The sequence below is a fragment of the Parasteatoda tepidariorum genome, chromosome 4, assembly GCF_982258835.1.
Source record: "Parasteatoda tepidariorum strain Cologne lab strain chromosome 4, Ptep-v5.0, whole genome shotgun sequence".
Classification (NCBI taxonomy): Eukaryota; Metazoa; Arthropoda; class Arachnida; order Araneae; family Theridiidae; genus Parasteatoda; species Parasteatoda tepidariorum.
The window spans coordinates 71,151,355-71,214,356 of record NC_141758.1 but is presented as its reverse complement, the minus strand read 5'-3'; the positions used below and the strand labels follow the sequence as shown (position 1 = coordinate 71,214,356).

General features: G+C 28.7%; 3 protein-coding genes across 4 annotated transcripts; all 3 read left to right on the top strand.

Moving 5' to 3' along the window:
* Nucleotides 1–2,927: 2,927 nt before the first annotated feature.
* On the top strand, nt 2,928–6,279 carry LOC147811051 (uncharacterized). Its single transcript, XM_087162204.1, has 3 exons — nt 2,928–4,437; nt 4,583–5,602; nt 6,257–6,279. Exons 1-3 carry the CDS (start codon nt 2,928–2,930, stop codon nt 6,277–6,279), a joined length of 2,553 nt encoding a protein of 850 aa, XP_087018330.1.
* Nucleotides 6,280–7,621: 1,342 nt separating this feature from the next.
* LOC107448491 (uncharacterized) lies at nt 7,622–33,592 on the top strand. Of its 2 annotated transcripts, XM_016063690.4 has the most exons (12): nt 7,622–7,860; nt 11,410–11,518; nt 11,703–11,827; nt 12,772–12,972; nt 18,610–18,765; nt 21,187–21,476; nt 22,063–22,833; nt 24,828–24,878; nt 24,961–25,063; nt 26,216–26,269; nt 28,445–28,484; nt 30,433–33,592. In XM_016063690.4, exons 1-12 carry the CDS (start codon nt 7,756–7,758, stop codon nt 30,702–30,704), a joined length of 2,277 nt encoding a protein of 758 aa, XP_015919176.1. In that variant the 5' UTR covers nt 7,622–7,755; the 3' UTR covers nt 30,705–33,592. The 2 variants fall into 2 exon arrangements, with proteins under 2 accessions (XP_015919176.1, XP_015919177.1); XM_016063691.4 differs by lacking the exon at nt 24,828–24,878.
* A 5,614-nt stretch (nt 33,593–39,206) lies between these two features.
* LOC107448488 (uncharacterized) lies at nt 39,207–60,355 on the top strand. Its single transcript, XM_016063686.3, has 5 exons — nt 39,207–39,324; nt 52,520–52,644; nt 55,581–55,667; nt 57,195–57,794; nt 60,046–60,355. The coding sequence occupies exons 2-4, from the start codon at nt 52,633–52,635 to the stop codon at nt 57,774–57,776; spliced, it is 681 nt and encodes a 226-aa protein (XP_015919172.1). The 5' UTR covers nt 39,207–39,324; nt 52,520–52,632; the 3' UTR covers nt 57,777–57,794; nt 60,046–60,355.
* Nucleotides 60,356–63,002: the final 2,647 nt, after the last annotated feature.

Genomic DNA, 63,002 nt, shown 5'->3' with positions numbered 1-63,002 from the left:
GATAAAACCTACTAAACTGATTTTCAAAACCTACAAGGGAGATGAGGTTGTACCGCTTGGATATGTTTCTGTTAAAGTTGATTATAATAATATATCATATAACTTAAATTTATATCTAGTTAAAGAGAATTTAGATACTATTTTTGGTAGAGAATGGCTTTATGAAATTCCATTAAATTGGAATACCATTAAAACAATTAATACTGTAAATACTAAAGTTAATTTCGATTTGTCTAAACTTTTAAAAGACTTTAAACATCTCTTTACTGATGAATTAGGGGAAATTAAGAATTATGAATGTAAACTTGAGTTAAGGGAAGATACCAAACCCATTTTTTGCCGACCCCGGCAAGTTCCCTTCGCGCTAAAACAGAGAGTCAATCAGGAAATCGAAAGACTCGAAAGGGAAGGATTAATCGAAAAAATAAACATATCCGATTGGGCCACGCCCATAGTTCCGATTGTCAAACACAACGGATCGATTAGGTTATGTGCTGATTACTCAGTAACGATAAACAAACACTTAAAGGTACAAAAACACCCTCTTCCTCGAACTGAAGATATTTTTGCCTCACTCAGTGATGGCAGGGTATTTTCTAAAGTTGATTTTAGCCAAGCTTATTTGCAAATGAAGGTTGAAAAGGAAAGTCAGAAACTCCTAACCATTAATACAGAAAAAGGTCTTTATGCTCCAAAAAGATTAATGTACGGAATTAATGCGGCTCCGGCCATTTGGCAAAAATACATCGAAAGTGTATTCCATGGTCTTGAAGGAGTTGAAGTATTTTTTGATGACGCACATTCAAAATGGCTTGAAGTTTACCCCATGAAGACAGCCAACTCATTCAAGACAATTGAATGCCTCCGAGATTGCTTTTCACGTTTTGGACTACCTGTAGTGTTAGTTTCCGACAACGGCACACAGTTTACTTCACAAGAGTTCCAAACATTTATACGAAGCAATGGAATTAAGCATAAGACATGCGCCCCTTTCAAGCCATCCAGCAATGGACAAGCAGAGCGCTACGTGCATACATTAAAACAATCTCTCCGTGCCATGCAGAACTTTGCAGGAAATATCCAGCAAAAGGTTAGCACCTTCCTCATGCAATATCGCAAGGCTCCTAATATGACAACTATGATTAGTCCGGCTATGCTTTTCCTTAAGAGAGACATCAGGACTAGAATAGATCTTGTTCTCCCTGACTTGGTCGGAAGAGTCAATGAGAAGATCAGAAAAAGCACGTATGATTTTCAAGATCGTATTTTTCACGAAGGTGATAAGGTGGCTATTCGAGACTATCGTTCACCCAACGCAAGGTGGAAATTTGGAACTGTCATGAGCAAAGATGGAGCTCTTCATTACACAGTTAATGTGCAAGGTACATTGTATAGACGCCACGTAGACCAAATGCGACCAACAGGAGACCAGATCTTGGATAAGACTATTCACGTTCCACGAGTTAGTTTCAGCAGTGAGACCTCACACATCGGCACTACTGATAATTCTCCTGAATCCACTGATCCTGGCGGAGATATCCAAAACCACTCTGGATCCGGCAAATCAACACCAGAAACTCGCCAACCATCTCCAACTAAGAAACCGAGTTCAGCTGTTTTGCCGAGAAGTACTCCATCTTCAACTTCTCAACAAACTCCATTTCAGCCGAGGCGATCACAAAGGATTAGACGGCCCCCTAAGAGACTTGACCTTTAAATCTCCATTTTAAAGGGGGAGGAGATGTCGTGTATTTAGCCGTTCGAGGCTATGTTTACGAACTATCACGCCTACGCAATCGAATTGGGACTTTCCCTCTAAAAGTTTCAGTTTGTATTCCTCATCTGTTAGCGTTGCGTTAAGACGCATCTTTTGTATTCTAAATTCTAAATGTTGTAATTAATTAATAAATAGTGCTTGTTAAATATAAGAGTGTTATTTCCTAAACCCCACGCTATGGGACAGCACACTCTCATGTCGATAAGAGGGACAAAAGGGGGAATTTCAATCAGTGATTTTACAAACATGTGTTGCGAATTTACATTTGGCAGACAAAACGCAGGAGATAAATATTTTATTTGATTCCGCATCGATGAGGTCATTCATTACTAGAGAATTAGCTCAAAAGCTTAATCTCCCGATAATAAGAAAGGAAAATTTATTAGTTTATACTTTTGGAAGCAGTGAACCGCAAGAAAAAACATTTGATATAGTAAAGGCGAGTATAAGCAATAAAAAATATCCTACTCGAAGGTCAGAGTTCGAATTATTGGTTTCAAGTACCATAACACGTGCTTCTTTCCCACCGCATAATAATAAAATAAAGTTGCTGCTTGAGGATTTTGCGCTTACTGATTTATGCCTTTCGAAAGGAATAAATTCCATTGATATATTAATTGGAGCAGATTATTATTGGAAACTCCACACTGGGTACATAAAGGAGTTGACTAAAGATTTGTTTTATGTCGAAACATTACTCGGCGGAAGCGTAACTGGGATTACTCATTCAGATTTAAAAAATGACTCTATCATTGAAAATTTATGTTATTGTAAGGAAAAATTTAATTGTGAGGAATTAACTAATGAAAATAATTCTTGTGATGATATAAATTTACAGTTACGGAAATTTTGGGATATTGAAAGCTTAGGCATAAATGATAAAATTCAGAATACACCTTTAGAGCAAGAAACTTTAAAACAGTTTGAACAAAATATAAAACTTCAGGATGGCAGATACGTAGTTAAATTACCATTTAAAGATGAGGTAAACATTTCTGACAATTTTAATTTGTCTAAAAGAAGGTTAAGTAGTTTAACATCGCGTTTTAATAAAAATCCTTCTTTGCATGATAATTATGCTAGTATTTTTAAAGAACAATTATCGGAAGGAATAATAGAACCTGTTAATGATAAATCAATAGTTCCAAATATGGTTTATTACTTACCTCATCATCCAATAATTAGAAATGATAAACAAACTACAAAGTTACGGATATTTTTTGATGCTTCGGCTAAAGAAAAAAATTGCTACTCTCTAAATGATAACTTATTATCGGGTCCCAATCTAAACCCTAATCTTTTAATTTTACTATTAAAATTTCGCGAGATTAAGATAGGAATAATTGCTGATTGTGAAAAGGCTTTCCTACAATTGCTAATTGATGAACATGATAGGGACTATCTTAGATTTCTTTGGTCAGAGCAATTCCCTCCCAAGAAAATTGAGGTTTTTCGCAATAAAACCGTAACTTTCGGAGTAAGACATTTTTCAACATTTTTACTGGCTGGAACAATAAAGTATCATATCAAAAATTATAAAGAATCTCATCCTTTGGCGTGTAAGGTTTTAAATGAAAATTTGTATGTCGACGATCTTATTACTGGTACAAATACGATTGAAGATGGACTACTATTATCCAGGGACACTAAATTAATATTAAAGGATGCATCAATAAATCTTAGGAAGTGGAAGAGTAATTCTAAGGAGTTATGCCAAAAATGGCAAGACACAAAATTTGAAAAATATCCTAGTGAAGAAACAGTACCTTTAAAGGTTTTAGGATTAATTTGGAATACTTTAAAGGATGAATTTAATTTAGATTTAAGTTCTTTAATTGACTCTTTGGAAAATGTGAAAAATACTAAGAGGAGCGTATTACGCATATCATCGAAATTATTTGATCCAATGGGATATATAACAGCATTCACGATTAGAATTAAAATTCTTCTTCAAGAAATTTGGGAACAAGGCTTAGAATGGGATGAGGAATTCGGAGATATTTTAAGACTGAAATGGGAAAAATGGTATAAGGAAGTAAATGTATTAAAGGAACTTTCACTACCAAGATATTATTTTCATGAAGAAGATAGCTGTTCTGAAGTAGGGAATTATAAGATAATTATATTTTGTGACGCAAGTGAGAAGGCGTATGGAGCGATTGCATATATTCGATATGAAAGAAATCAAAATTTTTACGTAAGCTTCGTTACTTCAAAGGCACGCGTTGCACCACTGAAGAAGTTGAGTCTACCAAGATTGGAACTGATGGCCACTCTTATAGGTTCCAGATTATTGGATACTTTAAGGAAAGTGTTTCAAATAAATAACAACTATATACTATATTCTGACTCAACCATAGCCCTTAGTTGGATTCGAGGAAATGCAAATCAGTGGAAGACATTTATTTCAAACAGAGTAAGTGAGATCCAAACTTTAACAGATCCTTCTAATTGGAAGTACATAAAGGGAACTGATAATCCAGCTGATATCATATCAAGAGGATGCAGTGCTAACGATTTGCTCTCAAGTGCAACTATTTTTAATGGACCAACATGGTTGACATTAAGTGAAGAAAAATGGCCGAAAAACGAAGAAAATTTTAGAAGATCAGATGTAGATGAAGAAAAGAGATCGAAATTTATTGCAGTTAATTATGCAAGTGAAAATAATGCTCACGATTCAATTTTCGATATCCACAAATTTAGTTTTATTAAGAAGGTTTTCCGAATAACAGCCTGGATTAGAAGATTTATAACGAATTTGAGAGTGAAGAAAAGATAGAATCAATAATGATTTAACTGCAGAAGAATTAGAAGAAGCTGAAAACCTTTGGTTGAGACACGTACAAGCAAAGAACTACAGTAAGGATATAGATTGCTTAAAGGAAGGACAACATTTACAGAAGTGCTCAAAAATCAGAGACTTAAATCCGTTCATTTCTGACAAAGGGATTCTACTTGTGGGTGGAAGACTACAGCATTCCAAATTGAACTATTATGAAAAACATCCTATACTATTGCCATCAAAAACTAAATTTACAGAACTGATAGTGAAAGAAGCACACGAAAAGACCCTACACTCTGGTATTTCAGACACATTAACACAGGTACGAGAGAAATTCTGGATTCCGAAAGGTCGGCAATTTATTAAGTCAATAATTGGAAGATGCGTCTTATGTAAAAGATTCAATGTTCGATCAGGAAGTGAAATTATGGCACCTCTTCCTAAGGACAGAATAGAACAGTCACCTCCATTTTCAGTTACAGGCCTGGATTTTGCTGGACCCTTATTTGTGAAAGATTCTGACAGTAAGTTTTACATCATGCTATGTACCTGTGCAGTTACACGAGCGATACATCTGGAATTAGTTTCCAGTTTAACAACTGAAGCATTTTTACTTGCTTTTCGTCGCTTCATATCCAGAAGAGGACTTTGTTCTGTTATTTATTCAGACAATGCTCAAACGTTCAAGCGAGCAGAGTTTGAATTGAAAAAAATGTGGACTATTTTGAGCAGTTCTGAAGTGAGTGAGTTTTATTCCTCAAGGGGAATAAGGTGGAAATTCATCGTTGAAAGAGCACCCTGGTGGGGTGGATTCTACGAGCGAATGGTTCGTTCAATGAAAATCATTCTTCGAAAATTACTGAGGAAAACATCTTTGACTAGTGAAGAACTCGAAACAGTTCTGTGTGAAATAGAAGCTGTGATTAACTCGAGGCCTATTACTTACGTGACTACAGACTCTCCAGATACTTTTCCTCTAACGCCATCCCACATGCTACTTGGAAGACGATTAATAAGTTTACCGTCAGTCAAGTTATCCGGTATTGACTGCATGATTGACAAAAAAATGATAATTAAAAAATTTAAATATCGAGAAAGACTTATAAATCAATTTAGGGAGAAATGGAAAAGGGATTATCTTTTAAATTTAAGAGCTGTCAATTATGTAAATTTGGATAAAGGTAATCAAAATTTTAAGGTAAATGATATTGTTTTGATTCATGATGACAAACTTCCAAGGAGCATGTGGAAACTTGGAAAAATTGTGGAAACATTTCAAGGACGTGATAACAAAATAAGAGCATGTGCTTTGAAAACAGATACGTCAATAATAAAACGTCCTATAAATTTATTATATAATTTAGAAGTGAACAATTAAATTAATATGAACATTCTATTTGAACTTTAAATTCACATTTATTATTATTTGAACATTTTATTTTAATATATTACTTAAGATAATCATTTAACTTACAAATTAAGTTTATCTTAAGATATTATTTGAACTTTTTTGATTTAAAGAAAATGTGCGTACATATATATTTTCTTGTTTAATTGCATGTTTGTTTAAAATTGAAATATTTTGCATGTGAAAGAATTTGTGTTGTGAAAATTGCTTGATTTATTATTTATGATATGATAATTTAATTTCATCAATTGATATTTACTTAAATTTCAATAATTTCATTTAAAAGGTAACAGTTTGTTAAAGGTTTGAACTAATGCTCATGAAACATATTATTTTAAGAATTTGATTAATAGTATTGCATTATAATCTTTTATATAATTAAGAAGGGCTCATATTGTAAAAAGGTAAGTTTATATTATTTGTTAAGTATTGGTACCTTACTTTTGAGAAAAATAACTTTGATGAATATATGAAATGATTAAATTGTTATGAACTAAGAGTTCATCGGGGGGAAGTGTTAATATTATTTATTTCTCCATATTAATTATAATTTCTAAAGCTCAATAGATGGCGCTCTGCGCAGTAATGTAAAATCATTAGTTTCTAATCAGTTTCCTCCATAACACTGTACCATCATCATCATCCTTCTTGTTATTAAATATATATTATGTTAAAAGGCGTTTGTTATGATTGAAAACCCCGAGATCAGAGATCATATCACCGTATTTAATACATGTGAAGTGTTGCCATAGGTAGAGCGTTCTGCTCGACGCCACCTGCAACCCATTTCGATCGCCAATTCTTCGGCTTTGAAGTGATTTTAATGTTTGAAAGAATTTAATTTTATCCAAATGTGTACCTAAGTTGACTGATAAAAGGAATTGTGTCCTGCTGTTTACTGTAAAATTACCATGATTTCTGTTGACATGTCCAAATACCTGACCATGTAGCCCTTCAGTAAAAAAGGATGTGTATCCCTACTATATGAGTTACAATAAAAATATTTTATAAGATTTTTTTCATTCACTTTACAAATGAGTATTAACCCTTAACTAGACTGATATAATTATTGAAAGATAGTAAGCTCTTTTCTCAAATCTTTAAGATAAATTTCATTTCAAAGTGGTATGTGTACACAATGTTTTAATATCGTATTTTTTCTAAATTCCACCTTATTAATTAATATTAAAATGATTAAAATAAAAATATATAAAATAAAATATATATATTGAAATATTTATATTGAAATAAAATGAATGATTACAAGTATCCGAATGTTTCTTCATCGTGCTCTTGTTTCATATCGTAATTTTAAAAATATTGTGCTGAGTTTAAGATAGGGCGCATTGATAAATCTTGCTGGGGGGCTCACCTGACTCTATGTACGCCATTGTACCTGTACACTGACAGTGATGCTTAACTTCAGTGTTTTACTAAGAACCATATCTTAGAGATCAGTACATTGCGTTAAATTTGAAATGTATTTTGCAAATATAAATATCATTATGCGTTATGTTATTGTATAAATATCGTTTATGCATCAATGCAATTGAGAACATGGAACTGGTGTTTTCCTCAGTTGACGTATACGAGCGTTGCTATCGTAAATCTGTAGCAAAGCTGAGTTGTTTCATAAATATGGATCTGGCAACAACTATTGAGTTATGTTTATATTTATATTCCGTGCAATGCAAAACAATATAATATGCGGAAAATTACTCTTAAACTACGAAGATAATCATATCAAGGAATAATTGATTAATACTCTGAATTTTTCCTTAGACAATGCATTCTTTTGAAGTGAATACTTCTAATGTCCCAGCTTTTCTTATAAAGCTGTGGAAGTTAGTTGAAGACCCATCATGCGACGATTTAATTGCCTGGAGTGATGTAAGTTTTGGGGTTATTTTGCCATTGTACCTATTTTTCACTTTTTGTTGGTAATTTATATGTATCATATAAACCCGATGCATTTGATTTCTATAGATTTTTGTTTATGAATACCGAGTTTAAGTTATATAACTGTATTGCGCACATTTGCGAAAGACTTGTTACCTTCCGGCGATTAAATGTATTTATATATTTCCGTGAAGTGACATTTATGTTTAACTAGAAGTACGTTTTCTAATATTAAGCTTCTTATCTTGTTATTGAAATTGCTTGTTTAAATTTGGAAAAAGGAGGCAAACTTATATCCATATAATAAATTCTGCAACATTCAATAGATGCTAAGAACGTGATAAGTTTCAGCTCATTACTTAATGTTTTTAATTGACAACTTATAACTCTGTTTATAAGGTATACTACATGTTAGCTAGAAATATGCTTCAGATTTCTTTCAGAATTATTAAAAATATTCCATTGAAAGTATTTAGGTCGATGCTTATTGTTTAAGCTGCATTATGATTCTAATCGATTTCACAAACATTGATGTGTTTTTTGTTATGAGTGGATTTCCGCGTGATGACAACTGGAAAACAAGTTCGAAACTGATTAATAGCTTGAGGAATTTTAACTTATTCTATAACAAAAGTTTATAATAATAAGAATTCTTATTTCTTTTGATCATCAACAAAAATATACAGCCAATTAAGTTAATTATCAACACTATTTTAAATCAGTGTTTATGAAATTAATAGTTCAATAAATTTTACAAATTAATACTAAACTTTCAGCTTAAAGGGCCAGTTTTGCTTGCTTAGATAAAGAGTGCACTAGTTTTTTTTTTTTCCTAAAGAAAGCCACAAAGAAATACTTCTGACTTTTGGGAGCATTTATAAATTTAGTTTTTATACTAACTAATAGTTTTATTATTCCTTTGCCTAAGAGCATCAGTTATTTATCTCAAGAATTAAGAAATTTAATGTAATTACATATATATTTTTTTATTAAAACAAAAAATTTTACACATTCTGTCTTCTAAAGTTAAATTATGCCAAGTTAACATCTTTCTCTGTAGAGACATTAATTTTTATATATTTTTTGTAAACATAATTTATTTTTATCTTAAACTAATATAAATAAGTTCTTTAACTAAACCTGTTTTAAAAATGTTTTAGTTAAGGAAAATTTATGTTAAAAAATCAAAAAAAAAAAAAAAAAATCATGAACATTTGAAATCTTTTGACAATTTTTATTAGTGCTTCCTCAATTTTAGATTAATGATAAAAATTTGGTTATTATGTAAATTTGTTTGCTTATGTAGCTTTGTTCAAATAACTTTTAGTTTGAAGTTAGAAGGCCACACATTGACCATTCAAAAGTTCTATTTTGTCCTCACACCACCTTTAACCATCTTGTTTTAATTTTTCTTTTTAATTATTAATGAATAATAAGTTTGATTGTATGTATAAAGCAAGGATGCACGTAACTTTTTTTGAAAGAAGGATATGGGGAAAAAAAATGACCTTTCAAGGAAGGTTATATCTACAGCAGTTCTGCTGTACTCTTTTTCTTCAGGAAAAATTTCTAGTTCATTGTATCTTGTTTAATCTCTATCTGTTTAGTTAACATCCAATTCCTTGTTGATTAGTCAATCTAAGATTTCATTTAATCTCAGATTATAAAATGCTCATGCTCATATTTGCGATATCAAGAATGTTATTTCAATTTAAAGTGTATATTGCATAGAGTATGAAAAAACATAAGCTATGAAACAAAAATTACATTGCAATGAACTAGCATTCTTCCAATTTATCAATTCACTCAAATCATTCCTCAAAAAACATTAGCCAAAGCAACAGACAATTTGTGAGATTTTTTCATGTCTAACAGTGTTATGAACAAAATAATCTCAGAATAAAAATGGGTCACTCCTTGCATATAGGCTATTTTTAGGTAGTGCGAACAAGAATAAAAGTAATAAATATCTAGTTTTATGTAATATGATACAGGAGAATGTACTAGACAAGAATATATATATATTTAATTTAGGGGATAACGTGGTGTGGGAACAATAATTTTAGTTTTAAACATGTTTAAAATCATATTTTTTATGTATGCAGTTTTTAACTGGCTTAAAAGATAACAAAGTGAAGCAAAAGAGAAAAAACAAACATCAACATCTTTAACTACATCACCATCTCTTACAAAATTGTCATTTTCCCACAGTGAGGGAATGACATGGCTGCTACGCCACCTGGAAAACTGGGAAAAGTCAGGGAATTTGGAAATTGTCCAAAAAAAATCCGGAAAATATAGGGGAATTTAAAATTTTTTAGTCAAAATGTGGAAAAGTTGGGGAGTTAGATTTAGTGAGGGCTAAGCATGCCATCTTTGTACCAACATTTCCCATAGAATACATTTTCTTCACTAGAGTTTTGTTTTCGTCCATTTGGCATGGAACATAATTTCACAAAACTATAACATACCATGGCTTTGTGACTTAAGACTTTCAAATTGAAAATGGTTATTGGTTGCTAGACTTAGTAACAGACAGGAGGGTGGATGGACTTCAGATTGTCTATTCTTATTCTTGATTAAGAAATTTATTTGGATAAATAGTGTTTTACAAATCATTAATGTTTTCTTATGTAAATTTTCTTAATCCTCTATCACCAAAGCTTGATATAGGGATTATTTAAACTTGTTATTAAGAACTCTCGAGAAGCCTGGGGATTGCTGTTTCACATGTAAATTATAAAGCACCACTATAATATCCTGGGTTTGGTTCAGATTTTGTTTTTAGGGCCTATTTTTCTAAAGAATGGAATTTATTTTTCTGGAAATTTCTTAACACTCAGTTTTTATAATTTCTTAACACTGTTTGTGTAAAGAACACTATTTATATAAAGAAATTTCTTAACACTCAGTTTATATAAAGAAGATTCAGTTTTTTTTGTTGTTAGTTTACATATTTTTTTAATTGTTTTTGGCTGCTTCAGTATGGTTTTTCAAAGTGTTCAGTGTGTGATGATTTTATTATAATTTTACGTCTTTTGATGATAGTTTATCAGCAATTATTTATATTTTTTTTTTTGCTCTTTTAACATGGTTTTTCTAGTTCAAATATTTTTAATACTAATTTATTACATCGCTTGAATCTTGATTTTGAGTTATCACTTTTTAATGAGTTCGATTTGTGACGTTTTCATCGTAATTTCACATTGTTTTATAGTTTTTTCTAGAGTTATTTATAACTTTTTCAGCCTTTTTTGCATTGTTTTTCAAATTCTGATGTTTTTAATACAATGTTATGATTTTCGGATTACGTTTTTGATTTATCTCTTTCTGATGCATTCAATTTGTTAAGATTCAATTTTAATGTTACAATGTGTCAATAATAATTTATTTCGATGTTATGACAACATTTAAATTAAAGTTATCACTCTTTGATTCGTTCAATTCATGATAATTCCTTTGTAAATTCATGCTTAATATTAAAGTTATTAATAAGTAGTTTTCAACTGTTTATGAAGTAATGCACATTTCAAATTTCAGAATGGTTTAAGTTTCATCATAAAAGACCAGGCAAAATTTGCCAGTGAGCTGCTCCCTCAGTACTTTAAACATAGTAACATGGCAAGCTTTGTTCGGCAATTGAATATGTGTAAGTAATTTTTTTTTTTATTATTATTATTATTTTGAGTCTTAAATAGTTAATTACAAAATGTGATAAATCATTTTTTCTTTTATTTCTATCGAATGTTATTTTTAAAATATAAAAATGAAATAAATAAAAATAAAACATAATATTTTATTAAATAATGATTATCTTCTAAATGTTTTTTTAGATGGATTTAGAAAAGTTATGAACTATGAAAGATCAGGATTAAGGACTGACAACAATGAGATGGAGTTCCAGCATTCTTTTTTTCTTAGAGAACAAAGTGATCTTCTAGAACATATTAAAAGAAAGGTTTTGTATTTAATCTTAACTATCTGATTTTTATGCACCCGTTCCACTTATTTTTCGCTGAGATATTTTATGTAATTTCGCACCCTACAATAATGGAAAAGACACTTTTTGAAATTTTTTTTTAAATTTCTCAAGAAATACTTAGAGCATTATTTTGCAAATTGTAGAGGTTAATAGTTCATGCGATTTTTCATACTTAGCAATAAGGACGGTTAAAGCAGATGTTTGAGGGACTGACAATAAGTTACGAAAGCATTTTATTTTTGAATACTCTGTGCCAGAAAATCAAGCAATAAGTATGTAACTTATATCAGTTATTTGCAATGTTTTGGTTGTTATTTGTAATAACTGCTTAAAATTTCGTCGACTTAGCTTAAATATTAATAGAATGGATATTTTTATAAAAAGTGCTTTTTTTTTAGTCTTTCATTTTTTTTGCTATAACTTTGATAAATATTCAATAAAATTAAACAAAATTTTTGGAGAAATTTAAAATTACTTTAAAAATTGTTTTAAAATTTGAAAGAAAAATGAGTTTTAAACTGTACTACAAGATATGATCATTTAATTCTTTTATTCTGTGCTTGTGTGAAAAAAATTAAAAAGATTTTTTTCATTAATTTGTATTTTATCAATACTAATGAAAAAAGTCTGATTTAAATATCTTATAAATTTACAAACTTTCAAGGAATATTATAAATAGTTTTTGTACTTTTTAAAAGAAAGCTTGAAACAATACAAGTTTTTTTTTTTCTTCGAATTTCATTATAGATTATTATATAGCATAATTTGCATAGTTTACAAAATTAAATATGTGAAAATTTTGTTTTTTCCAATTGCTTTTCCGTGAGCTAAGAGTGAAAGTCTAACAAAATTTTAAAAAGTAATAAAAATTTTGTTTTTAATAAACGATATTTATTTATGGTTATTGTATATATTTACAGATTCCAAATACAAGAGTCATTGCTGAGCCTCATTCAAAATCAAATGCTAAAGATATATTAACTGATCTTACTTCTATTAGAGATAAGCAAGATAGTATGGATAACATGCTTATGAAAATGAAACAAGAAAATGAACTCCTGTGGAAAGAATTAACTAATATGCGACAAAAGCATAAACAACAAGAACAAGTTATAGAAAAAGTATGTTAGAAAATTTTTAATGATTTATTTTTTAGAATGAAATTATTTTAACGATATTTATTTTGTGTAATATATTATTGCAGCCCTTGTTTTTTTTAAGTCTTTTAATTTTATATTTGTCATTACCTAGATGCTGTATATAGGTTAATAAATGTATATCCGTAAGATGCTGCAGTTAAAAAATTTCAAACAGTTCTGAATTTTAAACTAATTTTTTAGCTTTTAACATTTTATTTTTGTTTTATGATAGTTATTCAGCCAGAGCTCATTCTAGGCAGGGTAAACAGGGCACAGCACCCTGGTGCCCTTTTAGTCAAAAGAATTCACCCTGTTGCCCCTGAAGTAAATTAGTGTCCTGATGTAATAGACTCCATACCCTTTTTGCTCTTAACCCTTCTTTATTTTTTCCCCAAACTCTACAATGGATTTCTTAAACTTTTGTTATTTTTAACTCTTTTTATTTAGTTTGTCATTGCTGTCAATACATAGATTTATATGGGAAAGGAAAAATAGCCATCACACCCCCTTGTTGTACATGTCTTTGAAAGTTTGCAGTTACTTCCACTATCATTAAATCATAATTATTATTAATCATATTATTTATTAAATCATAACTACAGACACTCAAAAATATACATTTTTTATTTTATTAATATATGCATGCATTTTAAATAAATTACTAAGCTAATTAGCTCATTAACTCTATATATATGTCAATTTATTAATAAAAATTAGTAATTAATATGATCACTTTGCTACTTTTAGTGAAGTAAAAAAAAAAAAACTAATTGACACTAACTAATTGACAATGTTATTTAATAGAACGTGTAAAACCCATATAAAGAAATTATTGCCTTTTTAGAATAATAATGCCCTTTTTTTCTGCCTAGAATGAGCTCTGATTCAGCATTGGATTATAAACTTTAATTTAAACGAAATAATTTTTGAAATCTTAATTCATTTAGAAAAGTAGATGCCATATTTATTAGACTCTACATATATAAATTTAAAAGTAAATCCGTCTTGGTTGAAGTAAATAAAAATTAGAAAGCAAGAAGTGAATTTAATTTAGTTTTGCAATAAACTACTTTATGCTTTTGTATTGTTTTAGGAAACTCCCAACTCTTTTTCAAAGTAAATTTTTCAAGACATACTTCCGAGACTTTTATTTATCTGAAACTCTAAAATAATTTTCTACCATTTTCATTTTGCAACGTGTTCATGCTGTGTGCTTTAATAGTTTACATGAATTATGCAACAAGTTTTGATTTATAAGGGTTCAGTTTTGCAATTATCTGACAACACGATAATTACAGTTCTTGATGTAAAATAACTTCTTACTGACATCAGAGATTCTACTTCTTCTTTCAATTGTTTCAGAGATCAGAGTTTTCGATCGACAAGACTTGTAAGTCCGCGGCAAGCCCAGAGCCACAAAGCTGAATTACATTATGCCTTACATAATCAGGCGTTGGTGAACTTGCAGACTTTTTTCTTAAAGTAAATGTGAGGGTGGATTGAATGATGTAGATGCTGACAATGAAATTAGGAAACAAAAATAAATACAGAAATGAGCATTTTCAGATTATAGGCAAAATAAGGCAACCAGACCTCCCACCAAAAGTAAAATTTTGATTAGCTGATTCACTTAAAACAAAACTCTGATAAAACCTAACCCTATACCAACCAAGGACAATCTTTAAAAAGGAAAACTTAAAAAAAAACAACCTAACATTCTAATCTCATATTCAGATACGAGATAAGTCAAAACTAAACACATCACATCTGAAAAAACTCTAATCCTTTAGATAAAACTCCGATGATAAATTCCATGATTCCCCAAAACTCTCATGTAGCTACACTTGCACTGACAACAAAAGTACCTGAAGTACTTCTTGCCAATCAAGCTGTTTGCGGATAGTTTTTTAATGAGGAATTGAAGTATAAAATTAATTTTGTCGATTTCTAAGTAGTTATAAAGTGAAACAAGAGCAGTATTTCAGGGATATAACATAAATTTAGATTTAATCAATAAGCAACATCATTCAACATAAGAAGTATGCTGGTTACCCAATGGCAGAATTTTTTTAGGTTTTCTGCAACAAACCTCTCTAGCACTAATATCTTTTTGCAAGATGATTTTAATAATAGCAAATATACATGTTACTAACTAAATTTAAAGTAACAAAAATGTTGTGTTTACAAAAAAAAAAAAACAACCTATTTGAATAAAATAAAATTGTAATTAATTTTTAAATGAATATGTAATAATTTTTTTTAATTCTATTATCATGGGTGAGATTCTCACATTTTACTAAACAAGAAAACACACTAATTATTTCCTTTTCGAATTTCGTAAATCATGATCATATAAAAAATAAATAAATTGAAAATCGTGTAATCCGTAGCAGTGACACCTGAAAAAAGTTCAACTGCGAAATCACGGCAATTAAATATACCGCATGGATTAACGAGAATATTGGCACAAAATGAACGTGTCAAAGAATGATTTTCAGAATCCGCAATTCAAATTTCGCATTCCGTTATATTGGTATATTTCAAAAATTCATAAGAATGTAAATAATAAGAAATCAGGATTTAGAAAAAACAAAGCAAAAATTCGTTGCAATAACTGTTTTAAAGAACGGCTGAAATAACTTGTGGATTAACGAGAATATCGTCGCAAAATGAGTAGTTAAATAATGATTTCTGGAGAAGAAAAAAATCTTCCAACATTTCTGTAGAAAAGACATTTTTTACTTCATTATTCTATATTTTTCATTCTTCTGATATAAGAATAAAAAAATCATGAACATTTCTTTCCTCTCTGATGTGCGAAAAAGGCATCTTTAATTTTATAATTTTAGAGATAAAAAATTTCTGTAAAAAACCAAAATTCTTTACTATTTCTGAAAAACGAAAATTCTTTACTTCCGAAAAGATGATTCTTCCTGCAAGAACTCTATAATATTCTGCGACAATATTGCCGCGATTCTGCCGCGGGAGCTGATTATATTCTCTTTTTTCATTAATATGTTTCTTTCTGCTAAATTATCAAGCACCTTTAAAACTAAAATAAAGATTTAGGATGCTTTGTAATTTGCATAAATAAATAAACTCTATTAAAATCACAACATAATTTTTTTTTTATATATGTAAAAACAGAGTGCTTTTAATTTTTCGTTTCTGCTTAGTTCATAGCTGAGCCATTGCAAGAAAAGAAACTTTTCTTTACATATGCATACATATTAATGTTTTATGTTATATAGATTGTGTTTTTGAACTTTGCATTATAATTTGCCTGTTTTTTCAGATAACTGAAGATTATATTTCACAAAGATTCGGAGATTTGAATATCATGGGCTGCATTACTTCTTATTTTCAAAATGTGTTAGTGCAATGGAGTTTAAGTGAATAGCTCCCGGGTTTCATTTAAACTCTCAAATCTTGGGTGGTTTGTTTTATCTATATTTAAAATTAATTTTATTGAGGAGTACTAATATCCTTTAATTGCAGTAGGAAAACAGCACTAGTATTATTTTATTTGAGAATAGTTCATTTATTTCATTTACGTTTTGAGGTTTGTAAATAATTGAAATAATAAATATATTTTTTTCTAACTTTGTTTTATTAACTATGCTTTAAAAAAACCATTGAAAACTTTTTTTTTTGTCTTGGTTAATATATTAGTGAAGGTTTGAGTATAATACTCAAAAATTTTATATTTGTTAAGTAGATGAAAGATAAATATATAGTAGAGTAATCACTTATAGTTAGCAGTTTTTAACCCAGTGATAACTTTTATAAAAGTTCTGCATTTTAATTATTTCATTTGTTCGTTAAAAGATATGATTATTTTACTGTTTATTAAATTTTATTCATGAAACAGAAATAATTTTTTAAAATGTTTGATATTAAAATATCTAAGCTTTGCATCATTTTTATAAAAACAAATCAAAATTTTCCAGTCTTCCAAAAAAGTTTTTTGAATATCCCTATTCTATGTGGGTCATATTTGTTTATAATGCATTTTTTCAGGTTTATGTGTCGAGTTATGTCCAGCTGTGGTGCATTTGCACCTGATTATGTGACAGGACCTGGTTGTTTACAATAAGTTAAATAATTGTACAGTAAAATTGTTTTATTTGCTGCTGTGTCAAAATTGTGTATCATGTTTCTGAATTCGTTAATATTAAACAAACGGGAAATAAATAGATAAGAGTTGCTTAAAAGAGTTGTAAAAAAAAATTGCTTAAATGAAACTAAAAAATAAATTCTTTTTAGAGCTTAAAATTACTAAGTTTTTTTTCAGTTTTTCTTTTATTCTAATGTGTTCTGAAATTAATAAATGTGTTCTAAAATTAAGTTTTAAACATTTTTCCTTTAAAAGAAAATCATTTTATTCATGTTTTGTTCATCAAATTAAAATTTCAAAAATTAATCATATCAATTATTTTATTTGTTTGTTATGTTGTTTTTACATTACTCATTTGTGTTTATACCTTAAGAAAATTTCCTGTTGCTATATTTTTACTGAGTTGTAATGGGGAATTTTTTGTTGTTGTTGAATTTAATTAATAATACAGTCAATTCGCTATAACTCGAAGTACGATAACTCGAATATTACTATAACTCGATTTTTTTATGAGGTCCCGACCCTTTTATCTTCAATTTCATGTTAATTACTCTTGATTACTCGAATTTTACTCCCTTTAACTCGATTTTTTTTGGGATCTTTTGAAGCAAGAAAAAAAACCTAGGAGCTGATATCTTGTCCCTTCCTTTGCAACACACACACAATGTCTTTCGCACTCTTCATGGAGAAGCTAAAGCTGTCCCTCTTGAAGTATGTGAACAGTTTTTAAATGAAACGTTACCAAATTTACTTCAAGGATACAGTTAAAATGATGTTTTCAATATTGATGAAATGGGTTTATTTTTTAAATGTCTTCCAAATAAGACTATGATGTTTAAGGATGAAAACTGCTCTGGGGGTAAAATGAGCAAGGAACGTTTGACTGACCTAGTTGGAGGAAATGGGTCTGGGACAGAGAAATTGCCCTTACTTGCTATCGGAAAATACCGAAATCCCCCGATGTTTCAAGAATGTAAAAACGTATCCTTTGGATTACAAGTCTAACAAAAAGTTTTGGATGACATCAGTATTATATGAAGACTATGTAAGAAAATTGGATCAGAAATTCTTCGCTAAGAAAAGAAAACTGATACTCTTTATGGATAAATGCACAGCGCATAGTGATCTACCAAATTTGAAAGCAGTAAACTTGCAGTTTCTCCCGCCAAACACAATAGCAAAGTTGCAGCCGATGGACCAGGGTATCATAAAGTGCTTCAAACAGTCTTTTCGTAAATGGCTTGTCAGAAAAATGATCTTAAATATTGTAAGCATTTAGAAGATTTGTAATTAATAAGCATTAATTAAATAATCCGACAATATTTTGAAAGTCCAAAACCGAAACTAACGGTAAGTCGAACTTCCGATATGTCGAAGTTTTTCGTCAGTCCTATCAGATTCGAGTTATCGCGAATTCACTGTAACATAAATTATAAATTTTGTAAAGCATTTTTTTTCAATAAATTATGGTAATATTAAATAATTGTACTTTTTTCTGATAGGTTATTCATTTTCTGGTTCAAGTTATAAGGAATCAACCTGTAGGTGTTGGTATACAAAGAGCAGCGAGAATGCTTCATGACAGTCCAAGTTATAAAGGAAAAGCTTCTCAGATTACAACTGTTGATTTCCTCCGAAAAAATCCTGAATGCATAATAGTAAGTATTAAGCACTATTTTACATTTTTTTTCATTTAGTTATTTTCTTTGTGCTGAAGTATTTAGAGTACTTTTGGCTCCTTTTTAATTTTTCAAAACAGATAATATACTTTAAAAAAAGTATTGATTTCTTGCTTTCAAATATTTATTTTCAATTGTAACACATTTCTACTTTTATTAGTTGTTAAAATCTATTTACATTTAACTTAAGTTTTCTTTTTATAGTGATAGAAAAAATATTGAATGATTTGTTAGCTAAGTTTTTTTGTTGTTGTTGAAAGTTGCTTTATTTAAAGGCGTTGAATTGTTTAAATGCATCTTATATTAATATTCAAAATATTATAGAGAAGTTTCAACTTTGATATTAATGAGTTATTTTAAGTAATAAGTGTATAGTGGAGGAAAAATTTAACATCCTAAATAGTTATTGATATAATTATCAAATTTTCACTTTATAGGACTCAATCTTAAAGGTTTGAAGAAAGTGGTCAAAAATTTGGAAGCCTTAATTTTACTTTTTGCATATCTCTCAACATCTTGGAAATATTTTAAACAAATTGAAAAGTTTTATACTCAATTATAAAATATGATTATCCAAAGGTGTGGAAAAAAAACAAAGAAGTGTAAAAATTATACAATAATTATTTTTTATTTTACAAAATATACAAAATGGTCAAAAATATTTTGAATTGTATGATATAAATTTTTTACATCCTTTTAAAGTATGTGATTTTAAATTATAGAGTTAAATTAGTTGCCTAATGTCTCACTAATAAAATTTCAAAGAAGTCGTTTCGCGTGCAGATCGTCGTGCTACTGAAGCGGGGTTGCTATCCCCTTTGCAGAGGTTCAAAATTGTGTCTTCGGCATGTCTTCGGATCATCCTCAGGGATGTTTCCCGGACCGTCGCCAATAGCCCATTGTGCAGCTCTAGTGCAACGTAAATGAACTACAACAACATCAAAGAAGTCATATTTTGCCATTTTTATTTTTCAAAAACTATTTGGCTTATTCAAATTTTGAAATTCATTATTTAAAATTATGTTTATTAAATTGAGGTAAAATAATATATACCTTAAAGTCCAGAAGCAGAAAGTGCCTAAAACTGTGACGTACGTCGCAGAACAAACGAAGTCCTGCAGAACAATTTGTATCTTGAGTAAGTGACACAAATTTTAGCCCTTCGAAAGATTTTTAAGGTTAAGATTTTTATTTTAATGTTCGGACCTTCGTATCATAGGCATTTTACTAGCACTAGGTTTCCTAAAGGAAGTCATTTTGACTGCTTTTTAACTGCTTTTTCATTTGCAAAAAATGTACAAATAATAATGCATAAATTAATATTTTCCTTCCAAGTGAAGTAAATTTTTTTATCGTTAATATTTACTAATAACTTGTTATATAACTGTCAATAATATAAAAAATATAAGAAATTAATTAAGCAAATTCTTTACACATTAGTTATTCTATCACAATGCAGTCATTTTGTTTGCCTTTGAGCAATATAGGTACATACTAAGTTTCAGTCTTTCTAGTGTTAATAATTCATCATCGTCTTTATTAAAATTTTGTGTTTGCCTTGGTTTAAAAAATAATGTAGTGTATATTTTAACGTAAAGTTGTCTTTTTTTCGCTGTAAAATGCTTGCAGAACATTAGTATAAATTAATAAGTACTGTTGCAGAACATTTGAAAATATTCTGCTTATGGGCCTTAAAGTACGAAATATTTTCTCCAATAGTTAGTAAAATAATACAAAATTAAAAATAATTATATAAAATAGTTTTTTGCATGGGAGTCAATTGTGTGCAAAGCGTTTTTTGTTTACTTTATTACTTCCTGAGTTATGGCAAAATACACAAAAACTGAATTTAATATTTTAACTGTTCTCTGGTCTTAACTATTGGTTATACATTTGCAGATTAGAACCACCTTCCATATTTTAAGTTGTAGCAAAAATCCAAATTTTGGAAGATAGTGCATTTTTGCGTCTGAATTTATAATTCAAAAGATCGTAATTATTAGCACATTTAAGATTAAGCCGTTGAACCTTTAAGATTAAGTTCTGGTACAGAAAAATTCCATCATTTGATCAAAAGTTATTCAGGGTGTTTTTTAAAATTTTTTATTATTTATTGCCCTTTTTATTTATCTTGTATTGGAGGTTATTAATTAAATTGTGTAGTAAAAATGTATGATTTATGATTTTACATGTATAATAATCTAGCTGTACAAAAAATAATTAGCTTGGTAAAAATTTGATTTTTCAATATTGCTAAAAGCATGAAGCTACTGTGTGCATCAACTCTTTTTTTTTTTTTTTTTGATTTATGATACTGATAGTGAGTCTAGTCATTGACTTGACTCACTATCAGTATCTAATCAATCATTATATATTTCATTATATCATTATATATTTTAGGTCCAAGATAAAAATTCCCCTATACCTGTCATCCATGAAGTTGAAGAATTTGAAGTGGAAGAACCTTTAAGTGTTGAAACTTGTAATACAGCCTCTTCATCCAAAACCCTTACCCCAGTCTCCATTAGCAAAAACCCAAACATTATATCTCTTTCTCCTGCTATCAACCCTCCTAGAGAAAATAAAAACTCAATTAATAATACTAATGAAAATCTACTTGAAACCTCCAGTTTGAGTAGTTCTGTTGAGTGTGGACTACCTTTAAGTATTCTGGAGCCACTGCAGACAAGGTAAGGTTATAATTTAATTTCTTATTTAAAAGTTCATTATATGTGAGTTTTTTTTTTAATATAAAATCTGGCCACTTCAATTTTAATTGCATTTCTTGTTTTAATAATTTCATTTAAAAGACAAAATTTACACAGCATATATAAGAAATCAAAGCAGTGATTTCTAAAAATTTTGCCAAGTGATTTGTATTTACGTGATTTAAAAATTTTGTATCGTAATTTGTATTTTCGCCTTTTTTTAAAAATGAAATATCACGATTCATACTCACACGATTTTAAAATCCAATATCGTGATTCTTGTAAGAAGTAAGTTTTCCTTGAATTAATTACTCTAAAGGTTCTGCGTTAGTAGGTAATTTAATTATAAATGTTAATTCAAAAAGTTATATGAAATGTAGAACCTATATGGTATATAAATTGATATTGATTTTGTCACATAAAATTTTCAGAGTTTTTACCTTTGTGCCACAACCTTTGTGTCAAGCATGATTTCTTTTATATACGAGTGTCTTTAAAATAATCGGATTCTTGTTTATGTATTCTAATTTATTTTATTCAGCTGATTTTCTGGTTTATTTTGTTCCAGCTCCCCAACTGTTAATGCTGATAACAATGAAGAATCAGTTTTAGGTATACCTCTGGAATACATAACAGCCAGTGATGTTGCTAATGCTTTTAATGCAGCTTCAAATAAAAACATTATTACCATGCCTGCTAAAAGTATAATCAAAAATGTAATCTCAATTCCAGAGAAAGAGGACTCTAGTGAAGTTACAACAGTTCCTGATGGAATCAACATCTGTAATGTTATAACGATTCCCGATAGTAATGACATTAGCCACAATATTAAGATTCCTGAAGATAATGATATCAGTAATGTTATTTCAATTCCTGAAGGAACTGATATCGGTAATGTTATTTCAATACCTGAAGGAACTGAAATCAGTAATGTCATATCTATTCCTGAAGGAAGTGATATTAGTGATATTATAGCTGGTGCAAATTCCCAAAAAGTAAAAAAGACTTGTAATATTCCTGAAACTACAAAGTCTGATAAAACTGAGAACTCTTTAGCAATTTCAGATTTCTATGATCCAACATCTTGCCTCATTGACTTGAAAGCGAATTCTTTAGACAATATAAGAAGTCCTCTTAATGTCTCTTCGAAACGTGATTTTATGGATCCATTAATGTCAGATTCTTTGAATACTCCTCAAGTAAGTTTGGGTGAAGAGGTAGCACCAGATTTCACTCTTGCAAACTCTCAAAAGGATGCTGAAATGAGTATAGCTGAACGGGAACATGATTATCCTATATCATCTGTGGCTTCTAATTCAACTAAATCAGATAATTTGAAGTAAGATGCATGTTTATGAGTATATTAATCTATTGGGATAAATAAATACATATTTAACATGGTATTATGTGTAAATGAATTCGCCGAGTGAAATTATAAAAAGAAAATTAATAAAATCAGTAAATTTTTGTTTTTCACCACTTCAATTTTTTAAGCGGAAACTTTGCAATCTCAAATTCTTTGACATTAATCCTACATTATCAAAACCTCTAAAATGAGGACTTAGGCATAAAAGAAATACCTATTTATTTCTCATAACTTTTAAAAACAGTACAAACCAAATCGGTAAAAATCAAAACATCCTTTTATGATTGTAATAGTTTTATCTTTCACTGTGATTGTAATAGTTCAATTTATTTTTCAACTAGCTAATTTACTTTAATTAATTTACTTTTATTTGCATAGCATTTAAAAGAATTTATAAGGATGATAGATGGATTACGGTGCATATAAAATTTTATACCTCAAGAATATGCTAAATGATGTCAAAATGTTATCTAATCAATATCAAGATTTTCACCTTAACCTTATTGATTTTATTAGAAAAATTTGAAATTTTCATGTATTGCTAGTTGCACATTTATAAGAATTTTTGTTAATAACTTTGAGTTAATTAATATTTTTGATATGTTATTAACCTCCTAAGCTTTAGTCCAGGTTTTTGCAAACCTTCAAGCAGTGTCTTTTTTTTAAATCAGAAAATGAGTAGTAATCTTATAATATAATCCAAAGAAACTGATTTACTTGTAATAAGATTTTACTTGATTAAAAATCATTATTTGCTTAATAACGGTTGACATGTTTGAGGAGTTTAAAAATGTTAGCTGTTCTTTCCAATCTGTATATTTTTTAAGTGATTGGGCAGTAAGCTTGTTTTTCAGTGTCAGAGTAGTTTTCTATACAATTTCGCCCTGGGGTTCTACATTTGGAGAGTTCTACATTTAAACAGAGGTTCAGGATCTGAGTATATGAACGGTTTAATTTAATAAAATAGAATGCATTCCAGAAATTTATTCATTTAAAAAATACTTATGGTTAATAGTATTAAATAAGTTGTGATTTCAATATATTATTAAAAGAGGAAGGTGTAATCTTATAGAAGGTTTTAGTGGATGAGGGATACCTGTAACAAGATAAAAATTTTAATTTAATAAAGTTTACTTTCACATACCTTTTTATTTTCTTAGTTAATCAAATTTAATGGTGCTTCTGTTACTGTGTTTTGCAATTTCTCAACATGTATCTTCTCTTTATGTGGCAATGGCTACATTTTTTTTACTTCATTTAAAAACATAATTGTCTTTTTTTATTTACTCACCATGTAAATTTTCTTATACCATGAAAAGATTAGCATATGTGCATAATATCAACCAATTATTATATCAATAATTTTATTATCCTATATTATAATATCGTATAATTATATTGTTTTCATTTATTTGTGTGTTTTAATTTTTAAAAAATCTGAACAAAAGAAAAAATTTAAATTTTTTTCCTCCTGAAATAGAAATTTGTTTTTACTATTATAATTAGGGTATATTTTCTAGTTTTCTAAATAATAAAAATAATTCTAAATCCAAAAATATATTCTAAATTTGAACTGTTGTCTTATTTTTTTTCTTTACATAAATTTTTTAAAAAATTTAATATGTTTAGCTGAATTTTAAAAATTAAAACTTTATATAATTCTATTAAACTTGCATGAAACTTAATTTTTATAAATTGGTTGCTTAATTTCATCAGATATAAAAAAGCATGTCTGTAATTTATTACAAGTTGTTAAATCTTTTATGTAATAAGAAGACTTATTTTTAAGTATTCTCTGTTACACACTTAAAAAAAATAAGCTTTTATTTTATTAGTTTCATCAATGACTAACATTATCAAGCTACTTGCCTGATCTTAAAATATTTCTAATCCATCTGTAATTTGATTCACTTCTAACAATATTCAATGTAATAAATGTAGTTAAATTAACAATATTGTAATTTTAGAGGACGTTCATGGGAAGAAGTTAGTGACCGAATAGCTCATTCTTTGAAAGAGTAAAATGAAAAATTGTTTATCTTTTATTAAATTTATTTATGAGTGTTTACTTACTTTGAATCTTAACTATTTTTATTTTAGAAATACTTTTTCAAATCACTTGTTGATTGTCGAAGAAGAGTTGAACAGGCTTCAAGACATTGCTACAAATTCTTGGGATGTGGATACAGATAAATTATTAGGGGTATGTTTTGAGAAAACAATTATATTTTCTCAGTAAATCTAAATTTAAGTTAAATGTTTGGGACAATTTTTTAGGTATTATAAAATGTTTTAGTGTAAAAACATTATGTAGATGTTAATAGATGTATTATGTAGATGATAATAAATGTTAGTTTTACTTGGTGTGTAAATTAATTTAACTAAGCTATAATTGACCATTTGATAGATATAATTTTTATTTCATATATAGCAACCAGTATTTTTAAAATATTTGGTAATTACTTTTAAAAATAATTGCATGGTAGTAATTACTTCTTTAACTATTAGCAGCTGTTGACCTTTAATTATTAATATAAAGATTTTCTTTTTATTACTATGTTAAGTTTTAATGTTGATAACCAGTTGGCGTGATTAACTTACAAAAATTATTTAATTTTGTTAGAATGAATGATAGTTAGTATTAGAAAATTAATCACATTGACCTTGCCACGTTAGACACTATAAACCCTGGAAGATCAGATAAAATATTAAAAGATATTTTTAGATATAAGCTCCGAAATAGCATAGAAGATTTTTAAAGTCTAGATTGCTAAAAAAAAATAGTAATATTTGAATTTAAGTAATCGACATATCAGAAAAATAAATTAATAAAGTTGTGAAATTTAAAATTTTTCTCACCCACTCTCCAAAAAAATGTTTTTTTTTTACAGCAAAATGACTTTTGGAATTTTTTTTAAACAAATAAGTATACTTAAATAAAATAAACAAAACTTATTTTTGTTTTATTTTTAAAGTTAGAAGCTACAAAGCCGCATTATTTAGCTTAAACTTATGATAAACACAGTAATAGCTTTTCAATTTTATGGAGTTGCCTTATTTTTTTTCTTGAGGTTAAAATTTTATCCCCTGTTGGATACTTCTTGAGTTTCTGAGTAATTTTTATATTGTTGCCATTACATAAATGAAAAAAAAATAGTTTATTAAATTTTAGTGATTCAAAAAGCAAAATTTAAGCTTCATTTTTTCTACAATATATTTACTCTTTAATTTTTCTTTTATGCTTCTAATAAGTTAGTTATTATAACTAATAATTTTTTATATTTAATTGAAAAATATTATTTTATTTGAAACTATTTGTGTGTATTCTTTTTAAATTTTTCTTTTTCTTTTGCAGTTATTCAGTTCTGATGGCATGGTGAGCAATGACTCATTTGTTGATCAATTAACTGTAAGTTCCTTTAAACTATTTTATTATATTTCAAATGATGTAGTTTTAGTTTTGTTATCTTTTGGGCATTAGTCCTTGCTATTTCTAAATTGTTGACCTGTTTATAAAAACTATTGACTGGAAAAATAGCCTACAGCTAGCAGATATATGCACAATTTCTGCCGGATTCATGTTTGGGGTCAAAAAATTTAAATACAATTAGTCTTTATATTTTATTAGCTATGTGTCTCAAAGCAGCATCAACTAATTTACAAGGTTATTAAAAAATGATTTTAGAGTTTGAAAAAGAAATAGTCAAAGTGTAATCTGTTTTAATCCAGTGTTGGATTTCTTCTAGGACTTCTATACAATTAATTATTAAGCAATAAGTATTATAAGAATATTTTAAATTTAATATAAAAATAATTTAATAAATAAAATTATTTATTTTCCTACTAAAAAATGAAAAATTTACCTCATATACACTACAATACAATAACGGAGGAGACACAATCAGTTTTTTATGTTTTTTAAAATATTTTTTCTAAAATACTTAAATACTATTTTGTAACTTTAGAAGCGTTTAGTTCATGTGATTTTTCATACCTTGCAACAAAGTTTAAAGCTTTCAGAGGCTTGAGAGATCAACAATAAATTACAGAAGAAAAGTATTTTTGAACATCCACTGTCAGAAAATGATGCAATAAACTTGTTACTTGTATGATAATTTTATTTGTTTATTATAACTACAAACAAACCAAAAAAAAACATAAAAGAAAAGTTTTATGTTTATGAAATAAATGGCAGGATGCGTAGCGTTTTTAAAAAGTGCTTAAAGGTGCTTATTTTAGATTTTCGTTTTTCAAAAGCCCTTAAAAGTGCTGTTTTTCATTGGGTGTTTTTAAAAAGTGCTTTATTTTCCCTTTTTTAAAAAGAGATTTTTCCTTTACCATGTTGATTTTCGCTATGAATTATGCACGGATTGCTACGAAAAGATGCAGTTCACATTGTTCTATCCAACCTTTTCACAATAAATTCAACCCCAATCTGTTTTGGCGTATTGTCAGTCCATAGCGTATGAAAACGCCATTCGCTTTACATCATTCAAAATTTCACGATTCTTGACAACTGTCAAAAACAATGCCAAAAGTTTTTTTTTTTTGACATGACAGTTAAAACAGGATAAAACTGTCAATTGTCAAAAACTTTCCAATCCTACCTAATTATATTTTTTGAAGTGCCTAAAAATATTTTTTGAGTGCTTGAAAAGTGCTTAAAAGGTGCTTATTTTTTGTTGAATAATTTCGCTACGCACCCTGAATGGACAACATAAAATATTAAGTAATGACTTGAAAGTGTATGAGATGTAATAAAGAAGTAATGAACTTGAACATTAATAAGTTTATATCAAATAAAATTTTATTGAAAGCAAATAATGCAAAAATACTGATTATGCAAAAAAAATGAACACATTTATTTATTTAAAATGCTTGAAAATTTTGGTATAAATACAATCTTTTCTTCTCAGTGCAAAAAATAAATGTTTAATATTTGTAACAGTCACAGAGTGCTGTTTATTTTTGGTACACTCGCAAGAAAACAGAACATTGCTCATTGTTTTAAAGCCTGCTGACACTTTTGGAACTGGTTTTTATTCCCTTTCGCCTTTATTATCTTTTATCACTTTGCACTTCTTCAGCTTTTGCACCCGTTTCTTGAATCAATAGCACCACAAGTTTCAATATTTTCATAAAACTATAATGAGTCCTTATTTTCTTCATCATTAGTTACTATTTTTCTTCTTTTTTGTTTCAAAATGAAAAACTTTGATATTGTGAAATGCCGGTAGAATTGCTGAACCATAGACATATTAATTGGCTGGTTTCAAAAACAATTTAAATATGTATTACTATTAAAATTTTAAGAATAGCATTTGTGATGGACCATTAAAACGTGAAGATACACATAGGAAATAAAAGACGCAGGAACGATGGATCGAGGTTCAAATGCACAGATTAAATTTGAATTTTATTTGTTAGTTTGAAATAAAAAGGATAACGGTTCAGAATAAATGCTTCAAAATTTGTATTCCAGAATTTGAAGTTGATGTGTATTATTTTTAACAGTTAAATGTTTAAAGTAGTTCAATTTATTATTTTCTCTATCCATATAAACTCTTTGTTTTTCTATTTGCAGGATGGCATATCTATTAAAAAAGAGCCAGAAGATATTTTAGGTGAGATATCTATTTATTCAAAAATTACATTCCTTCAACATAAGTTGGGTATATAATTTAAACTGTTAAGACTTTTAATACTTTATTTAATATAGCCTATAGTATAGACTTTTATTTTTCAAATGACTTATATTTTTTTTATTATCCAAACACAGATTGATAATATGAAGATTACAGTATGTTTCATTTTGACTTAGATAAAATTGAAGAAAAAGTACCTTGAAAGTTGGAAATTTGGTCTCATAATAGTTCAGATTGACCTTTTTGAAATATATTAAAAATTAGTGGAAACGGGGAGTGTAAACTCAAGCTTATCCCTTGCAATATATTACATTTTAGTATATTATATAAAATTATTTTATTAGTATATGTATTCAAAGAGAAGAAAACTTATTTCTGGTTAAAAATGTATTTTTAATAATTAATTTTTTTTCATATTTTTGTATTATTGTTTTTCATTAATGAGAAATACTATTAAAAGTTTCTTAAACCTCGCAAAAATATAATGTAAATGTGGTATATGGTATTTTTCTTGTTTTTTCACTTGGAATCATCCTATAATTGATTAAGTTTTAAATTTAAATTTCCTAATTATTATAACAGGTTCATGAAACATATACAAAGATTAAAGCAAATTGAAAAATTAAAAGTATACAATTTTACATCTGAAAAACTAAAGGTGGAACTTATTTAGACATACTTTTCCTTTTTTGTTATGTAAAATCATATAAAAATAATGGTGTCTCCTATTAACTTTATTCGTTTGGGCTGATATGAGAGAGTTCTTTTTTTAATATATATATATATATATATATATATATATATATATATATATATATATATATATATATATATATATATATATATATATATATATATATATATATATATATATGATATATATAGTCGACACTCTTTAGTACGGCCTTCTATTACAGTGACATTCCCATTATTATGGCTGATATATAAGGTCCTAATTACTTTTCCGTAGATGCAGTGTTATTTTAATTTTCGTTAGAACATCCATGCTGAATCATTCCTTAAAATATATTGACCAAATTTTAGTCATTTGATTTTGAAAGAGACTAAAAGAAATTATTTAAACCACTATTTCCTTCGATGTTATCACACAATAAATGCAAAACACCTTATATATATATATATATATATATACATATATTTTTAATGGAGGTAAATTAACATGACCTTTTCTTATTCTGCATCCTAAGGAGCTGTAATTTTTGGTCGTTTATAATCTGTGTAATTTTCTTATCAAAGAATACAATAAATTTATCAATCATACTTTATTAAGAAATATCAGTCCCCTTGTGTGGTTTATTTTCGAGTTAAAACTTTATTTTTGCAGTTATCTTGATGTATGTTCTTTATTGAAAATGGCATTGAATCAAAATTTACCGCTAACCCCCATATTATTCACATATTTTTCACTTTTTGAGCATTATTTTGAAGAATACTTAAAATTAATACTTCATATATTAATGTAGAAAAAAAGTTGCATTATAATAAAATTTCCTTGATTGTTACAAAATTATTTTTGTAGTAAAGCATTTGTTAGCAATTTGTTAATATTTACAGTATTTTTGTGCACTCACAATATAACAACCTTACAATGTAAGGTTTCTTTTCATTCGTACCATTCGAGTCATTATATTGATAGTCCACTATTTATATATATATTCAATATTTTTTTTAATGTTAATTTCAATATTTTATATTCAAATTTAACTCAAAACTAATTATAAATCTTTATTTTTTTCTTCCTATTAGCACTTTGATTTAAGAAAATGGAAAAAAAAATTTTTCACATTTAATTTCCTTGCAATTTTATGACAGTAAACTAAATTTCCTCCCACTGTCCTAAAAATTTTTTTTTGAATTAAAATTATTCCCAATGAATAATAGCCTATCATGAATTTCTCTATTCTAGATGATGAACTTATCCAATTAACCCCTCAAATGCTTGGAGTGGATATAGATGAATTGCGATCACCTTTTCTTGATCAATTGGATCAATCTGACAATCTTCCTGACATATTACCTGATAAAAAGCCTGAATTGCTTGATGGATTAGAAGATACTGTAGACCATAATGTAATACTTGAAGAATCTGATGTATTTAATAACGGCGAGACAAGTTCCCCTAATAAACGTCGTAAAAATTCCAAAACAACTAAGGGTAAACGCCGCAAATTAAAGTGAATTAACCGTATTTCTGTTTTTGCTTTGGGAAGTATAATAGCACTCAAGTTCAAAGGCATGCTATGCTTAAAATTACTCCAGGGTTATGATGCACAAGTTGTTTGTACTAGTTACATTTCAGAGATTTGTTTCTCATTATAATGTTATGTCTTTAGACTTTGTAAGTCTAAGTTTTGTTGTAAAAGTTAATCTTCAATTTACTATTTTAAAGAAGTATGTGTTTAAATGGTAATCACAATAAATCTTTTTTTGGATTTATATGTTTAAAATCCTTGTTACCTGAAAAGTAATTAAGGGGAATGTCTTTCATTTTAGGTATTTAACAAATGGAAAATCATTACATGTATATAAATTTATTGCTGGTTAGAAAAAATCGACTTTCTTAATTTATTTTAAACTTCAATAACTCAAAGTAGTAGTGTAAGTCCAGAAAAAAAAGTGGAATTTTCAAACTATTTTCGCATATTGGTATAATGTTTTAACAAAGGAACATTTTTTTAATATTATTTATAGTAAAAATTTGTAGTTTAGGTAAAATTTAAAAAAAAAACGAACTTTTTGAGATTTTTTTTCTTTTAAAAACTCTCCAAAATGTTTGAGTTCACTAAAGACCACATTTTCTATAAATCAGTGTGTAGTCCAATGTTTAGTTTGCCATGGATCAACCAAACTTTAGCATAGGATTGTGAGGGACATAGGAAGGAAAACGAAATTATTCATATAATTTGTTTAATATTTAAATTTATATTAAGAGATTTGCAGAGGGAATTTAATAAGTTTAGGGAAATGTTTTTTAGAACTCATCTTACAGAAATTTTCAGGAATATCAAAATTTTTAGTAAACGTCTGCCTGACGATCACAAAAATTGTCTGGTGCCGCTGATGTAAACTTTTTTTTTGGGGGGGGAGACTAAGTTTTATTACTTTACTTAAAGTAGTTAGAAGAATAAACTATTTTTTTTTTAAATGTTGCATTAAGATCACTCAGTAAGAAGGACAAGAACCAATAAAGATGAATATAAGGGATTCAGATTAGACCCCACTGCTATATATGATGTCTGATAGCTATAAAATGAAAATAACAATTTTTTCCCCTTATTTTTTAAATTTAAGTATGGCTTTTAAAAGAGTTGCGAACTTAACTCATAAAAGAGGTTTTAACTACCGTAAAAATGGACAGAAATTATGGGTAAGTTTCTGGGTAAAATTATTTTTTCCCCTGGAAGTCTTGGCTGAAAAATAATTCAAATTAACAAAATTTCCAAGTTGTTGTTTTTTTTAATATTTTATTTATTCATTTATTTTTTTATGAAAGAAGTCCTTCTTAAAAATTTTTTCAGAAGCAATAATTACTTCTGATAATAAAAAAAAATGACTTATTGAATTTTGATTAATGGAAAAATAGTCTTAAGTTTTAGCTTATGCATTTGGCTGGAAACTTAAACTTGTCTTAATAGAACACTATACTAGTGTATAACATAGTGTTATATATTTATTTTATTACATTTAACAATTTCCGTTACAATTATGAGTAATACAGGCGAACAAAATTTATTGGAAAAATAGTAGAATTAAAACCCTATTACCCAGATTGATCTTAAAATTACTATTATTAACTCAAAAATCGAGTCACAGTTATTCGAGTTATTGAAGTTTGATTATTATTTAATACTTTTTGTTAAAATTATTAGTAATGGTATAAACAAACAAAATTAAAAAGATTTATACTGAACTTTTCAAAGTTGCAATTAATTTTATTCCGAATCGTTGGAATTAATAAGTTTCTTAATTGTCAGAACTATTGAATGGGAAATCATTACTCATAAAAAAAAAAAAAATTTGCCAGCGAGAAAAATGCTATTTTTATTATGTATGACTTTTTGTTAAAGCTCTAAGAGACATGTATTTATAGAAATATCTAAAATTGAATTGAAAAAATTTTGCCAGCCAGAAAAATGCTATTTTTATTATGTATGACTTTTTGTTAAAGCTCTAAGAGACATGTATTTATAGAAATATCTAAAATTGAATTTGTTTAAAGTAAATTTTTTTTTTGAGTGAATGTATAGATAAATTATATAGCAGATATATAAGATTGAGTGCAAAATTATTACTTGTATGTTAATTTAATGTTGAAAGATGAAAATTCATTTATTCCCATTTTAAACAGTAATAATATTTTATCAGTAATATAAGCATTTGGTTTTTAAATGCAATATCAGTAATGTGTGCAAATATTTTTAAAATTAAAATACATTAGAATTAATTAGGTTAAAATTGCCATAACTTTTTCTAAAGTCTGTATACATTTTATAACAGCTTAGTTAATGAAACAAATCAGTGTTTTTAATATGCCTTCTACTTTAAAGTTTAAGCTCTAAGCTTTGAAAGTTCATTGATATTAATTAATAAAATTCCTCTCGGGGGCTATTCTAGTTTAGTCTAATTTTTCAAAACATAACAAATTTATTGCATTTAGTGATAGACTTAGACGTATTAATTTCATTGATATAAGTATTTTCTATGAACATTTTCTGTACTTATTAAGAATAATATTTGTAAAGTTTTTTTTTCTACATATTTTTTGTACTTAGCTTTATTATTTTCTGATAAGGTAAAACTACAATGGTAACTATTTTTGTTATTCGTGTTGGTTATTGAGTTCAATATGAAGAAATTAATGGAAATGTCAGGTTCCAAATAATATGTGATAAATCCTTCATGGTAATTAGAGATATTTTTAAAGATACATTAACAATTTTTCATTGTATACATGAAAAATAACATGATATTATGGACAAAATTTCTGTAATTGTAAGGTAATTTTGTTTCTGATTTCATGATGTAAAATTCTGTTTCCTTGCGAACTAATAAATATTTTAAAGGAATGGGTTGTTTTTATTTTTATCCTTTTTTTTTCATTATTGAATAAATGATGAAAATATTTTTTATAATATATATTTTATTTCATTTTATTGTTTATAATATTATTTAAAAAAATTTGAAATAAATAACTTTTTTAAAATACAGTAAACTCCTTGATTATCTGCGGAATTGAGTTACCCACAAAGCACAGATCAGCGAATTTGCTGATAATCTCCTAAATGCTTAAAAAACGCACCATCAATTTTTTAAATATAAATGATACATTTTAATTTCTGTTATTAACAATTATTTTCACATTTTCTTCAGGGTTGCCATTCCGCAGGGATAACAGAGAAAACCTGGAAAATACAGGGAATTTAAAAATCACCAAAATTAACTGGGAAAAGCTGGGAATTTTGAGTTTTTCTTTAGAAACTGGGAAAATACAGGAAACTTTGTTGTTTTATTTTCGTCTTTTGAAAAATAGTGACCACTCAAAGGGTAATTTAAGGAAGATATTTCAGCTATACTAAACTATTTCATTTACTGTAGCATTATTTAAGTATGTTCAGCTGTTCTTTTTTTACTCTGTTTTTACAACAATTAAAACTAGTATAGTTAGCCCAATATAGCCCATACAAGTAATTCTTTCCTATTTAATACATTGTGTATAATATGTGCAGGGAAAGTTTTTTTCTCCAGATTTAAGTGGCAACCCTGTTCTTATAAATTTTTTTCTTCATTTCTGTATGAAAAAGCCTGTTAGCTTTTTTTGTTTTTTCTTGGTATTGGAAATGCAGGAGTCTAAAATAAAAAAGGCACAAGCAGACTTTTTTAACTCTGTAGTTCATACACTATTGGAAAAAGAAAGCACAAAACAATGTTCAAAACACCTGAATTAGTTCTCATTAAATTTTTGACAACTCGATATGATCAGTAACAAAACTAAAAATAAAAAACCAACAAAAACTCTGAAATTATGTACATGGCCCATAAATTATTTAAACTCCTGCTTCGTTTTTTTTCTTTTTTTTTTCCCCAGTGGTATAAGTGTTGTGTAGGGACCACCCTCATTTGTTAGTTATCAATTTTATAACTGATAAGAGTTCCTGGAATGTGTTAAATATTAATTAAATAAATGATAGGATTCAGTCCCATTCGTCATATGAAAGCAAGATGGAAAAAACTAAATTTTTTTACTTGCTATCAGTATCATTGTTTTTAATAGTAACAAGGATAATCTATTCAATGACATTTGAACTTCATCCAGCATTTGTTGTTCCACCTCTGTAAATCATAATTTATGTTTTGCTCTTTAGGAATACCTGGCCATTTTAACCCTTTCAATGCTGGTTAGATATTGCACTCAAGGGCTGCGCCAGTCCGGGGTCAGGGGGGCAATTGCACCCCTGTCGCATGGCCAGCCCCCTCTCCCCCATCGGGAAAATTTTAAAGTCTCATCAGGGGAATATTCTGGTCGCATTTTTTCTAAATTATGTGAAAAATTCATTTACAAATGCCTAATAAAAATTTTTTAGTTGACTTTTTAGTTTTTATTTATTTATTTTTAAGAATTATTAACAAAAATTAGTAAAATATATTGTAAATTCGATGTAATTGTAGTTATGTATGTAATTGTAATGTCTGAATCTTATATTTTAAGCCGATGGACTTACTCTTTTTCTCAAATGGAGAAATTAGCATTTTGCAGGACATAGATGTTCACTTTAAAAGCTTCTTTGAAAAAAAAAAGAAATCGCAGGGAGAAATTTTAAAAGTCTTTTTGTATTTATTTACAATATATATTAACATCAACTCCCCTGATTAAAATGCCCCTTTTTTTGTCCGTAAAATTATACTATGCAACAATAAAAAAAATTCGAATTTTACAATTTTATGAGCATAACCATTTCGAAGTTCGTTGAAAACAGGGCATAATATCTTTAGATAGAATATGTGGATGCAAAAAATTTACTTACGTCACACAACCACAAACCCGTTTATAAGGCGGGTCACATTCACACAAAGGCGAAAGGACATATAACACAGAGAGAAAGAAACATCCATGCCCTGAGCAGGATTCGAACCCGCGGCCTATGGCTCCTCAATCAGACACGCTAACCACTCGGCCACCTGGTCGGCTCATTTTGTACTAAAGCGGTAAACTTTTATTTTTTACTAAAGCGGTTATTGGGAAATACTGCACTTTTTAATTATTGTACTAGAAATTGAGCTAACTAACCAACATGCTTGTGAGTCTTTAACTTCTTTTGCAACTTGCACATAGCATTCACTTAAACTTAATCTTACCAAGTAAAAACTAGAAAATAGAGGCTTTCGCTGTGCTTTTAATTTGAATCAAGCGATAATTGTTTCTTAAAAACCTAGTGTGGATGCTTTTTTGTTTTTAAAAAAAATTACAGGAATTGTATTTGCGAAGAAATAAAATTATTTTATTAATGAAACAATAGCAAAAAAAGTAAGATTTTAATAGTATGTTTTATTGGAACAGTATTTTGAATAATTAATTCTATTTGAGTTTTATTGTGAGAAAACATTAACCTGTTTTATTTTAGTGGTGTTCTCTATTATATCAATCTTGATAAAAATAATATAAACTTTTTTGTGAAGATTATTTTAGAAATTAACAAGAAGTTTCTAGAAATTTTAGATTATTAGAAATTTTAATTTAGAAATTATACCGAAACAATAAGAGTATTCAAAAATGTTATCACCCTTTAAAGTTATAATTTCTTGTAAATGAAATAATTGGTATTTTTAAAATTTTAAAGTAATAAAAAACTCGTTAGAGCCAAAATGAATTTGCTTAATGACTTGTGTCACTTGTTTTAAACTCTAAATGATATTTATCCACCTGAAATCTAACATTAATCTCTAAAAATATCCGATTTTATATAAATGATATCTGGTTCAAAGAGAATTGGTTAAAAGTGAATTAGGAAAACAATTGAAAGTTATAATGTGATTTTTGACTGTTTTTTTTAAAATTTTATCAGTTCAGACTGAGAACCCCCGGAGTTAACTTGAATCTTAAAATAAGTTTATATGAAACTATATAAAAAAAATTAAGTTTGAAAGCATTTGTTGTAAAACAATATTAATTGAATTACTTTTTTTGCAATGATGAGAGCATGAAAAGTTGATTTAATTACTTTATATATATAAAAGTCCGTAAATACTTAATTTATTATGGAGGTTATAGAAACCTTGATTCTCTCAATAGTAGAATAATAAATGCAATAAATAGAATAGGCACAATTTTAAAAATATATTTTATCTGTACATATTGCATACAAGTAGTTCTGTAACGATCACACGTAATATATTTTTATAGATTTCTACTAAATACTGTTAAATAAATTGAGTATTGTAACATAATTAAAAAAATAAAATGTAGTGATATATAAAATATAATGGAATTGATTATTTAATTTACTAAGGCGATTTTGCACTTCCTTGATTTTTTCGCATATTTTTAGCGAGATTTCTTTTTTGTTTTTTTTGTTATGTGTTTCTTACCAACTGGAGAACGTCTAGAGCAGGGGTTTCCAACTGGCGACCCGGGGGCCGCATCCGGCCCGCGAATCCTTTTTTCGTGGCCCGCGAACTGAAATATATTAGTTGTCACTTTTTTGCGGACAATCTTCGTAAAGAATCTATATGGGTTTACAATACCTTTCTCGTTAATAAAAACCTAATTTCTTCGTTTTTGTGAAATTGAACATACCAACGGTGCAAATAAATTTATTTCTCAGGTTTTGCATTCAAGAAAATATTTATTCAATAATCGTGTCTGTTGCTCTTTTTTGTTTTATTTTTTTTTTGTATTTTGTGAATACATAATGTAGCATATGCGTATCAGAAATTTTCTCGAAGAAATTCTCCGATTTAACATTTTGAAACCACTCATTTTGGATGAAAATATTTACACACACATTTGTAAATTTTAAATTTAAATATCTATTCTCTTTTGGTAGCAGCAGACAAACCTCAATTTTCTCATTGAATATTGTGTGTGCTACTTTGTAAGTTTTAATACCAACCTTTTCAAAGTTTGATATCTTAACAATTAGATATCTGTTGCACATTAATTGTTTAATACATAGGTGCACATTAAAGTTATTGTAGCCCGAATTTTTATTATTTATTTAATATTTTTGAAAATCTTATTAATAACAATTAAATATTTTTAAAAATCTACTTATTTTCATTTGTAATTCAATACTTTTGTTTTGTACAACTTGGTAAAAATCTGACAGTAATATTTAATGTTCCTTCAAACATTAAAAAGTCCTACATAAAAGTTTGATAAAGTTGCGGCCCGCCATTTGATTTGTGTTTTTAATTGTGGCCCCCGGCCTCATGTAAGTTAGAAACCCCTGGTCTAGAGGGTATCCGCTTGCTGTCCTGGTAACTTCAAGTCTTCTTCGACTTATTGTAGAAGGCTAAACTTTAATTTTACCTCTTAATTCGAACCTGCTATAATTAAATCAGTTCTTGAAACTTGTTTCTTTTAATCATTAGTCGAACCCATTATCTTTCTATCGTTACTCGACACTGTTATCATTGGAACAGTTTTTGCAGATAATCATTCCACCTATAATTTTTCTACCAGTATTCTAACCTGCTATAGTGTGATCAGTGTTTCTATGCACTCTCTTTAAACCAATGCTCGGACCCACTACTTTTTAATCAATACTCGAACCTGTTATCATTGGAATAGTTTTCAAACTTGATCTTTTTTGATCAAAACTGGAACCCACCACCTTTCTACAGATAATCTAATCTGCATTCATTTGATCAGTTTTCATTACCATTCTACTTTCCTGTAATAACTTTTTTTCGGTATTCGAACCCGCTAGCATTTCAACTACTGTTGAACCCACTAATGTTTTCAAATCCAGTCTGTTTTTATCAAAAGTCAAACCTACTAGATTTTTCCCGGTACACGAACCTGCTATTATTCGATCCGTTTTTAAAACTAGTGTCTACCTCATAATCGGTACGCAAATCCCATTCCATTAAATCAGTTTTCAAACCTAATCGAATCCACAAAACTAATCGAGTCCACAATTAAGTAAGAATAGAACACTTGAAATACATTTGAAAAATAACATGTATGGTGAGACAACTGAATTCTAGGCCTTATAATTTGAATTTAAAAATGACATATTTTTGTGCCCTCTTTAGACTTGTGTATCCGTAACAAATGAGGCAAATTTTTTTTGAACGATACCAATATGCTTTCTTTCACTAAATCACTTATTTTCTTAAAATTAAAAATTTTCTCTTTGAGAATTTCCTGTATATTCATTACCCACCCTTCTCTCACGATCTAAGACACCACCTACTGAAGTGCTGATTCGACCTTCACCTAAAAATTGTACCCGAGATTTAATTTCCTCTCCGTCTTATAACTCCATTTAATCGGTGATCTATCCTGTTAGAACGTCCTTCACCAAGGTTCAATCGCTTTCGCGTAATGAACAATGGAATAAAAACTTCCGGGAAAGCACGCCCTTCGAAGTTATTTGCGAATTTATTTTTTAACATCACAAGACGATTACGGTCACAGAATTGTTTATTTATTTATTTGAGAATTCTTTCCGTACCTGTGACTACTTAGTACTTGAATAACGATCCATTAGAAAAGGTGGGTTGGGGTTAGGGTAAAGTGAAAGGAAAATATAGGTGTTCCTTTTGTATCGAAAGATTCCTATCAAGATGGCCGAAAGTAATTTTTGTTTTATTTACTTTTTGGTGTGCAGACGATTAAGAGAAAGTGGTTTTACCAGAAATTTTACAATTACTTTGCATCGTTTGATCATTTCTTCTTTATTTTCAACAGTTTAATACTGAAATTTTTTTATCTTATGTTTGAAAAAATATCCTACTAAAATCTGAAGAAAAAAAAAGAAAGATAAAATGGATAACACACTTTTAAATAATTAGTCTCGAAAAGGTCACGTATCATAAACATAGTTCATGTTCTTCCTTAAGAACGAAATATAATATGAATATTGTTTAAAGGTTATCAGACGATTTTATTATACCTTACTAGACTATTGTTTTCCAGTTGTATGAAACAATAGCTGATGGTTTTTTGCAATTTTATGAACGTTAAACTACTCTCATATCGAATTCAATTTCTGATTTGGCCGATTGTGATGAACCTTTTTTTGCATACAGCTTTTGAAAAATAAACTTAACTATTCGAAATAAATAAATAAAATACGCGATTCTACATCACCGTCTAGTATTGGTGATGTTCATTTACGTACATTATTTAAACATAACATAATTTAGCACAAGAATGATACGCCAATACTATTTAATTATATCGTAGTACAAAAAAAATTTTTTAATTAATACTTTATTTTAATATGTAATGCCATTTTTATATACATAATTTAATTGAATAATTGAAAAAATTTTATGGTATAAAATTTTTGTCATTACATGACAAAGTCCTAAACTCGAAGTAAATCTGTCGTCTTTTTTTTCAAATGCACAACAGCTTATTACTGGCCAGGACTGTCAAATTAGTCTAAATAATTTATTAAATCAGTGGTTGGAACGAACGCGTTGCAAATAGCGAAATTACTGCTGTACTTGTTTTGTAGTTTTCTGCGTAATGCGATATTTTTTTTTAAAAAAATGTAATGTAATAAAAAAAAAACAGCATTTTTTAGAGATTTCTGGGAATTTGACTTGACTAAATCTTACGTGAATCCGTCAGCGAACGCAAGGAAAACGTCTCGATTGTCTAATATTTTAAATTTTATCTAGCCACGATGAATTATACTTAATTTATCAATTCACTCCTAACATGTATACTGTGTTATATGAAAGGAGAGAAGGTTAGCATATTAAAAAAATTGGGCCGACTGTTCAACGGCGGTCATAAAATAAAATAAAATAACATGTATACTCCTTCAAATGCAATACATTTATAATCAGAACATACGTGTGCATGTTATTTCAATAAAGCTGAACATGTTTTGCTCAACAGCTGTCAATGTTACTTTATTTCAAATGTTGGATAATTTTCTAGCATTTCTTGAATTAAATATTCACTGTTAAGGAAGGCATAAAAAGTTAAAGAATAAAAATTTGCCTCCTTAAAGCGATTGTAATTTTGGAAGCAGTATGCAATCACTTATCAATTAAAAATATAGTTGTAGTTAATTACAAAAAAAGTAGTTTTTCTGACTACGGTACAAAATTTGTCGTCTCCCTCTAAATAAATCACATTTATGAAACTCACATTCTTTCACTAAAAAGTAAAAATTTCAAAATTATTACACGGAAACCAGTCGATTAACTTATTTCAATATTTAGATTTTGCCTTGCAAAATTACGCATTTTTTTTTTTTTTTAAGAAGAATAGAATAAAGTTTTTTTTCAAACTTGTAAGTTGAAATCTTTTGATTGTAATAAATTCCTGAAATAGCAAAAACTAAATAATTATTAAAATGAGATAGCTCAAGAGTTATAACACAAAAAGTAAAAAAAACTCGTTCTTCAGGTAAAATTATAGGAACCGAATTATCGAAATTAGGCTTCTTTATGAGGATTAAGATCCCGTTCGTTCTTAAGTTATAGTTTGTTCGTGTGTCTGATTCCGCAATTTAATTAGTAAGCTTTAATTAACTAACCAAGAGCCGTGGTGGTTCAGGGGATAGAGCGCTTGCCTCCCGATGAGGTGACCCGGGTTCAAATCCCAGCGATAGCTGGCCGATATGAATTCCGTACCCGACTCGCAACGTTAAAAATCTTCCTCAGTGATAGACGGATCATGGGCTAGAGTCTCCTTGCCCTCAGGCTAACCGTGGGAGGTTTCCATGGTTTTCCTCTCCATGTAACGCAAACGCGGGTTAGTTGCATCAAATAGTTCTCCACCGAGGAAATTTCTTCCAATACTTGTTAAGTGTTACGGTTAATGTAAAACAAACGCTATGCAAAATCTCTCTAATATCTGAAATTTTCTCAATTTTTCTGGACGGGAACTTACCTGTATCTTGAATTAAGGACAGCTAATCCGCTTAGCCGGTACCTTAAAGGACTCAAAATAGCAAGTATTTCAAGAATTTTTTCATAGACAAGTGATATTTATGTAACTTTTTGAAACTAAGTGAATAGATCTTGTTTAGAAGTTATAAAGATGATTTTAAAACAGTGCAATTTTAAACTTATTTACGCATCTGACATTCCTACTTGGACACATGAGATACAGTTTCTGATTATTCCTTACCCTGAATCAAATGAATGAGAACCAAGTAGATAAGACAAATAGTTTAGACATTATAAGGGTTTAATTTTTAAAGATTATAATTTTTAACTTATTTTGACACATTTACTCATAAAATCCTTAGAAATGCGAAATTATTAATTTTAAAGGCTTTGACTTGATTTAATAAAAAGAAGTACATAAAAACAATACCTCACTTGTCTAGATAGCTATGTCAGACGCCTCAATAGGGATAAGTAAAAAAAAATAATTACTTTTTATAAAATCTTTGAAACTACTGAACTTTTAGTTATATCAACTTATTTTTTAACGCATTCGATTCAGAGTAAAAAAGTTACACTGGAAAAATACCTCACTTGTCTAAATAGTGAAGTCTCCTTTGACCCTTCCCTCTCATTAAATTCAAGATGGTGGCAACTCGGGAGAGGGCGAAAACTTCTACTATTCATACTGGACCTAAAATCTATGACCAAACCACAACTTTTAAAATACTTTTCAGCTTTCCCTTAATAATTTCCGTACTCAAATACTTTCGATTTTGCATATAGTCAAAGCGGCATATACTTTTTTCCTTTACTCAACCTTACTTCCTTTACTTTCCTTTACTCAACTTTACTATCTTCCTTTACTTTTTTACGATATACTCAAATACTTTCGATCTTGCATATAGTCAAAAAATCATAAAGTCAAAGCAGTTATGACAAAGCTAAAAATTCAATGGTTCAACTTTATCAAAATTTTATGCAGGTCTTTTATGTTTGAAGGAAAATTAAATATTACTGTCAGATTTTTACCAAGTTGTACAAAACAAAAGTATTGAATTACAAATTAAAATACGAAGTAGATTTTTAAAAATATTTAATTGTTATTAATAATATTTTTAAAAATATTAAATAAATAATAAAAATTCGGGCTACAATTACTTTAATGTGCACCTATGTATTAAACAATTAATGTGCAACAGATATCTAATTGTTAAGATACAAAACTTTAAAAAGGTTGGTACTAAAACTTACATAGTAGCACACAAAATATTCAATGAGAAAATTGAGGTTTGTCTGCTACAACCACCAGAGAATAGATATTTAAATTTTAAATTTACAAATGTGTGTGTAAGTTTTTCCATCCAAAATGAGTTGTTTCAAAAAGTTAAATCAGAGAATTTCTTCGAGAAAATTTCTGATACGCGCATGCTAAATTATATTCACAAAATACAAAAAAATTAAGTAAAAAAGAGCAACATACACGATTATTTTTGTATTTGAATAAATATTTTCTTGGATGCAAAAACTGAGAAATAAATTTTTTTGCACCGTTGTGTTAAATTTCACAGAAACGAAGAAATTAGGTTTTTATTAACGAGAAAAGTATTTTAAACCCATATAGTTCTTTTACGAAAATTAGCCGCAAAAAAAGGCTTCGCGGGCCGGATGCGGCCCCGGGCCGCCAGTTGGAAACCCCTGGTATAGAGGAAGAACATAAAGGAAAGACACAACGGAATGAACAGCTGCGCAATTAAATCGGGATCAATCTGCGCAATTAAATTTAAAAAAAAAAGGAAAATCTGTTACTTTTTTTTAAATAAAATAATATAAAAGTTACGAAAAAAAAAAAAACGTCAGTTCACAGTTGTTAGTAAAACGTTTTATAAGAATTCTTTATTTTACGAACAATCAACACACTAATAGTAATATTTACTGTAGCCAATTTATAACCTCAGAGGTATTTAATACATTGTTTGTTTAATAACATTGTTCCTTTATTTAAATTGTATTGAATTCCGTCACACACTTATAGGAAGAATGGAAATCGAACGATTTAAGATTAAAATCATTTCAATGTTTTATATCATTAGAAAAGATAATAATAAAATTCTATGATTCATTTGCAAATAAAACCACTAATTTGCTTTAGAGGTTCGTTGAAACAAAATCATAAGTATACCTGACTAGGTCACGGTTGTGGGAAATCGTGGTATCAGTGCTTAATGAATAGTAACCTTCAAAAGACTCAAGCCTCAAGTGTTTTGCATATTAAAAAAAATAATGATGTTTAATAAGATTAATAAAGGTTGGCATTATAACGCCTATTATATAGTTTTTGTAACTGTTTAACGTAATGGCAAAATACTTTATTTGACTTCAGGGGGGACACCACTCTGAGATAGTAAAATATTAACGTTTCTCTTGAAGAATTTTTTTTAAGTAATAGAGACAATACAGTGACGCCTTGTTTTGCTTATGTTATTTAGCTACAATTTAAGTCTATTTTAAAAAATTTTCTTTTACAAAATAATCAAAAATAAGTTTGTGGCAGCTCCGTGTGTGGCTGGTCATCAAAAAATAACACCTCACTGGCCTTATGGATTTAGAAGTCCTGAAACATAGGAAAACGATTTTGTTTAGATTTTCTGAAACATAAAGACATCATCTAAAAAGTAGCATAACGGTTTTTTGATATTCGCAAAATTACCAAAATGGCGGCAACTAAAAAAAAAGTTTTCATTAAAAAAATATTCATTAAAATACTAATATAAAATTGAAATATAAAAATATCAAAAAAATCCTATGCTACTTTCTAAAGAATATATTTTTACGTAATTTAAAGTAAAGAACAGCTTATTTCGTTGTATAGATCATGAGAAAAACGTTAGGCCAGGTCAAAAAACAGTGTTTTGAGAAAAACGCGTTTAAAATTTTGACTTATGGTAGGGGGAAACTTTTAATTTCATATATATAATGGTCGTTAAATGAAATGCCTACAATAAGTTTCTATATACAGTCAACAGAATGGATGAGACACAAAATGAATGTCGCCACTCCTAATCCGGCCGAACGGGCCTTTCTACCAGCTTAGCGACGACTCTCGATTTTCCGGTATAACTTCCAAACGAAGTTAGGTACCGAGAAATCGTTTTAGACAGACATTAGGAATGGTGCAAAGATTCGAAAAATGCAAAAAAAAAAAAAAAATTTCGAATTTTTGAAATATTCAGGGTGGTATCGAGTACACATTTTTTTATTAACAATTTCTTTGCTAAAGTTAAATACCAATTTCTGAATGAATTCTTGAAGTCACGCAACTCAAATAGTTAAAATCCGAAATTTTTGTTAATAGTTAAAATGTTGTTGTAATGTTGATGTAAATAGTTAAATTGTTAACTGTTGTTAATAGTTAAAATTTTGAGCTCACAAATTTTTAACTATTTTTGACTAATTTTGTTTAATAGTTAAAATACGAAATTTTAGCACCTATTACATTTATTATATACGAAATATAATACCGATTATATTTCGTATAACAATTTAGTCTCATTTTCTGTCTTAGTAATTTTTTTAAAGCACATTAAAATTCGTTTACTTTACCATTAAAAATAATTAAAATGGTGGAAACATCTAAATTAGTTTGATAGTCAAGGGAAACTTAGAAATGCTTCCAGTAGTCACATCTTATCCTCTCTCAGTTACCTCCGGCAATTAAATTGGCTTTGATGTTTTAAATCCCGCCTTCATTGAGCAGCGGGGATAGAGTGTTCGCTTCCGAATGAGGTGATTCAGTTTGGATTCCCAATGGTGGCTGGTTGATACGAATTCTGCTTTCGGCTCACATCGACCAAAGTGCTGGCGTAATATAGTCTCAGTGGTAGATGGATCATGGATTCTAATCCGCCCCCTTACCATCGGAATAACCATGGGAGGTTTTCCTTTCCGTGTAAAGAAAATGCGGGCTAGTTGAATCAAAAAAACCTCCACGAAGGCTAGTTTATACCAGTGATTGACCCAGGAGCTACCTTGTTCTCTGGGTGGAGTTCAAAATTACAAACCCGTGGAATGGAACATTAGTCGTACCCGTGGAATGGAACAAAGTATGAAATAAACGTCCTGATGAGGTTATCATGTAAATGATGTGCATGTTACTGTGAATGACCGAAATCGGTGGTTGATGACTTTCACCGGTGAATGCTGACAATCACATAGTCGCTTTGGTGAATGTCTGAAATATTTATAACATCCGATTTTATATTAATTTATTCGTGGATATAATTACATTTATTCGATATTTTAATACTTACTGACGATAGATTAGAAGAAACATCAGTGTAGGGTATACCGGGCAAATGTATACCGGGCAGTGGCACTTGGCCTTAAAAAAATATCTGTGTAGCGTATACCGGGCAGTGGCACTGAACCTTAAAAAAACATCAGTGTAGGGTATACCGGGCAATGGCACTTGACCTTAAAAAAACATCAGTGTAGGGTATATCGGGCAAAGGCACTGAACCTTAAAAAAACATCAGTGTAGGATATACCGGGCAAATATATACCGGGCAGTGGCACTTAACTAGACCTAGTATGACTAGACCTTTGATAAATGTCCGAAATATAAACTTTTTCTAGTTATGTGCCACTGCCCGGTATACATTTGCCCGGTATATCCTACACTGATGTTTCTTCTAATCTATCGTCAGTAAGTATTAAAATATCGAATAAATGTAATTATATCCATGAATAAATTAATATAAAATCGGATGTTATAAATATTTCAGATATTCACCAAAGCGACTATGTGATTGTCAGCATTCACCGGTGAAAGTCAACAACCACCGATTTCGGTCATTCACAGTAACATGCACATCATTTACATGATAACCTCATCAGGACGTTTATTTCATACTTTGCTGGTTTCGCATTTGGCATTCTATAGAATGCCTAGGCAATGTGTGAAATATAAATCATTTCATTCTTCGCCAGCTAGTTTTAGGCATTGTATACAATGTCTAGGCATTCTATACAGCGCCGGATTTCATACTTTGCCGGTAACATATATATATATATATATATATATATATCCTTCATCATTGATGATTTGATGATTTTTGATGAAAAAAATTCATGATTTTACTTAATTTGTTACATACTTACTAAAAATATAGATTAAGGATTTTCTATAAGAGCAGCTTATTATAGAGTCCTCTTTATACCTGTCTTTTCCATGAATTGAGGTTTTAATTGAAATCAACGTTTTATCTATATATCATTCATATAACTGGAAATTGTTACGTATTCTATCTTTAAATTGATTGAATATTTAAAATTTGTGAGCTTTGAATCTCCGTATTTCGGTAACTTGATGGTCTAGGAAAGAATGTAATAAATTAAAGCAAATTTTGAGCTCCTCAAAAAAAAAGAGGGTTTTAATGTATGTTGCACTAGTAAACGTTAGGGAATAAAAATTAAATAAAAGAACATAAATGATTCAGGAACGATTTTTTTAAAAATAATTTATTTAATTTATATTATATATAACCGTCGTTGAACAGCAAACCCAAATTTTGAGTTTACAGCGACTAATGTTCAGCTCCCCACCCTTATAATTTTGAACCCGATCCAGAAGACAAGAGAACTCCTGGGAAGAAATTTGCCGTCGTGGAGGACTTTTTGATGGATCTAACCCGCATTTCCGTTACACGAAGAGGAAAACAGCGGAAACCTTCCACGGATAGCCTGACGACAAGGGGACTCTAACCCACGATCTGTCTACCACTGAGGACATTTTTACGTCAGTACTGTGGTCGGTATAAGCCGGATGCGGATTCGCATCGACCAGCCATCGCTGGGATTCGAACCCGGTTCACCTCATTGGAAGGCAAATGCTCTATTCCCTGTGCCCTCACTGCTCTATCTTACATTAATAGAAATATAAAAAGATAAAAAGAGGAAAATCAATATAAAAATAATAAATACATAAAATAACATCCACATTTGTGGCCGCTGAGTATAAATGGTAATTTATAAAATTTATAATTACCATTTAAGATAAAAAGAGGTAAGATTACATATTAAAGATAAAAAGAGGTAAGATTACATATTAAAGATAAAAAGAGGTAATTTATTTCGTTCTTTCTGATTTTCCCAGTTCTTCATATTTTTCACAAATGTAAAAATTGCAAAATTTAGACTTTTCGTTGAAAGCTTACATAAAAAGTTAAATTATACTTACGATTGTAACTAAGTAAAGCTACAGCTCGAACGATAACTGCACAAATTTGCACTAATGTTAATTATTTTTTTGCTTTATAAAAAAGAAAACAATAACAGCTAATTTCGTTGCTACGTTTCTACGAATTAATAAATTTTAATATGTACTAAATATATCCGATATGTTTTTTAATCAAATATTAACGATTTGTTCAAAATGATTCAACAGTACTAACTGCCGAATAATTACTTTATGCTTTTTATATCACTTCTGCACCTTGAAAATAACAACATTAGTGTAGCCAAGCCATAATAATTTTACTTTTCTTGTTGAGGAATTCTGTAAAGAATAAGTTACTATTAAAGTTTTGTTCTTTTTATTAATTGAAGTAATTTTTAGCATAAAAAACTTATGGGTACTAGTATAGTATGGGTACATATATAGCCTGGTTGATAAGGTATTAAACTCATGTCCAAGAGGTCGTGAAGTCAGTCCCCGTGAATGGTGACTGGTACACGTTAAATCTCACAAAATCCTCCATGTTCCCATAACAAATCATACCTCTAGGGGTACTGAATTGGACATTGTTCGTTGACTGGTTCAGATTCAAAATTACGATCTGATGATGAAGGAATGGGTTCGTCCTATAAACGGGCTGTGACGTGTGTGTGGCGGAAGTAATATTCTTGGCAGTGGATGTCTCCGCTGAAAAACAAGAAATGCACCCTCTGCCTTAAATTCGCTTGCTTTTACCAAAAATAGTCTTTCTGATATTGACAAATGATATTAGAAACAACAACATTAAAACTGAACGTATATGGCTGAGGGCGTGCAACAGGTTAAAAAAAAATAGATCTAATGATCAAATCATCACGTTCTAGGACTCAATCTAAGTGGCTGGAGAAGGTAACCTGAAATATTCTAATTAATTGGTGCAGACGATATTTAAAGTTACAAAATCAGACACCAAAATGCACTTTTTCCTGAAAAAACATTCCATTTTTTTCCGGCGCATCGGGGATTCTGACCCTAAAAATATAACAGGTAGCTGCAATCTGGGAAATATGATCCCAATAATTTGATCAGGGGGGCAGTCCAAAGTTTGGACCCATTAATGATAATTTTATCTTTTGCGTTTTTGCCCTATCTCGGTCGAATAGTTCCTGCGAATTCGAATTTTAAAAGAGTTGTATTTTTAAAACTAGATTTCTCAGGAACTACACAACCCATTTCGCTCAGATTTCGTATTTTGCCTTGTGAAATTTCATTCTTTAACATGATGTAAAAATTTTTATAATTTACTATTCAAAATTTTTTTTGACTATTGTTAAATAGTAAGTATTTATTAAACTTTATTTATTTATTTTTTTGCATGGAATTATAATACCTTTAGATGAGAGAATTTTTTTGTTATTCCCTCATATATGTTGTTACATATGGCTTTATTTATTAATCCATATACAATGTTCAACTTTAAGTGGACATAAACAAGGAGTAAAAAGGAATAAAATTACATTGACAAACAAAGAAAACACATGACAAACGCATATTAACACAAAAAGAACACATAGGTAAAATTAAAGTAAGAAAAAAAAATATATATACAATGAAGAATGAGGAGTAGTCTTTTCAGAGAGTTCATGTGATCTCTGGCATCCCAGTAAAGTTTACAGAGATCACCCGGCTCTTGAGATTGTTTGTCCAGTAAAGGGCATACAAGCAAGTGGTCTGAGTTCATGGTTGCCATACATAAATTGGGAAAACAATATCTATTAAAAATAAATTAATAAAACCAACCTGATACTGTAACAAGCAGAAATGAAGACAAAATCAAATTTTGAAATGTTACAGTAGATTTCCCCCACAAGACATCACAGCATATGGACATAACAAATACCTGCAATTAATTTTAAAATATATGTTTAAGAATTAAAATAAAATTTTCGCCTATTTAACGTAAAATATACTATATAAAAGCTGAAATTCGCATTCTATAAATAAACATGAAATTCACATTGAAGCACATTTGTAATGTAGGTCAGAATAAAAATGTATCCCTTAATAATCAAGTATACGCATAGTGTGCCAAAAAAGCGGACCACCCTGAATAACTTTTTATCGAATGATTGGATTTTCATGTTCTAGAACTCAATCTTAATGGTTCGAGGGGGTGACTTCAAATATGCTAATTAATAAGTGCAGACGATACGTTGAGTCACAAAATCAGATACAAAAACGTACTTTCTCTGAATAAATATACCTTTCTTTCGACGGATTTGGATTTCTGACCCAAAAAATATAGGAGGTAGCTGCAAATATAGTTCCTATAGTTTTGGTCAGGAGAGCGCTCCAAAGTTTGGACCTCTTGATGTTAATTTTATTTTTTGCATATTTCGCTATATCTCAAGAACTTTTTAAGCAAATTTAAAAATTTTTGCACACAATTATAAAATTCGTTTATCCAAAGATAATTCCATGCAAAAAATAACTTTTAATAAGTATTCATTATTTTTTATTATTTTATTTAATAATAGTCGAAAACATTTTGACGATTTTTTTGCATCTTTTTAAAGACTGCAATGTTACATGACAAAATACAAAATTACAGCAAAATCAGTCCAATAGTTCCTGAGAAATTGAATTTTTAAAAAGTCAGATATTAAAAATTTGATTTCTCAGGAACTATTTGACTGATTTTGCTCACATTTTTTAATACCATGTTAAATTAAAAAAATAAATGAAATTAATCAAAATGTTCCTTATAATTCCTTACAATTAAATAAAAAAAATAATAAATATTTACTAAAAGCTATTTTTTTTGCATGGAATCATCTTTGGAAAAACTAATTTTATATTCGTGAGCAAAAAGTTTTCAATTTGCTTTCAAAGTTCTAGAGATATGACAAAAAAAAAAAACAGCTCTCGATAACGACTGCTCTCCTGACCGAATTATTGAAACTATATTTCCCCAAATGCGGGTACACCTTTATGTTTTGGGAGTCAGAAATCCGAATCCGTCTAAAAAAAGGCATGTTTATTCAGAATAAGTGCGTTTTTGTGTCTGATTTTCTAATTTAAAATACCGTCTGCACTAATTAATTAGCTTATTTAAAGTCACCCCCGTGAACCATCGAGAATGAGTCGTAGAACGTGAAGATCCGATCATTAGATCAGAAGTTATTCAGGGTAGTCCGTTTATTTATTTATTTAATTTTTTAAACACTGTATGTACAACAAATCTAAAATTCAAAACTATATCATTTTTTTTCTTTAGTGAGGTGAAATGTACTATGTGCTTAACCCTGGTTACTGCTTATCCACAAAGATATAGCCGATTTTTAATTGGATTTGATGTAAAATTAATGAAGCAGCGAGTGAAATGATGTATCAAAATTAAATTTAATAAAAATGGAGAGCATATTCATTTTATCATTAGAATTTATCTTGCAGAATTAAAGTCTATGTGTCCACAATAATTACGAGAATGATGCTAATTTGAGGTACTGATTTCTTTAAAAAATTTTTTTTAAAAATTCCCGAGAGAACGTAGAATTAGAATAAATGAAATTTGTTTTACTCTGCGGACAATTATTGGCTGGGTTAGAAACAATCCTAACTATCTCTAATCCATTTAATAAAAACTACAACGGACAAGAAAACGTCGTCATGAAATAAACTGATAATTATTAAAGATATTTATTCCATGCAATAATTATGACTTTCCCTAATTGTTGTTGAATTATGTACAGCAACAATAAAATTCTTCAACAAAACTTTTTTGACTAAACTAAATAATTTTCTTCTTAATTTGTGTTTTACTTGACAATAATTGAATTTTTGTTTTCGTTTTCGTAGACTATAATCACCTCTTGTGAATTAATTAGTTTTATATTCATGGTTAGGATAAGTTTTGAGAGTTAATTATTATTAATACTTTACGTAAATGTTTTGTAGTTGTACAAGATCCTTGTCTCTTACTTTTTTCAAAATAAATAAATAAAAAATAAATTAAAAAAATATTGTTTCAAGTATTGCATTAAATTTAATTCTCAAAATTTTTTCTAATATAAAATTATTTGTTTTACAGCCATTATCCAATATTTCAACATATTTATTTCGAAAAAGATAAATTTGAAATTCTTTTTAAAACTTAATTCATAATTTAGTTTATCACTTACTGTTTGAGTGTTTTTTTTCCTTCGAAAATAAGAGAACATATGAAATGTACGAACTACTTTCTAAAACAAACAATAAAATGTTTTATAACAATTATCATCAAAATTTTCGATAATGCTTCATTACTGTTGTTTAAAATAAAATCAGCTGATAAAATCGGTATTAGTTACTAATGAAAGAAAATTTCTAACTAGTCCATTCTTCGAACAGAATTTCCCTTAACTAACAGAATTCAAAGGTGAAGGATATCGCTGAGCAATCGTCTGCATACCATACTAGTGAAGATATTCATCGAAAATAAAGGAGGAGAAAAAAAGTAGGAAATGGAAAGTTAAGAAGTAAATAAACAAGATTAAAATTACCGGTGTTTCATATTCTTTTAACAACATACCCACCCAGTTTTCTGAGAATGTTTTTTTTTTTTCTTGAGGCTTAACTTGATTTCCCTTATGTTAGGGGCCTTTGTTAAAGATTGAAAGTAGTGCTTTCGATTATTACCCGTTTTTTTATTCTTTGTTTTCAGACCTGTATAGTGCAAGGTCTTTTTCTTCGGCGATTGAGAATAGTATATAAGACTCAGAAGTCGATGGTAAAAAGCAATCAGAACGTTTTGCATTCTCACACATTTATACCAAAATGATCTCCAAAGTAAGTTGTTTTATTTTTACCCATAGAAGAACCTTTTCTTTTCTTTTTGTCTCCGACCATATTCATAATTTCTAAGTAATTTTTAATTCTAATTAAAGAATTTAATTTTTTGTATAATTCCATTTGGGTAATTTAACAAAACATAGGGATGCATATTAAATTTATTATTATTATTTTTTTTTTGATGTTAAATTAAACTATGATGTTAAATAATTTTTTTTGTCTTCCTAAATCTTGCAATGTTTGCTGTTTTTTAAATCTTATATTTTTATTTTAAGTATTATTATTCTAAATTTGGTTAGTTGAAATTGGAAATACTAAAAAATAAGTCATGTATTGCTTATTTTATATAACTTAATTTAAACATGAATATAACAAGTGCTAGTTCAAACTACACTGTACAATCCCATTTTTTTCGAAATTCATGTTTCTTAGTAATGCATTTTAGGAAAAACAAACAATTATTTCTGTGTTTTTCAGCAATTATGGATTATAGTATTATGAACTTTTTTTTCGAATAAACATTGACATTTAAAAAAAAAATTTGTTGAAGTTTTTAAATTTTTCCTTAAAATTGAAACTGTGCATGTTTTCTTTTCTCTGTAAAACTTCTATCAATTTTTATTTTTTTCGAAGTTCAAAGTTAGAAATAATTTTATTTATTATTTCATTAGCAGTTTTACAAAACGATTTAAATTAAGTTTATTTGTTCTTATTTTCTTTGAAGCTGTCTTAGAAATATTTAAAACATTGCAGTTTTAAATATTTCATTTTTTACTTTTTTATTATTGTAAGTGCATTATTATTATTTATTGTATTTAATTGTTGAAGTTTGGTTCCATAAAGCTGGAAATACTATTATGTACTTAAATTAAATATTTTATTTATTTCATAAATTTAAGCGCGAAACAATCGCTCTTTCCTGAAATGAGTTTTTATGAAAAAAAAAAAATATTTGTGTTTCTTCAACAACTTTCAAACTTTAATCAACTACGAATGTTATTACTTATAAAACTCCTCCTAACTTAAAATTCCTCGATCTCTTCATTACTGATACTTAAATTTCATTTTATCAATAAAAATATTTAAAAAACTTGCGTTATTTTAATTCAAATTTATACTAGATTTTACTGTCAGAAAATAAATTAAATAAATTTTAATCGAATCATATTTTTGAGTTTTGTTAATTTCAGCATCTAAGCATATCATATTCAATAATTTTAAAGTTTTCTCGCAATAAAACTTAAATATAATTTAAATAAATAATCTGATAGGTCGTATTATTATATATATATTTTTAATTTAAGCAAAATTTTTAGCACATCTGCCATTTTTATCAAATGAATTAAACAACCAGGATAAATAATTATTCTTCATTTAAAGTGAGAAAAAATTAAGTAAGTTAACTGTAAGTTAATAATTTTTATTGAAATAGTACAACACTTCAATGAAAATATATTTATTCTAATGGAATTTTTCAATAATAAATTAGTTAGGTTTTTTAAAATTATCCTAACTAATCATGTATATTGTTTTAATAAAAATGAATAAAATTATTGTTATAACTTTTTTTAAAAGTTAAAATAAGTTAAGAGAGATTTTTCTTTTTAATAAAATGTTAAGAACTGAAAGAATATTATTCTTTTTAAATATTAAATAAATAAAACATTAAAAACGAGCTTGATGTCTTTCTTAAAAATTTTAACTACCCAGATAGCAAGCAATTTTACTGTAAACGTTGTATTTGCTGTTTCTTTTGATGAACACAATGAGGTTAACTAGTTAATTGTTATTCCTACAAAACACAAATGCTACAATGCCAATATTATCTCCTTAAAGATTGAATAAAGACATGTATAAACCTTTGCAAAAAATTATAATTTCTTAGCTTTTATTGCAAACCTTGTTTTTGAACTTTCCCCCCTAGTTATATTAGGGTTCGTTCTCAAGTGCAAATATTTTTTAATGAATATTAGTGTTTTAAGATTCAATTTTGACATAAAACGGCTTTTTTGAAACCTCACAGAGTAAAAATTAGCATATTTAAGTTTAACATTGATTCAAGTTTGCATGGTTTATTTGCTAATCATTTATAAACCTCGTTGCGATTTTGTGATAAATTGTTGCAACAATAAAATCAACCTTACAATGTTATCTGGGTAAGACCCTTGAATATAGTTTTTTTTTTTCTATCTAAATTTTAAATTCAAATTGAAAGGAATGAGAATTGCATACCAATCTTATAAAACTTTTATAAAGGTTAATACATAAAACTAATAGCATGTATAGATATAATTTAAGGAGTAGAACCAGGGGTCTGTATAGAAGAAATTTGGGTCCGTTAACGGACCCTTCACAAAATATCTTTTCATAAAAACGGACCCCTCACAAAATGATTTTTCTTTTAATCGGACCCTTCACAAATTTTTTTATCGTCATTATTGTTTTGTTAATCGAATAAACCCTTCCCAGGACAGAAAACAAGAAAGATGGATGTAAACGAATTAAGTTTTGTCTTCGGCAGACGATTCTTCCATTATTCGTCCGAAATTAATATTCTGCTTTCAGCAGTATAAGCTAAATACCAAATATTTGTATTGTTGCATCTCTAATTTAGAAGCAGCAATTGCTGTTTATTTTTGAAAATTTAATTTTTTTTATTATAATTTTACAGTGCCGAGCATCATCTTTTATCTATTTACAATTTAAAAACTTTTTGAAAAAGTTTTTTGCAATAACCGGACCCTATTTGCACAAATTCATAAAAGCGGACCCTGGCTGAAAGAAAGTAATTTTTTCACAGTTTCACGAAAACCGGACCTTTCACAAAACGTCTGGACAGATCCCTGAGAACCCTATATCATTTACAAAATTTTATTAAAATAATTGTATTAATTTTTTGGGATATAATTTTTCTTTAATTTTATTTATTTTAGGTCCTTGTTCTTGCTCTAGTAGCTGTTGCCGTTCATGCCAGCGGCTTGGTTCACACAGGTTCAAGTGTTAGTTCCAGGCATCAGGATGTAAAAAATATTTTTCTATATTATATAATATTTTAAAACATTTAACATTTTATTTTTATCTCTTACTTACGGAAAAATATTTATTTTGTAAAAAATATTTTACTTAATGAAGAATACTTTTACTTAAATAAGTCTTTTTTCTTGACGATTAGGACTTGAACTTATTCAAATGTCGAAGATGTTAAAATAATTTTTAATTTAGAGCGTTTGAGATAGTCTTAAATTTAGTAGGCTTTGAGAGACGCTGTAAGTAATAATTTCGTTCCAACTTTTGTTTCTTACTGTTAAGGCTTTTGTTCATAGTTAGAATTATTGAAAACGTTTCTTCTTTCTAACATATTATACATTATTTAGTTAAAAAGCTTAAGAGGACGGTATACCATGGGAGAAATTTTTCATTGCAAATTATCTTTCTCCTCCATATGTTTTTTAAAAATTAAAGTATAGAAAAGGTGAGTTTGGGCAAACCTAGAGTTTCAAAGCATGTAGTTTGAAATGCTGGAAAGAAATTTTTAAAATGTTGTTGTTGTTTCTTATGCTACTTGCCAATACCAGCAAGCCTGCTTGGAAAATCAAGCAAACTAAGGCAGAGGGCGTGTTTCTTGTTTTTCAGTCATCTTTTGCCAACCACACACACGTCACAGCCCGTTTTACAGGGAGGACGCAATCATACTCCATTCATTCATCCACAGATCATAATATTGACCCGAACCAGAAAACGATCAATCTCCAATTCAGTGCCCCTCATAGGTATTGATTACTTACAGGAACTTGGAGGACTTTGTGACCCCTACAGATTTAACGCTCACCAGCCAACAACAGGTGGGATTCAAACTCACGTTCTCACGAACATGAGCCAAATGTCCTACCAACCAGGCTATCCCTGCCTTAATTTTCAAAATGAAAGCAAATTATGACAGGATAAGTTAGGATTACGCAATTGGGAAGTTCTCTTCTAATAGTTTGTTTGCATTTTGATATTTTGAATTTTTTTCTTCTGCAAGTGAAACTGCATGACTTACTTTAAGTTTGCCTTTATTTACTTTTTCTGTATTTCAAATTACCTATGGAGGTGAAACAGAATTTGCGATGAAAAGTTTCTCCCGTGGTATAGCATTCTCTCAAGAAGTTCAAAATAAACACAGATTTAAACGTGAGTTTCATTAATACCTAATTTTAATAATTCTTGAAAAAGATAAAAATTTGAGATATTATATTTCACAAACCAATAAAAAAACTGAATTTACAATTAAAGACAAGCCTTTAATTTCTTAAAAGTTTCAAATTATAAAATAGTTTAAATTCCTTAAAAAAAGTTTTAAAATTACTTTAAATGTATCTCTAGATACGAGTATATTTAAATTTTGAGAAGGAATATTTTTATTACCATTTGATCAAAAATTACTTCCTTTAAAAAAAAAAAAAAAAAAAAAAAAAAAAATCGAAATTTTTTGTAAAAAAAAAGTATTTTTATAAAATAATATTTTGCATATTTTACTGAATTCTCAATCCATGATATTTATTCAGAACTTAGGCAATTACGCTTTCAACTATGACATCGTTGACGGAAAAGGTGCCAGCAATGGACGATACGAAGTCGGTGATGGACATGGCAACAAGAAAGGAGCTTACACCATCCATGACATCGATGGTCGAGCAAGACGAGTTGAATACGTTGCTGATCACCACGGTTTCCGAGCTGCAATAAAGACTAACGAACCAGGAACCGCTGCAAGTGCTCCAGCAGCTGCAGTAATTGCAAGCCCCTATGGAGTTCCAGTTGCTCCAGTCGCAGTCAAACATGTTGCTCCAGTGGCATATGCTGCTCCAGTAGCTGTTAAACACGTTGGTCCAGTTGTACACGCTGCCCACGTTGCTGCTCCAGTTTATGCTGCAGCCCCTGCTCATGTTGGCTATGCAACACACGTAGCACATGGAGCTTACGGTCATGGTCCTTATGGACACGGAGCTTACGGTCATGGTCCTTATGGACACGGAGCTTATGGCCATGGTGCTTACGGACATGGCGCATATGGGCATGGTCCTTATGGTCATGGAGTTTATGGACATGGACATGGTGTTGGACTTGCCAAAGCATATCACTATTAATTTTCAATGAAGACAATGGTAAACATGATTTCTTTTACTAAATATATTTTTAAATTTTTCTGCCGAGATGTGCTTTGAAAGAATTTAGCCGAAAATATTTAGAACGCTTAGGCATTTATCCAATTTTGGTGAGACAAGTGTTTTATCATAATTCAATAGATTAATATTTAATTTGAGGTCAACATGCGTAAATTTAACCAAATAACACTTGCATGTAAAATATTAATTTTATCTTTATCAATTTCTCAGTTTTTATTCTTTAAAAAATTATTAGGCAGAGGCAATCTGAAGATACGGTATTCTACTGTGTACAGTAGTTTTTTTTAGTATAAACCAATGATCAGGTGATTTGCTTCGGTTTTAATGCTTTTATTTGCCTCAAAAGTAAGGTAAACACTGAAACAAGGAAAGAGGTTCATCTAGTTCTATTACACAACAAGCTCTGCTTTGTGTATGTTCGAGAAAGGGAAAACCTCTTTACAGGATTCAGAAACGGTTTTTGTTTATATTCAGAACAGTGATGAAGCGAGGGAATAATTTACGTTTCGGCATTAAACTCTGTTAACTTAGCTTCGTCACAAAATAAAAATTTTACTAGTTGTCCATTATGCTCGAATTATTTAGCTAAATCAGAGTGGCGTATCTAAGGTACGTAGAGTGCTGTTAAATGGCATATTTATATTTTAGTGGCACGAAAGGGTTAATGAATTATTAAGAAAGAAATTAAATTAAACTACAAATTATGAAAAAAAATTTGCTGAATAATACATTTGAATAATGTTGGGAATTTTATCAAACCAATAGTAAGAAACCGTTTTGCTTTAAATATAAAACGAGCTAATAACTAAGCAGCAAATATAGTTGCACAATATAGTTCTTTGGTTTGAAATCAAAACTTAAGAGATTATTTTTTCAAAAGAAATATAACAAACAAACAGCACACTGGGCATCAGAAAATAATAAACAGTAATTAAACTGGCACATAAATCGACAAATGCCTTCCATCTCTGAGCTTAATGAAGTTGGAAGAAACAGGAAAAGCGGCTTAAAGAAACTAAAAATAATGAAATTTTCCAAGAGTTAAAGCTTTTCTTAGAAGTCGTAAATTAAAACAAGCATAATAGTGATCTTTTAAGTAAAACTACAACAGTACGCGGAATTCACATTATATATTAAGGGTCTTGTATGGACATTGTGTAAAACTAGACACAAAACAATGTTCATAGAGACTGTCATACGAGGAACTAGACTGGCACACACAAAGATTATCGACATGGTCGTCATCGTCATGAGCATGACATTAATATAAGTTATAATTCAACTTTAATTTTTAAAATTTATTTTTCATCATTAAACATTTTCTCAAGTTCAAACTTATAAAATCATAAGCACGTTAGACTAATAAAGGAAAGTTTGATACTGGTATGTTTTCAAAATATGGGGGGGGGGGAGCTCTTTTGACAACTTAAAAAAATGGAGTTAAAATATTACGGAAAGAAAAATATTAACGATTTCCTATACATAAAAGTTGATCGAAAATAAGTGCGATTTATATTTATACAAGTGCAAAAAATGTTTTTTGATTATTATTGATAGTTTTTGATTGATAAAATTTTTAAAAAATATTAGTGATATTTTTTGATAAATTAAATATAAATACTTTTACTTAGCATTGTTGATTTCAAATCAGCAATCGGCTTCTCTTTCCAAGCTACAGTTTTTTTTTTAATTACATTTTTTGACGAAATGTTTAAGTTTGAAATTTTTATATATAATAGGGGTCACATAACTGTTGCGATAAATTGTGAGGGGTTTGGGCACATCATTAGGGTTAAAATTGCATAGGAACCCATCTCCGGAAATACGCTGTTAGGTACGCTTTCCTATTATGAACTGCTTTTACGTGGGCTCCTGAACAGAATTTTTTTTAGGGGAAGCGCCCCTAGCCGCGTCCGGTGACATTTCAGGCTAGGGTTCCTATACAATTTTAGTCCTGATGATGTACCCTGACTCCCCTAGAAGTTTGCCGCAACATTTACTCGACCACTGCTATAGGAAAACGTTTTTTAAACTTGTACATTTTGACAAAAACTAGACTAAAACTATCTTAAAAGAAAAAAAAACTCTGTATCCTCACACCTGAATTAGGCAAGATCAAGCATTTGTATAAATGCACAGAAAATTGCTCTCCAGTGTTATAAATCCTGTACAGAATTTTAATTTTATAGATATTTAATTTTGTTAACTTTTTGTTTTATTGCTTACTTAGGTAACGGACAAATTACCCACTCCTCGTGGCTGATAACTGTTCCGTGATGAAAATGTGGTTTACTATTCTTTGATCTTAAAGAAAGTTCATCTTTAACATCCAAAGAAAATGTTTAAATCAACATCTTTAAAGGTATTCATCTCTATATACTATGGGGTTGGATGGATTTAGGAACTTCAGATCTTCATCATTGTGTCTTAGCTTTGTACATCTGCAAGCACTTTCTCTCATGTTAATATATTTAATATATATTTTCCATACATATCTGTATCTAACATAAAAAAACGACAATAAATAATTTTATTTTACATTAGATGTCTCATGATACGAATTATGCAAAATAACATACAAATACAAAATAACATACGGTAAATAAAAATAAATTACCAAAAAAAATAAAATAATAAAAAAAGTAAATAAAATAAATAAAAATAAGTGGGCTTTTTGATTTGTTCTTATATCGTAGCAAGATAATTAATTTAATCTATTTAATTATTCATTTAATCCATTTAATTTAGCATTCTGTTTTGCTGTGCAAAACTTATCAGGTCAAACTTGCAGAAGAAACTTGAAAGTGCGAAGGTGTGTAAAAATAGGTACAAGAAATTCGATGTAATAAAAAACAAATTTAATTTAAGATTCAATTATTAGTTGGAGAAATTAAAATTGTTAAAATCAAGAATTTAAAAAAAAAAAGAAACTTTAGCCGATTTATTGCCCGCTAAAATGTAGCTACAAGAGTTGAAGTTTTTATAAGCTGAAGGGGCCATCATTTTAAAATTAAAACTTACGTTGAGTTTTTTTTTTCTTTTCGAAATTCCAGTTTGCTATTGCAACTATTAGAGCTTGCAATTTTAAGATTAATATTGCAATTTTAAGAGCTTTTTCCCGATTTTTTTAAAATTGTTTCTTTCAATAATAATTAATTTTCCATTGTTAAAAAAAACTTCTCTCTCTTGAGATCATTTTAATCCATTTAATAATAGCTCGCGCTTGACTTGATGCCAAAAGTTAAAAAAAGGATAAATATAAATAAGAGAAAGCGATCTGATATTGCCAGATACAAACCCTAACATTTATATCGAAATCGTTTAAAAAATACAAATGTTTTAAGAAGGATAAAAACCTTTCGTAATTTGTACTAAAATACAATATAAGGTTGTCGTTAACAAGTAAAATTACTTCTTATTGAACCACACATTTCTAAGTTCAAATATTTTTTTTCCAAGTATAGTGGATTATTTCTCAAATCAAAGTAATCGTTCATTTTGTTTCAATTAATCTACTCACAAAATTATAATAATTTATAATCAAAAAATTTATTTTGTTGAAAAATACTGAATTTTAAGGGAAAAGAAAAAAATGAATAAGAGGCCAGCACTGGTGTTGGCGAGCGGAGTCTCCTAGTATTACCAGCAAAAATTTTTTTTTTGCTTATTTATTTGAAATGCTGTAGCCTAATAGTCAGAAGGAGAGAGGTCTTGCTTTAAAATATTTTTATAAATGGAAATACTTCCACTCTGCAGCCAACTTTTAAACGGATAGTCATATTCACATTCTATTTATAGCACGTAAGCATGAAGGAAAATAAACACGAAAACACAGAGTGTATAAATAAATACTGTTAGAAAAAACAATATTGTATTATCATGACTGGATGTAAGAATACTTACACTCTATATCGATTGAACAATTAGTGCTTTCTTGCATGTGAACGGGACATAAGAAGAAACATTTACAATTTTGGTGTATTTTTCTTACTGCCGAAGAAAAAATGTAGTCATAATAGTTTCATTACGTTTAACATAAATCAAAGTTATATTTTGTGGTGACAACACTTATATCACTTTTCAGTTCAGCTCAATAGCATATTTACTCTCAAGACATACCTTTTCGAGACATGATTGAAAATTTTTTGTATGGTAACATTTTAAGAGGTCACGTTAACAGAAACGAAATTCGATTATTTATGTTAACTGCCCTAAATATTCAATATACTTTTCTTCCCTATTTAACTAAAATTAACACTATAATATAATAGCTTTATTCATCGAAAAGTAGGACTTAAGAAAAGCTTAATATATATTTTAAATTATGAAGATTAATTTTTAAATTCACGCCCACACAATGACATAAATCTTGAAATGAATCTCTCATGAAGGAAATCCCATGAAAAATTACTTTTGGGACAAAAATTAGAATATTTCATCATCGATGCGGGTCCCTTAGAGTTGTCTGATTAACCCTATAATTTTCCACCAATCACTTTTTTGTTGATTGAAATAAAATTAAGGGGTAGGAGCTAAACTGTTAAGAATTTGAAAAATAAGAGCCTCCCTAATAATTGCTTTTTGGGCAAAAATTGCAATATTTTAACATCGATTTTGTTTTGATTGAAACAAGATAAGGGTGTGAGAGCAAAACTTTTAAAACGTTGAAAAATAAGAACATCCCTAATCTTCATAATGCCATAAAACTATCAAAGACTTAAGAGACAAGTATTTTCCCGTTCTTTGTTATTCAAAATCGTGATCGTCTAGCTATACTTTTAATCAGGCAACTGCTTTGCAAAAATGTGTAAAATATCTTTTTAAACGTTAAATAATTATTACAAATGTTGTCCAATCCGATGAAAGCTGGCTTATGGGATAACATTGGTGATAGGATTTTATGTTTTCCATATAAGACTAGCGGTAACCAACACTACAGGAAGGATTGTTTTGCTTTTATAATGTAATTACACTTTGTTACATAATTAAAACAATAAAATCCGTTCACAGCAAAAACTTTTATTTCAACACCAATTTTATCACAGAAATGCAAACAAGACACAAATATTAAAATATTACATTACTAATTAAAAATAAATAATGTGCAACTTTGACATAAAAATGTAAAATTTCCACACATAACAAGATGCTTATACTTCACCAATTATTTGATAAATACAATAATTG

Coding starts and splice junctions, on each gene's coding strand:
- LOC147811051 (XM_087162204.1), top strand. CDS start 2,928: ATGGTTTATTACTTACCTCATCATCCAATAATTAGAAATGATAAACAA. Junction 4,438..4,582: donor TATTGCAGTTAATTATGCAA/GTGAAAATAATG, acceptor ATTTAACTGCAG/AAGAATTAGAAGAAGCTGAA. Junction 5,603..6,256: donor ACCGTCAGTCAAGTTATCCG/GTATTGACTGCA, acceptor TTCATTTAAAAG/GTAACAGTTTGTTAAAGGTT.
- LOC107448491 (XM_016063690.4), top strand. CDS start 7,756: ATGCATTCTTTTGAAGTGAATACTTCTAATGTCCCAGCTTTTCTTATA. Junction 11,828..12,771: donor TAGAACATATTAAAAGAAAG/GTTTTGTATTTA, acceptor ATATATTTACAG/ATTCCAAATACAAGAGTCAT. Junction 28,485..30,432: donor AGAGCCAGAAGATATTTTAG/GTGAGATATCTA, acceptor TCTCTATTCTAG/ATGATGAACTTATCCAATTA.
- LOC107448488 (XM_016063686.3), top strand. Junction 55,668..57,194: donor TTAGTTCCAGGCATCAGGAT/GTAAAAAATATT, acceptor ATATTTATTCAG/AACTTAGGCAATTACGCTTT.